Raw genomic sequence first — 72089 nt, 5'->3', positions numbered from 1 at the left:
TAATCAGAACAAAACCAAACATCAGGATATTGAAATTGTCTGTGAAATAGAATTACCTTTCTCTGCCCAGCTCTACTTTACTGTATCTAATTGTACGATATATCACCCTGGAATTCTGCTGTGAAGGGAAAGACAAAGTATTTGTTTCTTTTATCTTTGCTTTACTATTTACTTTTCGAGGGGAGGGGATTGGATTTTTTGCAGCCTTTTCTCAGTTTGCTCTGGCACACTGTCTCTCTGCAGTCACTCAGTTCTCTTTTCAATGCAGATCTCTGTTCTATTCCTGGGTCTATCACAGACTTTCAGCGTGACCTCAGTCAAGTCATTTGGAGTCAAATTTTCAAAAGTACTTAAGTGACTTAGGCACCCGAGGCCATATTTTTGAAGGTATTTAGGTGTCTAACTTTCACCAAGGATGTAGGTCACTTTTTAAAATGGGTCTAAGGCTTTTCTTTCACTTAGGAGATTTTGAAAAACTACCTTTAATCTCTTCATACCTCAGTTTCCTCATCTGTAAAATGGGGCCAATGATGCTTTTCTGCCACTCAGAGGTCTTGTGAGGCTGCTACATTTTTGCAGGGCCATAAAGAATCTATATAGTTGTTTGCTTTTGATAGGGTGATTTGCAAGAGTAGCAAATGGGGAATGTCTAAGGTTTTTAAAGCGGAGTTATGGTGTATAGCATACTGTACATTATTTCCCTAATGCCGATGCGCCTGAGTTACACCTCTTCATGTGCTTCTAACAGAATTGCTTGTGTAGCTCAAGAGAGCGGAGAATTTGCATTATTTTGTATTTCAGTAGGCGTGAGGATTCCACTGAGATATTATATAATCTATTTAGATGAAGTAGATCAGGAATTCTGCTATCACCATGTTTCTAGCTGAAAATCTAATAGCTACTTCTGTGTGAGGAACAACTGTGAAGATGTTTGTGTCTGTTTGGCCACCTCTCTCGCCTCTGTCTCTTTCCTAGGTGAAGTGCAGTGTTAGGATCATACAAATAGGATTTATTTTTAAGTAGGTGACTATAGAAAAGCTGAGTACTATTGTGTGACTCCTCTGTGTGCTGAAGGAGTACAGTACCTTGCAGGTGGTACACAGCCCCTCCAGGGTCGGCTCCAGGCACCAGCTTAACAAAAGCAGGTGCTTGGGGCGGCCAAGGGAGAGGGGCGGCACCTGCGGCAATTCGGGGGGCGGCAGGTCCCTCAGTCCCTCTAGCAGCGAAGGACCTGCCACTGAATTTTTTTTTTTTGCTTGGGGTGGCGGAAATGCTGGAGCTGGCCCTGAACCCCTCCCAAGATTAGATTTGCTATTAGTCAAGCTGGGATGGTTGTGGCTTGTCACAACCTTGTCACACTGCCTGGTATGTGGCTCACCACTGAGAGGCCAATCTCAGGTCAGACAGTCAGAAAGCAGGGCAGACACCCCCAAACTGGTTTTATATTCTATAATAAGATTTCAGCAAGCCAGTAACAAATGTATGCTCCGGGATTACTGTATTAATCTCACCATGGAGCCACAGGCTGTTTCCTTAGGCACTCCAGACAAACTGACCACCCAGACAAACTGAACTTAATGATGAAAGGTTCTTAAAACCAATATTCACCACATGCTACATCCTTCCAGACGGCCAGTCACGTACCCTAGATCTCTCCAAAGACAACACTGACAGCCAAGTCCTCTAGTAAACTAACTAAAGATTTATTAGCTAAGAAAAGGAAATGAGAGTTATTGAGAGGTTAAAGCAGATAAAATATATTGCAGGTGAATCAGAGTCTATAGTCCAAATGATGCAGAGTTGTATTGTCTGCTAATTTTCCATAAAATCCTCAGGGTTTCCCAAAATGGCTTTTGGAGTCCTCTGTCCAGTCACCTAGGATTTCCCCTGTCAGAATCCAAGCGGTTCAGAGATGCAGGATCATTCACAGGGTACATCTTTATAGCTGAAAACAGTCTGGCAAACATTCCTAGCACCCCGTGGGTCCGTAGAATTCCCACTGTTGAACATACAATGATCCACTCTTTGAAATTAACATTCTACTTCCTATGCATATACAAGTAATCTAGTTACAGTGTTATACATTATGTAATTGCCGGCCATTCATTACAATCAGAATGGCTAAGTGGAAAAATACAAGTATCCTTAAATAGTTTTCCACATCAAGTTAACTCGCATCTAAGCACTAAATACAGGCCTTTTGACCTAATGTTAATTAAGTAGCATCACATACATAATGTAAAGGTAATTACGGAGTTACAGGACATGGAAAAAGGATATAGCAACAAAAGGTTAATTTTTAGTTACACTAGTATACATCAAACAGGATGTAGATAGATGAAGACAAATACAATTAACATCTATTTAACAAGTGAATTGTCTAGATACACAATAGTATCTTTTAACACCTCTTTGAAGGTCACCCACTGGTGAATTGCCCCAGGACTCTGATCTTAGCTGTGTGGTTAAATGTTCAGCTGCGTGTGTGTGTTCTCCCTGTGTGCTGCCCCAGCTCTGCGCAGACAGCTGGCACAGCAGACCTCAAGCAAACAGCCCAATGACCACAAGATCCGTTAAGGTACAAAGGCATCAGGCCAGGTTTATTGTCAATAAAGCACAGTAATAGCACCTGGCAGACTTTACAAGAATACTAAGACATGTATGCCCATTACAATGGATGCAGCTCAGTGAATGATGGAACTTTCCATTCCCCCCTAGGATGGACGAAGATACTCCCTCTGAGATACCTCTTTATACCCTAATACAGACAAGTTAGTACTGCCTCTGACATAATTAGTCACTGCCCCTTTTCTGGGCTAGTTATCACCTTGTACATGTTGGTTCAATTAAAACATTTCTATTATGTACTGTTATTTTGACCTTATCTTTTAGAAGGGTTCAGTGTACTCCTGTTATCCTTGGGGAATGTTTTTGTACCTTCCTTAATAACGGGGTGTTCTGGTACCACTTGATATTGGGATGTGTTTGCATGAGTATTTTGTAACTAGCACTTCTTAGAAATGTGTATGTCTGCTGGCCTGAGGGAAGGAACTCTCTCTCCCTTTCTTTGGGAAACATCCCTTCTTCTGTGTTCACTAGGCGCCAGCTGGCAGGAGCCAACAGCCGAAACCCCAAAGTGGCGGCAGGCTGAGCTCAGCTGAGCCTGCCAGCCGGGGTCCCACCGCCGCTCCCACTCAGCGCCCGCTGCTAGCCTGGGGTTCCTTTCCCCAGGCTGGCAGGAGCCGGAGGTGGAAAGCCCGCCGCCCCTCTAGGGTTTCGCCTGCCGGCTCCTGCCAGCTGGGGTCACAGACCGCTGCCAGTCTGAGGTTCCTTCCCCCAGGCCAGCAGTGGGCGCTGAGTGGGACCAGTGGCAGGTCCCCGGCTGGCAAGGGGCCAGCAGCAGGAACCCTGGAGTGGCGGCGGGTTGAGCAGCTCCCATAGACATTCATCAGTTGTCAGCAAGAAATTGCATTTTAAAAGTATGCTATAAAACCTCTTTCAACTGGATTACTTCCAACGGGATTATTTTTCTAGGAGACTATCTCATCAACACGAATAACTCCTTCTACAGGTGTTATGCCCTGAACAAAAGACTCTGACCTGATTTATGCCGATGTAAATCAGGTGTCACTCCAATGTAGTCACACCAGCTGGAGAATTGGAATTAGGCCGAGCGAACACAGAAGAAGGGATGTTTCCCAAAGAAAGAGAGAGGGAAAAATCACAACAAACCACAAGAGCAGGCACCATCTTGAGGGAGAAGTCAGCACAAATGAGTTCATCAAATGCAAAGCAAATGAGTTGTATAAACTAACGGTGTGGTAGGAGAGAGTTTCACTTAGAGCGAACCTATCATAAATCACTCAATACTCAGTTTTGCGGTGCCATTTAAGAAAATATTTTTCATATCCTACTACCTGCTGCTCTCTTTTCCACATGGATAGGTGTTTGTACATACAGCAGCTTTGCAGAATTCTACTCTTCTAGGGCAAGTGGGTTTTTTAAATGTCAGATATATCCTTAGTTACTTTTTGTCAAACTTTATAATAAGGCTAAGTATTACAATGCAGTTACATAGCAATTACAATAAGGTTTTGCTTTTCAGTATGCATTACTACTGATTCATATGATCAGAAGCTGACTAGATGCTTGATTTACTTCGTACCATCCCATTGGTGTTCTTAATACATATTCTGTTGGAAGCCAAGTATGGCAAATACAATGTACTAACACTGTGACTTTTCTCAATGCAGTTTATAATTACATTGTAATTACACTGTGTTTTTTTGCTATGTAATTACAATTAGCTTTTAAGGTTTGATCATTTTATCCATTATCCTGAGAAGAGGTGGGCAACAAGTGTGTTGCTTGGGCTGCTAAGTTTCATGACTGCTCAGTCTTGCCAGGCTGCTGAGATTGCATACAAGACAGAGAATGACAGCTTGGAGTAGGGTGTCATAAGGTCCTATTGCCCTGAATTGAGGATGTTTTCAGTATAGACCTTCTAAAAAACATTAAAATGTATTACTGGCACGCGAAGCCTTAAATTAGAGTGCATACATGAAGACTCGGCACACCATTGCTGAAAGGTTGCTGACCCCTGATCTACACAAAACCTATTGGTTTTATCCTTGTTACATACCATCACAATAGGAGACTTACAAGGGCTTTTTCACTTAGCAATTATTCCCATTTCTAGCATGCTCTCAACCTCCTCCTATATTTGTTTCTGCATTTCCCCCTTGGTCCTATATGCTCTGCTAGGAGCTGGGTGGGGCCCAGTGGTTTGAATGGAGTGCACAATCTTGTTAGTTAAACCTGGCGAGTTAGGGAAAAAAAAATTCTGTGGTGCTTTAAAAGGGATAGCACTTCCTGCCTTTGGGCTACAGTTAAACCCTCCCCAGACTCAGAACATGTCTACACTACAGTCTTAAGTTGATCTATGTTAGGTTGACTTACAGCCACTGCAGTAATTGCTGCGGTGATTCATGTCCACACTGTCCCCGGAGCTAGGGGCCGGCCAGGGGCATTGGGGCACAGCATGGCGGAGTGGCCCCACTCCGCCCAGCCCAGTGCCAGGGCACTGTATATAAACCCTCCCACAACCCCACCACTACTGCCCAAAGCACTTCCCCACAGCCCCACCACCACAACTACACATCACCCCACTGCCCAGTATCCCAGCAAACATATCTTCCCCGCTGCCCCCCAGCAGATCCCCCACTGCCCAGCACCCAAAACACACAAACCTCCCCCACTGCCCAGCAGCCCCACTGCCTCACAGCCCCAGCACCCCCCTAGAGACCCACTCCCTCACACCCTGCTCCCCCAGCCACACTCAGTGGCCCTGCTGGGAGGTGACTGCATCTCGTAAGCTGAGCTAGCAGCGTGGCTCGGGCCAGTCCAGTGCCGGGGTAGGGAATTGCTCCGGCCTCTCAGGAGTGATCAGCCAGGCCAGGGTCTGCCCCCACCCCAACCAGGCTCCCTCAGGACCCACTTGCCTGGAGGTAGGGGGACCATACGTCCCCTTTTGGCCAGGATAGTTCCCTTTTTAAGTTCTGTCCCGGCCGTCCTGACTTTATTGACAAAAACGGGCATTTCTCCCATTTCTCCTGATCAGTTGTCAAGAGCAAACGAACAAATGCCCAGTTTACAAAAAAGTCGGGTGTGTCCCCATAGCGGGACATGGAGGAACGTGGGTGGAAGGGTGGCAACGCAAGGTGTCAGGCAGTGGGGCTTGGGGGATCAGCCCCAGCCCCAGGCAGAAGGGTGTTGGTGGGGGGGGGTTGGGGGCCAGCCCCTGGCAGCGATGCAGAGAGCTCGGGGGTGTCATCCATAGGTGCTGACTTCTGCTGGCACTGGTGGGTGTTCGACCCTCCCCGACTCCACCCCTGCCCCGCCCCCATGCCAACCCCTTCCCCAAAGTCCCCGCCTGAACTCCACCCCCACCCTGCCCCTATTGCAACCCCTTCCCCAAATCCCTGCCCTGGCCTCGCCTCCTCTCCCTCCCTCCCGGAGCTTGTTACGCCGTGAAACATCTGTTTTGCGGCGGCAAGCACTGGGAGGAGAAGTGGGGATGCGGCGTGCTCAGGGAAGGAGACGGAGGCGAGGTGAGCTGGGGTGGGGTGCTTGGCTGCCGGTGGGTGCACCCACCAATTTTTCCCCGTGGGTGCTCCGGGGCTGGAGTACCCATGGAGTCGGTGCCTATGGTGTCAGCCCCAGTCCCGGCAGCGGTGCGGGGAGCTGCTGGGGTGAGGGAGGGGTCAGCCCCAGTCCTGGCAGTGGTGCGGGAAGCTAGGAGTGGAAGGGTCAGCCCCAGCCCCTGGCTGCAGTATGCGGAGCTCGGGGGGGGTCAGCCCCCGGCGACACAGAGCTGGGGAGGGGGGCAGAAGCCCCAGCCAGGTGTCACAGAGCTCCAGCTCTCTCAGCCCCAGCTGCAGCTAGGGGCGGAGAGGAGTCGGTGGGCAGGGCCAGGGGGCGGGGAGGAGTCCACAGCCGGCCTGCGATCCAACAGGAGCGAGCGGTGGACGGGGGACAGGAGAAGATCAGATGGGGCCTTGGAGTGCAGCCCAAGTGAAGTGGGCCGAGGCCCCTTCAGAGCCAGGGCCTGGTGCCATGGTGCCACTGGTGCCATTGTAAATCCAGTGCTGGGTGCTGGGACTCCAGGCATCAGCCTGGCTCTAACTTGGGAGTGGGGAGCTCAGGCACTAGACTGTCTGGGATCAGGGAGCCAGGACCCGGGGGGCAGCTCAGCTCTGAGGGGAGAATAGGGAGGCTTTAAAAATTTGCAGCTGCTGGAGGGAGGGTTGAAAAAAAGGAGAGAAGTTTTTAAAATGATACATTTTACAGAACAATGCTTATACTCTTTCATGGTGAACAACACTATTCACATTACATAGCACATGTGATTTCAGTACAGGGTCGCATTTTCCATCTTAATATTGAGTGCCTGTGGCTTTGGTGTTAGAGATCACAGACGCAGGTCCGGGCAACAGAATTCAGCTTGCATGCGGCCATGGTAAGCCATTGTCTTTCGGCTTCTGCGCCCTCCTTTCCCACATACCAAGCAAAGCCCGTTGAGTGCTGCGGTTTTCCTGTTAACCTTCAGCAGCAGAAAACAAACTAACCCCCCCATCCAATTCTCTGGGATGATCGCTTTATCCCTCCCCACACCGCGTGGCTGGTAACAAGGAAGATCCCTGCTAGCCAAATGCGAAAAGCTCAGGGCCAATTCCCACCCCCCCGCGCTTGGCTAACTGCAGGAAAGGGTTTCTTTTCAGCCAAAGGCAAACAGCCCAGTAGGAACAGCCACCTCTGTCCCCTTATTTAAATTCCCATATTTCAACCAGGTTACCATGAGCAATATCACTCTCCTGAGGATTACACAGCAAGCTAAAGAACGGGCTTTGTCATGCAATGATACCAGATTACTTGCTGCAAGCATGGCGCGGTCAAGTGTCCTACCATGGAGGACGGAATAAGGCCGCACTGCCCAGAAACCTTGTGGCAAGGCTTTTGGAGTACCTCCAGGAGAGCTTCATGGAGATGTCCCTGGAGGATTTCCGCTCCATCCCCAGACACGTTAACAGACTTTTCCAGTAGCTGTACTGGCCGCGAATGCATCCCAAGTCCTCAGGGCAAAGTAATCATTAAAAAACGCTTGCTTTTAAAACAAGTTTTATATTTTAAAAGGTAAACTCACCTGAGGTCCCTTCCATGGGGTCATGGTCTTGGATACTGGGTTGGGAGGGTTGGGAGGGTACTTCAGTCAGGCTGAGAAAAAGATCCTGGCTGTTGGGGAGAACGGAGTGCTGGGTGCGCTCTGCAAGCTCGTCGTCCTCCTCCTCCTCCTCCTCCTCTTCCCCGTCCACAGAATCCTCAGGTGTGGCTGATGAGATTACCCCCGCCTCGGAATCCACGGTCAGAGATGGGGTAGTGGTGGCGGCCCCCCCTAGAACTGCATGCAGCTCGGCGTAGAAGCGGCATGTCCGCGGCTCTGACCCGGAGCGACTGTTTGCCTCCTTTGTTTTTTGATAGGCTTGTCTGAGCTCCTTGACTTTCATGCGGCACTGATCTGAGTCCTTATTGTGACCTCACTCCATCATGCCCTTGGAGATTTTTTCAAAAGTTTTGGCATTTCGTCTTTTCGAACAAAGTTCTGCTAGCACTGAATCCTCTCCCCATATTGAGATCATATCCAGTACCTCCCGTATGGTCCATGCTGGTGCTCTTTTTCGATTATCGGCCTGCATGGTTACCTGTGCTGATGAGCTATCTGTGGTCACCTGTGCTCTCCACTCTGGGCAAACGGGAAATGAAATTCAAATGTTCGCAGGGATTTTCCTGTCTACCTGGCCAGTGCATCCGAGTTCAGATTGCTGTCCAGAGCGGTCACAATGGTGCACTGTGGGACAGCTCCCGGAGGCCAATACCATCGAATTGCAGCCACACTAACCCTAATTCGAAATGACAATATCGATTTTGGCACTACTCCGCTCGTCGGGGTGGAGTACAGAAATCGATTTTAAGAGCCCTTTATTTCGAAATAAATGGCTTCGTTGTGTGGACGGGTGCAGGATTAATTCGATTTAACGCTGCTAAATCCGAATTAAAGTCATAGTGTAGACCAGGCCAATATTTCAGACTCTCCAGTCAAAACTCCATCAATATCAGTTCCCCTGTGATTGCTGATGCCGGGCACATACTGTTGGATGACTTGTATGCTGCCCTATGTTGGGGATGATGTACTGCCCAAAGGAGGCAGAATTCCTCCCTGCATTCCCTGGGGCCCAGGTGGAAAATCCCCTCTGCTACACTTCTTCAGTGGGTGCAGCATGCACAGCAGCATGGCAAACTCCCCTGTACTTGATCCCCTGCTGGCACAAGCTCTAGCCCTTACCCCACCTCTAGGCCTGCTGCTGTTCCAACTCCTGCAGGGCTGCACAGCGGAGTATCCGGAACCACAACCGGTTCGCTGCAGCTGCCACTCTTCCCTATATCTGAACACAGCTTGGACATAGTAGAGAATTGGGACTGTAATCTTTATTTAAAGGTGCACTCTTAAGGGTACATCTACACTACCTGCCAAATCGATCGATCTGTCGGGGATCAATTTATCGTGTGTTGTGTAGACGCGATAAATCGATCCCCGATCACTCTCCCGTTGACTGCTGAACTCCAGCTCGGCGAGAGGCGGAAGCAAAGTTGACAGGGGAGCCGCGGCCATTGATCCTGTGCCACGAGGACGTGAAGTAAGTAATTCTAAGTCGATCTAAAATACATCGACTTCAGCTACGCTATTCTCATAGCTGAAGTTGCGTATCTTAGATTGACCCTCCCCCCCCGCAATGTAGACCAGGCCTAGGAACAATTCCCCTACCTAGCACCCAGCCTGATTAACTCAGCAAGTTGCTAGGATGTCCATGGGGACAGGAATCCTGCCCTGCATCTCAGCCGTGCAGTGGAAGCTCTATTATTAATAAAAAGAACAAGAGTACTTGTGGCACCTTAGAGACTAATAAATTTATTAGAACATAAGCTTTCGTGGTATGCATCCGAAGAAGTAGGCTGTAGTCCACGAAAGCTTATGTTCTAATAAATTTGTTAGTCTCTAAGGTGCCACAAGTACTCCTGTTCTTTTTGCGGATACAGACTAACACGGCTGCTACTCTGAAACCTGTATATTATTAATATAATTATAGCACTCAGAGGCCTCCAATCTGAGATCAGGGTCTACTGTGCTAGGGACCGTGCAAACATAGTGAAAATATGTCCTCTGCCCCAAAGAGCTCACAGCTACAAATGGGTGGAAGAGGGAGAATGGCATAATAACAGGACTAGGGCTGGGTGAATAGCTGATTATTTGGTTCACTGGCCAAAACAAAACATAAAGAAACAAAAAGTTTGGGATTGACTCAAAATGAAACTCTTCCAAAATTTTCAGCAAACTGAAAAAGTCAGATTTTTTTGTTAAGGGTCAAAAGAAACTTTTGCTCAGCCCAAAATGGAATGTTTGGTTTAATTTGAATTTAACCTTTTCAAACAAAATGGGGTTTGTTTGGGGAGGTGGCCAGATTTTTTTTCTTTTTCTTTTCTGAAACAGTTCAGTGAATTCAACATAAATTCACAGAATGTTTTGGTCAACTCATATCTGTCCTTTTCATTGAAAAAAAAAAAGTTTCTGCTGAAAAATTTCACCCAGCCCTGAACATGACCATGTTTTTATGCAGTCTAGCCATACACAGTGTATCATTTTAATATCTGATCACATGTTTTGTGCTCTATAAATAAAACCAAATGCAAACTTGATGTGATACTAACAGGAAAAAGGATAAAATTGCTAATAGGATCTGGAGTTTTTATTTTGATGTGATAGGCCATTTAGAAAAAATCAATATAGATTTTCTGTCTTTTACTTGATCCACTTCCTCTCCCATGAGGGAACTAGTAGGAAGACAAGTTCCACGCTTTTGTTTCATAACTGCTGCTGTTCTTAGATGTTTATGTTGCTCCTCTAATAGAAACGCTTTGAATCATTCACTTCAGATTGCTATTATCTATTATTTTCACATCCATTTCTTATTACTCTTAGCAATGCACCGATTTGGCAATTGTTACCTGAGTCTGTGAGCAAATAATAACAAGATGTCTAGTGTCAGCAAGTAGGACTCGTCACTTATTGCAAGCCCATATGTGTAACTGCATCTGAATGGGATTTGTGCATGCGATTATACATTTTCAGTATGCAAATATTGAGTGTGTGTGTGCTGAGAGCAGATGTGCGCAGGTATAATTTAGTTACCCATATTTGAAAATGCTGTCTTGCAAAATGCATGCTTATCTGTTACATGTGCACAGTTCAGTTACATATTTCTCTCTAGCGGCTGGTCTATAGAGGCTGAATCTCCTACAACAACTACCAAAAGCAGTCACTCCTTTAGCTCAAGAAGCAGATACTCATTATTTTAGCACTGGAGTCCTCAAGTCAATGCTGGTGACAATGCATGACGGTGATCGTTACTAGAGCTGGTCAAAAACTTTCCATTGAAAGGGTTGGGTTTATTTTTTTGGCAGAATCACAACTTCCTGTATGAATGTGTCGATTTTGATGATACTTTGTTCTGAAAACATATTCAAATGAAGCATGTTGATAATGTCAAAACATTCCATTCTGACATTTTCAGAAGAGGATGTTTTGTTTCGTTGTCACGACAACTTTTTTGTGTTGAATATTTTTAAACAGAATGTAAGATAAAATGTAGGAACCAAAATGAAGCACTTTGGTTTTATTACAAGAAACCCTCGAATGAAATGTTTTCAAAAATTCCCTTTTTCAGGACACTTCAGAATGTTTTGTTTTCAGTCCAGTTTGGGTGCTGAGGAAGGCAGAGTGCTTGGCGATTCTGGGGGAAAGTTCTTTTTGGAGATGTATAATGTGCGCCTTCAATCACCTGCCTATAACCACTGGCTCTGTGTGAGAAGTGTCTTTGGCCACTCAGCCATCCACACGTGCCCTCTTTAATATATATAATGCCTTCGGTCACACCAACACTTCTCTGCGCTTTAAAACCAAGAGGTGCAAATGCTGGGATTCGGCCTGTCCCCTGCAAAGGTGTACAAGAGCAAGGAAATGGCACAGCAGCCAGAACTAATCTGTCATATGAGTCCGATTGCTAGATAGTGTAAATCTGCCTATTGCTGTTGAAATCAGTGGAATGATGCCAATTACACACACACCCCTGAATCTCAGGGTTTGTGTGTGTTTTGATATTAGACCGGTATGTGGTCTCTTGTCTAACTCTAAAGTTAAAAAAAAGAAACCGTGTCAGTTGAATGTTACCGCTTCACACTTGAGTACGCTCTTAACAATTAATGCTTTGTCAAGGCTGAATTTAATAAACAACAAAACAAAAATTAAGGAACTGTGAAAAAAACATTTGCTCCAAAAGGTAAATAAAAAGGATTTTATTGTAAACTGTAAATCAAACCATTTGTGCATTGCTCATTCAGATTGTCATGCCTGCTATTTATTATATATCTTGTGGTTTCCCCACTAACTTGCTGTTAATTCAGTGAGACAAACTTACTAGGGGACTGATCCAGTAGTAATGTAATTATAACCCCATAAATCATATTTGCACAGTGCTTGGCTTTCCATCCCTTTTCAATTCGGTCCTGATGCATTAGGGCATGTTTTAGTCAAGATGAGAGATCGTTTCTTTACTGTTCTTGTTTTTACAGGTCTGCTTCACAAAACAAACCCAACTATGAAAAGGGCGTTCAAATCCTATGATGACTCTAGCATAAAACTACAAAAACAAGGGATTTCAGAGTTGTTACTGCTGAATTGCCATCACCTGTCTACAGTGCAGGTAAGGAAACTGTGCAATTGTAGTGCCGTAGCATTAGCATGTACCCCAACTGTGGACAGTGATGATCAAGGGCTATGCTGACTTTCTCCTTGCCTGACTCCATGGTTACCAGTGGAAGGAATAGAGTGTAAGTCAGTGGCCCTCAAGGATATATTCTGGCTGTTAAGTCAGAGACTGCATTGCAGGCATTCAGAGAGTCTTCAGACACATTCTAGCGGACTCAGCCAGAATTCCTCCAGGGGGCTGAGTGCACAACTGGAGCAGGAGCTCCACCAGCCTTCCCCAGAATGCCCTGTACACTCCTCCATGTGCCAGCTGAGCTCTACCGGCCAGACCAGAAGGGAGATTTGCCCCCACCTCCTTCTATTTTCTTTCAGGATTCTATCACGAGCAGCAGCACTGGACTCATACAATCCTTGGAGATTGTGGCAGGGAAGACAGGTAGAATGAGTGTGTGTTTATGGAGACCACCACACCCACTCAGGGCCATAGGAGTCCCATAAACGCTACAGTAAATGGTACTCTTTTCACAGCATAAGCACACTTTTTTGAGCCCACTGTGTCTTGACTGGTAGCTAAGGCTCTGATTCAGTGAATCATTTAAGCAGGTGCTTAAGTGCATCCCTATTCAGCAAAACACACACTTAAAATTAAGTGCTTTGCTGAATCAGGGGCCCTTGAACATTCCCTCCCTCCCGTCACTGGGAGAAGCTGTATTACCTTGTTTTTTCAGATCCACAGGCTCATTTGATTGCACGGGTTTTCTGTGGTCTAATTTACTTTCTCTGTGCTATTGCTGTCTACTGATTGTGTATATTTAGAAAAAAAGAATTAAACAAGTACTATTTATTTTAAAGACTGTAATGGCCCTTTTGGAGCAAAGCCATTATGTAGATTTTTTTATATATACTTTATAACATATATCAATCCTTATTAGAGCTCATGCCATAAATACAACTGTACAAATACAGGGCTGAACCTGCAAACACTTGCTCACTAAAACAGATCAGATTTACTAGGTACACTACGGTTGCTTTGCACTGCTCCAGCAACACAAAACAGCTGGAAAGCCAGCTTATCTGCCCAGTTGGTTTCACAGCTTGTGTTGCCAGATCTGCATGAAGCAGTCAGAGCCAACATGTGAAGCTTGGACCAGTGAATTTAATATGAAGTTAGAAGGCAGCAAAATACTGAAAATAACCCAGGTGCTTCAGTTACAAGAATACAAAGGTAGTGGAGACAAATAAGCTTGTTTTCTTTCTGTATTTGTACAATTTAAATGACAGTCTGCCAAATGGATTGCTTTAAAAAAACTGACAAAAATAGTCATTCCTCATTCATGTGAAGACAAATTTTCTTTGAATCAACTCTTATCTTTGCAGGTTGCATTAAACAGAATTCAGATATGATTTATTGTTATTATTATTTATTATGGTAGTGCCTAGGAGCGCCAGTCATGGACCAGAACACCATTGTGCAAGGTGCTGTACAAAGAGAAAAAAAAAAGACAGCTCATACACCAAAGAGCTTACAATGTAAGTAATTACCCAGGGCTGTGAGTGTGTTGATAACTCTCTTTGTAAAAATGTTTGGGACTATTTTAATAGGGATAGAATGTCACATTTTTAAAGCAAAACTACTTTGTTGTGCTGTGATATGTTTGTGAAATGAAATCAGACTCTTTGCCTCGAATAAGAGGGTTTTAGGGATGGGTGTGCCTACACTACAGTTAAAGGTATAATTTGCAGTGTGCGTAGGCAAACCCACTCCAGCTTTAATCTAGCCAGAATGGAGCATGGTTATAAATAGCAGTGATCCTGCAGCAACATGGGCTTCAGCGCATGCTAGGAACATAGGAATATGTATCCAGGGGTCCAAGCAGGATTGTACTGCTCATACAGATGCCCCTGCCACCGTGGCTCACTGCCATTTGAAGCCATGCTAAGTAGATGGGAGCTAACAAGGATACATCTACACAAGCTGCAATCACCTCTTCAATTGTGGCGTATACACGTCTTTAGTATATTCACCTTAATGGAGGCACACTGATTTACACCAGCTGAGGATCTGTCTCCATATGCTTAGCTATTGCATTCTTTTTTCCCTGTTCACACTCTGACACTACCCCTCCCCATCCACCTGCCACACACACCCTGGCGTTGTCTCTGAGTCATGGATTTTGATTTTGCTATTGAAGCTTAATACAAGCTTTTAAACACAGTCAGCAGAGCTTCAGTTTTTAATCTCTGTGAATTTCAGGCCTTCTCTCATGCTCTTCTTGAGTGCGAGCAACATGTGTGACTGAAGGGATCCCCCAACTAGTTGGATAAATGAACCTTTTCCTTGAGCTCAACTGCTGGAGATATTGTTTTAAAGCCAGAAATCCTGGATGCTCTGTCCCAGTTATTGCTACTCTACAGAGACAGGGACATGGTTGTTGTTTTTTCTTGTCTCTGTAAATCTCAACAAATTTACTCAGTTCCCTTTATAAGACTCTATTACTGCACTATATCTCTGTGATATAAGACTGCCTTGTACCTTCCCTCACAACTGGGGAGCAAAGCTAGAAAGGGCTTGAATGATTTTGGAGCTAAGGTAAAATATTTTATTTACCTACCAGTGCTATCTGAAGAAGCCACACTGATGTCACTTTGTCTGCTACAGTTCCCGAAAACAGTGCTTCCCAGGTGTGTTGTCATCGCATCAGACTCATTGAATAGCTGATGCAGTGCAGTCATTCCGGGAACTAGCACTTTCAGGAGTGGTACTTAGGGAAGGGTGCCATGGGCATCTGTTTGTTTGATTACTGTAACTTTCTGCCTCCTGCCCCCAAAGTGCTGCAGCTCAAAGAATCTTCTTGTGTCTCTCTGGCCATGTGACTGCACTGCTGAAAGCCTACACTGGCTGCCTTTCCCTCGCCACATCAAGTTCAAGATCCTGCTGCTCCCCTTCAGTGTGCTGCAGCGCTTCGGCCCTGCCTATAGCTCAACTCTCATTCCATCCCATGCCCCCTCAAGCCCTACATTGCACCCCGTCTTCTCTCCTGAGAGCGGCTTGTGTCTGCGTTCCCTTCTTCCCCATTAAGACAAAATCAAATTAATACGCCAGGTGCACAATAGGATGCGGCTCCTCCCCCTGTTGCAAAACTGGGATCTTTGGCATGGAGAGTCCCAGGACAGAGTGACAATGGGAACAGTATAAGACAGTGTACAGTATTGCCTGTGAATCCCATGTTTTGAAGGAGCTGACTGAGTTCTGCACCAGTGTGGTCGTGGAACTGCTGAGGCCTGATGTCCTGGAAGACGTCACTATCCAAATTGGATATTAACCCTATTCAGTTTGCTCAAGTTCTCCTGGCCAGCACCCAGCTGTAGGACTATCCTAATGGTCTCTGGTGTCACCCAGACTGACACATTCTGGGATTGGAGATAGGTGTGAGGTGAGTCACAACTCTGTCATCAGTCAGTTTAATGAGAAGGAAACATGAATAAAGTCTTTATAATAAGGGTTGCAATCACCTTTTTTGGAGGGCAAATACACTGTGGGAAGAAAACAGCCTTCAAACCCTCCCACCCAATCTTAGCCCTTCTTAAGTTTCAGAGGGAACCCAAAATAGGGTGACCATACGTCCTGTTTTGACCTTTTTTAAGCCTTGTGCCAGCCATCCTGACATTTTTTTGGCATGTTGAGTGGCTTGCCCAGTATGACCCCTAATCCTTGTCAGAGTCACTGCTTTCCTCGATACAGTTCCCCATTCTATAGGTGCGGCCTGCATGCTTTGTTGCTGCGTAGATGACTGTGCATTAAATTTATTAAAACTTGTTTTGTTTGAATGGGTCCAGCTTACCAAGTGATCCAGATTGCTCTGTATGACTGCCCTGACCTCATCATTATTTACCACTCTGCCAGTATTTTGTCACCCACACATTTTATCAAAAGTGATTTTATATTTTCTTCCAGTTCATTGATAAAAATTATTTTTAAAAAACAGTCCTTGAGAGCCTCTTCAGATCCTTAGTACCAAGTACCTCCTCCTTACAGCACAGCAGGAAAAGGCCATCCAGCCTGGTGTTACACTGGGGCTAAGCACAGAACAAACACATGTTTAGTAGCCGTGTTCTCCATAAGCTCTGAACAACATGTGGGGGTCAGCAGCTTACAAATGCACTAGAGTCCTGTAGTGTAGACAGGCCCCAACTGTGTCTCAGTCTCTCACCCTGTAAAATGGGGATAATAAATGAAACCTCGATTATCTCTATTCTTCTCCATGTCCCTTAGCTCCACATCACTACAGAAAAAGATTTTCTGTTTGCCATCTGGCTCTAATGCATGTGGGTGGCTTTCCAAAAGACGTGCTCTGGCTCAATTATGTGTTGTGGGTTTAATGGAGGAACCAGTTGGTCACATTCTATAGCCTGTACAGATGTCATACTAGATGGACATGATGGTCCTTTCCAGGGGCGGCTCCAGGCACCAGCGCAGCAAGCGCGTGCCTGGGGCGGCAAGCTGCAGGGAGTGGTCTGCCGGTCACTGTGAGGGTGGCAGGCAGGCGGCGCACCTGCGGGAGGTCCGCCGGTCCCAAGGCTTCGGCGGCAATTCAGCGGCGGGGACGCCGATGGCGCGGCACCGGCAGACCTCCCACAGGCATGCTGCCGAATCTGCGTGACCAATGGACTGCCCACAGGCGCCCACGCCTGCCTCCCGTGCTTGGGGCAGCAAAAAACATAGAGCTGCCCCTGGTCCTTTCTGATCTTAAAATCTATAAATCTATCAGACTTTTTGCTGCTAGTTAGATAACTCTGGTCATATTTTCTATCATTCACTTTCAGTTGGAATAATAAAGCTTACCACTTACTTAATACTTACAAGCACACTCTGCTCAGGGAAGTTTATTTATCCTGTATTGGCTCCTAATCCATAACACCAAATTAGCCTTCTTCCTTCTCTGAGCATGTGCTTTATCTTGCCTCCTTTCCCACCTCCTCCCCCACTCTCTCTTCTAACGAACTGCCAGCAATTTGCAGTAATATGGGGTAGAAGCAACAGAGTTATATAAAGACAGCATGGGAGAGACAGGGTGAGTTAGCCGCAGACACACACTGATATAGCGCTGTTTATTTTTATTAATGAACAACCTCCGAGAGGGGTGCATATATTTAGCACTGGAAAAGCAATCACATGTTGTCTGCATCCATAGAGTAGTGTGTTGTTGTAATATCTCACAGGATAAGCAGCGTCAAGGTTGGGGTGCTTGGATAAGTGTCCTCTAAAGAAAACAATGTGCTGTTGGGAGTACTGTGAATGTTTTAGTAGGAAGTACGTTTGTTTGAATCAGTTTGGAATCAATGTCCCAGCAGGGTGCTGCTGGACAGGCGGCTTTATGGAAGAGATGGAAAACGATGCTATTGACCACTCTGGTGCTGAAAAATCCTAGTGCCAGTCTCCTGACCAGATGCCAAGGTAAGAAGCTACAATCTGCCTACTCAACCCCCCTTTGAATATAGCACGCTTTCTTAAATACCTGCCCTCAACAGTGTTTCAACAGCTCATGTTAATGCTGCACAACTATTACCTTCCACCCCAGAGGAAGCTGCATTTCAATAGAAGATGAAATGGTTCCTCTTTCATGAATCTGTTGCAAAGCCCAGTGAAGTCAGTGAAGCTGACAGAAAGATTTCCAATGGACACTGACGCAAGTCCTATAGGCATTATGCATAGCCTTATTAGATCATAACCTGATCAGGCCTTTCCAAGAGTTACTTTGTATAAAAAGAACATACTATAAAGACAACAAGGAGTCCGGTGGCACCTTAAAGACTAACAAATTTATTTGGGCATAAGCTTTCGTGGGTAAAAAACCCACTTCTTCAGATGCATGGAGTGAGAATTACAGATGCAGGCATTATTATACTGACAGATGAAGAGAAGGGAGTACCTCACAAGTGGAGAACCAGTGTTGATAGGGCCAATACAATCAGGGTGGATGTAGTTCACTCCCAACAATTGATGAGGAGGTGTCAACTCCAGGAGAGGAAAAGCTTCTTCTGTAGTGAGCCAGCCACTCCCAGTCCCTACTCAAGCTCAAGTTAATGGTGTTAGATTTGCAAATGAATTTTAGTTCTCTTTGAAGTCTGTTTCTGAAGTTTTTTTGTTCAACTATGGCTACTTTTAAATCTGTAATAGAATGTCCAGGAAGATTGAAGTGTTCTCCTACTGGCTTTTGTATGTTACCATTCCTGATGTCCGATTTGTGTCCATTTATTCTTTTACATAGAGACTGTCTGGTTTGACCAATGTACATGGCAGAGGGGCATTGCTGGCACATGATGGCATATATCACATTGGTAGATGTGCAAGTGAATGAGTCCCTGATGGTGTGACTGATGTGGTTGGGTCCTCTGATGGTGTCGCTAGAGTAGATATGGGGACAGAGTAGGCAACGAGGTTTGTTACAGGGATTGGTTCCTGGGTTAGTGTTTCTGTGGTGTGGTGTGTAGTTGCTGGTGAGTATTTGCTTCTGGTTGGGGGGCTGTGTGTAAGCGAGGACTGGCCTGCCTCCCAAGGTCTATGAGAGTGAGGGATCATTTTCCACGATAGGTTGTAGATCGTTGATAATGCGCTCGAGAGGTTTTAGCTGGGGGCTGTACGTGATGGCCAGTGGTGTTCTGTTATTTTCCTTGTTGGGCCTGTCCTGTAGTAGGTGACTTCTGGGTACCCGTCTCGCTCTGTCAATCTGTTTCCTCACTTCCCCAGGTGGGTATTGTAGTTTTAAGAATGCTTGATAAAGATCTTGTAGGTGTTTGTCTCTGTCTGAGGGATTGGAGCAAATTCTGAAGATCCCTTGATAATGTCTGGATTTCAGGTCAGCCAAACAAGGAAAGGATTCTGGAATTTACACATCTGTATGATGGGCTTTATTGTAAAACAGGAAAGTGAATGTAAAGCATTTTATTTATTTATTTTACTATAAAATAACTTAAATTTCAAAACAAAGTTATATCAATTCCAAAAATTTCGAACTTCTTCATTTAGAAAATTTTGAAAATGGGGGCGGGGGAGCTTTCAATAATTTTGAAAATATTTTTTCAATTTTTTGTTTAAGCAGGAAATTTGTCACAATCATTCTTTTCCTATGAACAGTTTTGGTTTCAACAAATCAGCATTTTCCAGTGAAAAAGCCTTTCATCAAGAAATTCCCACCCTGCTCTAGATCCGAGGGTTAGCCCCATTGCTGCTGTGAAGCTCCAAGCGGCCAGGACAAGAAAACTCTGAGCTCAACTATGAACTTCAAGGTGACCTCTGGCCACTTGCTTAAAACAATCCAACTAAAAGGCTAGAATGCTGGATTCAGACACTGCCACTGTTAGAGCTGTTCCACTTTGTATAAATATTCATTGAGCCAGAAACAAAGATTGACTCTATAACCTGGTGGGTAGGAGCCTGAGGACCAAGTCCCTGTATTGGCTGATTCAGTTCAGGGACTTGAGCTGGGGTCTCCCACATCTGAGAAGACTGTCCCAACTACTGGTTATTCTGAGGTTTCTGTCTCTCTTGTGTTTTTTCACAACAAATTTCAAAAGGCCTCATTTTCCTTCTGCATTGGAATGAAAACAAACTTCAAAACCTGGCAAATTTTTGCAAAACAGAATTGTTGTTTTCCAGTCAGCCCCAGTACTGCCCCTAATGAACTTTGTGGGTCATGGAGAAAAACAAGTACATATTCTATGGTAGCCACTTCTAATGCCTGACTGCCTCGTGGTGCATAGCTCATCATGACAGAACAGGTAGAGGACTAGGTAAAAGCACCATGCAGCCTCACAGTTCAATTCTCACTGAGCAAAATTGTAAAATACCTTTTCTTCTCCAACAGGAAGCATAGGGTGACCACACGTCCTATTTTGGCCAGGACAGTCCCTTTTTTAAGCCCTGTCCCAGCCATCCTGACTTTTTTGGCAAAAGTGAGCATTTGTCCTGTTTGCTGTTGCCAACTGATCCAGTTGACAAGAGCAAATGGGACAAATGCCCACTTTTGTCAAAAAGTGGGGTGCGGAGGAACATGCGGGGTCGGGGACAAGAAGTGACACCAGCCCTACGCAGGGAGGAAGGCAGGGCTCGGGTTGGGGACAGGCAGGGCTAGAGTGAGCAGTAACGCCCGCCCCATCCTCACATGGGGGGCAGGTAGGGCTCATGTGAGCAGTGATGCCAGCCCCTTTCAGGGAAGGGGGGGCACTCAGGCAAGTGGCTTAGACTGCCCCCACAAGGAGGGGGAGAGGGCTCTGGCTAGCCCCACGTGGTGGCCCATTTTCCCTTTGGGAAATATGGTCACCCTAACCCTAAACTGCTATTAAACTAAGTACTTGGTGAAAACCTCAGTTTCCACACTGACCAGTTCGAAGGAGGAGACGGAACTTTCCTGCATCTTGTTGAGTTCTGTCTGTCTAGGTACTTAGGATTCCCATGTAAGCGCATCACAGACATTAATGCCGTGATCCAGAGTCATTCCCTCCTGGGGATGATTTTTATCACTGGCTCATCAAGATATTTCTGGAAGAACAGTTGAGTTCTTTTGGGAATGCACTAGATTGCACTAACTAGCAGATATTTAGAAAATGTCCATGGGAACAAAACTCCCAGCCCCTTTAAATCTCCCTCCCCGTACAGCAGGCTTGATGGTCGGAAAATTTGGGATGAGATTTTTAAAGGAATTTAGGCACCTAACTCCTCTTGAAATCTTAGCAGTTCTGATGTTTGTCCTCATTTAGGACAGGGGAATTTGAGGTTAGTTGCCACGGGCAGGCAATGAGAGCTTTTTATGCTGCTGGCAGAGTTTGGAATTCACTCCACTAAGCATGATGATTGGTGCAAATGTACCAAATGGAGGAGAGTGAAGTTTCTGCAGCAGCTGTTTACCTGATGCTTAATTCAGATGTTTGGCTGCTTTCAGGGTGAGAAAAGCAAACCAAATATCCACTAGGAAACTGGAGTAAAGGTGCAAAACTCAGTTATATACCCTCTTGCAAAGTGTGTGTGTGTGTGGCAGAGCTGGTAGTGATGCCAATCTTTAAGGTTGCCTACCACTTCCCATTATAAGACCTTCTTTTCAGTTGCTTGTTAGTTAAATTTTAACCAGTTGAGCTGAAATTCGCCATGCCAGGTGTTGCCTCTGAATAAAGTTTTGCGGAATGTTACAGCTAAAAGGTTCAGCCACTTCAAAGAATGAGTTTAGGAAAAAATATGTTGTTTTGCCCATGTTAAAAACATCTTACAGCTGTTTCATTGAGAAGCCCTAGGACTCCCACGCTTTGGAGGAAGGACTTGGAATTTGGCAGGGAGTGGCCTCTGGGTCTGGGTTGTGCCATTGGCTGTCCCTGTGAAAATCCATCCCAAATGGGCCAAGTAATAAGGCTCTGAAAAAAATTACAGTTTCCACATGCTTAGTAGAGACTAATTAGAATTTGGCGGCTGCCTGAATCAAATGCAGTGGGGACCTGGTATTGGCCACTAGTTGGAAGACAGGGTACCGGGCTAGATGGACCTTTGGTTTGACCCAGTATGGCCATTTTTATGGGTAGGGCCTGTTCAAAGACTCCATGGCCCACCTTTGCTTCAGAGTGAGGTTGTGGTGTGGCAGCTGCATAGGGAGGCATCTATGCCCCTGTGGAATGCAGAAGGCAGCAATGCAGATGGCCCAAGTGTTCTGTAATTTTATCAGCAGTGATTTTATATTTATGTCCAGATCATTGATGAAAATATGGGATAGATTTGGGTCTAGAACTGATCCCTATGGAACACCACTAGAAACACGCCTATTCCATGATGATTCCTCCTTGCCAACTGCTTTTTGAGATGGATCACTTAGCCATTTCTTAATCCATTTAACATGTGATTTATTGATATTGCATAGTGCTAGATTTTTAATCAGAATGTTGTGTGATGACAAATTAAATGCCTTACAATAATCTATTACCTCTATGCTGTTACCTTATCATCCAAACTTGTAATCCCATTAAAGAATGAAATCAGGTTTGTTTGACAAGATCTATTTTCCTTAAACTCATGTCGATTGGCATTAATTATATTGGCATCCTTTAATTCTTTATTGATTTGAATCTCCTATCAGATTTTCCATTATTTTGCTCAGGATTGCTGTCAACCAAACTGGCCTATAATTTACTCACATCATCCCACTTACTCTTTTAGAATATTCGCACATTTGCACTCTTCCAGTCTTCTGGAATTGCTCCAATATTCCAACATTTATTAAAAATTAACATCTATGGACCAGACTTCTCCTCAGACAATTATTTTAGGATTCTTTAGTGCAAGTTATCCAGACCTGATGATTTAAAAACATTTATTCCTAGTAGATTATGTTTAGCATCCTCCTTAGTCACTAATGGACTGAAATCAATTTATGATCCTCATGTGATATAAGTACATCATCCTGCTTCTTTCCAAATATAGAACAGAAATATCTATTGAACACATCGGCCTTGAATTCATCATTAACAATTTTATCACCTCCACTTAGTAATGGGCCTATACTATTGTCAGGATCTCCTTTGTTCTTGAAATACTTAAAAAAACTCCTCCTTATTTGTCTTTTGCCCTGCCAGGCATGAATTTTTCCATCTTTAGCTTCTCTTATCCATTTTCTACACTTCATAGCTTCTAATTTATATTGATTGCCATCTATGTCACTCTTTTCCCATTTCTTATGAATTATTTTTTATTTGTAATTGCTGCCTTCACTTTCCCTCTTAACCAGGATTGGCTTCTAACCAACATTGTTCTCTTTCTTGATTGTGGAATCATGACTTTTTGGCCATCTAGAAAATTCTTAAAGAACTCCCAATTCTCATGTGCATTTTTCTGTCTAACTCTTTCCTCCAAATCAGCTGCTCTCAATTTTTCTCAGCTTTGAGAAATTAGCCCTTTTGAAGCATCAAGAACATATTACTGGTTGGGACTGTTTGCCTATATTGAATGTGATCAGGTCATGAACACTTTTATAGACAACCATCAACTTCCAGTCCCTTGCAATTCTTCCGCCTCTGGCACGGTCCCGCCTTCCGTGACACAGTCACTCTTTCTCTGGCATAGTTCTTCTTGGTGTCTGCTTCTACAATGTCATTCCTAACGGTCACTCCTCCCCCTCTCCATGGTCCCTGGCAGATCCTCCTTATGCAGCACAATCCCTCATCAAGAGCTGCTGCCATCACAGCATTGTTGCATAATCTTCTGTGATGATGTATGTCAGGGACACCAGGGGGCCTGGGAGAGAGATGGTGTTTTCCCACACTACCCCGGCCTCAGTCAGTGCCCAGGGTGGACAGGGTTCAGGCAATGAAGCAGCTGTTTAATATTTCTTTTTATCCTCATTATTTAGTTACCATGATTAAAACTGAACAGACTAGAATGTGTGTCCCCAGGGAGGCCTTATTTACTGTACACCATCCAAAACCTGCCTCGAAGTTTGGGATCACCATCCAACTCAGGGACACTCTTTTCCTTCTCTCTTCTCTCCCAGGTGTGGGGCAAACATTTCCCTCCCAACACAAGAACCGAGACATTGGTAGTAGCCGAAGGCATCAAGTCTTATTTTTATTTCCCATTGGGTTGTGCTCCTGCTATAACTTGTGTGGCTTCTACAGAAATTAGTACCTTCCCTTAAAGAACTTCAGTACCACAAGTGACTTCCAGTGCCATCCCGTGGAAACAGATGTGTTCCTCTTTCACCTAGTGGAAAGAGTTTTTGAAAATGATTTTAAAAAATATTTTTAAGCAAAGGTCAACTCCTCCCCTTCAAATCAGGAGTCAGATTGGAAAGAAAAAGGCAGTGGGACTCCGCCGGAATGAGACAACACTCACAGGAGATGGTACAGACACTCAAACTATGATTGTGTACTGCTGTCCCCTAGCATTTACCTTGACCAGGTAACAAGGGTTAAAATTACAGCTACCTCTTCGCCACTAGAAATTTACGATGGGTTAGATAACATGGATTAGTTTAAAATGAACCTTTTTCCCCAGTGAAGCCCAAGATCAAGGGGATTGTCTATACTAGTTTTTTTTTTTTAACCTCAAGTTAGTTGATTGCTAGTTAACTCAAGGGAAATCACATGCTTGTAAAGGGGTGAAGGGTGTCTGTGTAAGCCCTCCTCAGACATCTGTTGCAGGATGCAGACTAACAGGTTCACCCAAGCCTGAGCCCTGTGACCTGGCAAGAGGGGGAAAGGGGGAACAGGATGGCCTGTGACCTGTTCAGGGGGGATGGCTGGCAGGGCTGGCTCCAGGTTTTCTGCCACCCCAAGCAGTGGAAAAGAAAAAGAAAAAAGCGGATTGGCGGCACTTTGGCGGCAGCTCAATCATGCCACTCCATTCTTCAGTGGCGCATCCTTCACTCCCTCTCTTCCTCTTCGGCTGCACTTTGGCAGCAGCTCAAAGAGCAAGAGAGGAACTGAGGGACCCGCTGCCGAATTCCCACCAAATACCCGGACATGCCGCCCCAACAGCAGATGGACTGCCACCCCTTTGTATTGGCCGCCCCAAGCACCTGCTTCCATAGCTGGTGCTTGGAGCTGGCCCTGATGGCTGGGAGAGGAGGGGAGGGAAGCTGCTTGCTCAGTGTCAGGAGAAGCAGAGGAACCATGGTGGAAGGTAGCAGAGAAGTAGATATGGGGGAGCCAAATGTAGTGATTGAGGAAGGGGGAAGAGCCCCCATTTGCTCAGTTGGCTGACTGAATTTCTTTGGGAGATTAGAAATGATTGGTGGGCAAGGGAGTCAGAAACAATGCTTTATTGGTGTTATCTGGTTCTGAGCCCCCATGCCTTCATGTGAGAGACTGTTGCAAAGGTTCCTGATACATTGTTTGCAGTGTGGAAGATACCATTAAGGTAACACAAATGTAAACTTCTAGAAATTAATGAATACAAAGTTCAGGCAAAAACCACTCCTGCAATTCAGCCTTAGCTCTGCCCTGCTGGAGCTGGCAATAACCACTGGGAATGGGTCAGCAATGGTGATACAAAGGGTAACAAACATCCAAGGGAAGTGGTGGATTCTGCATCTCTTGAAGTCTTCAAATCAAGATGTGGATACCTTCTGGAAAATATAATCCAGCAAACACAAGTTATTAGGCTCAACCCAGGAATAACTGGATTAAATTCTATGCCCCTGCGTTATGCAGGAGCTCAGACTAGAGGACCAAATGGTCCCTTCTGCCTTCAAAATCTATTACTCTATAAACACATATGAGGAAGGACTAAGAGAGCATGTCTGTTTTGTGTTCCATAGATTTGAATTCCAGCATTTATATGCATGCATTCCGGCTGCATTTATTGTGTTATGTCTAGGCTGCATTGAATAGTGGAGGGATAAGGTGGAGCAGCGTAGTGGAGCTGTGACTGTAATATGAGGAGAGATGCATATGTACCTTGAAGGATCAAGTATGCTTCATTTCAGCACTGAATTCTGTGATTTGTCAGTAGAGGTGCCCAAAAATGTTGTCATCTTATGAGGATTGTCGGCAATCTGGTGACTTGACAGTGGCTTCTGGGGCTTGATGAGGGTAAGTGAAGGCAACGTCTGCCAAGGAATCATTAGGGCAAGGGCAAAGGGGTGGTAGATGTGATGGGACTGGAGCTACTACACTTAGCTCATAAGCTCTTTGGGGCAGGGACCATCTTTTTGTTCTTTGTTTGTATTGCACCTACCTCAGTGGGGTCCTGCTCCAGGATTGGAGCTCCTAGATGCTACAGTAATATGAATAATATGTAATAATCTAAGAATACTGAGGAGGTCATGAACACTGTATGCAATCTGGTCAATGAGGGAAATGTATTGAATACTGGGTTCTAAGGCTTTCCCGTATGAATGCATTGTTCTAGAGCAACAGGGGGCTGTGGGAAGAACAAACAGGAAGAACATACTAGCACTAACCAAGGACACCCCGCACACATATGAAAGACAACAGGCAAGCAGATCAGCTTCAATGACCTTGCTCCCTGTCACCAACAAGTTGCAAGCCTTGTGCTGCCAAGGCTGGGAACTAACAGATCACAGGGCTACAAAGAGTTTTAAAGTGACTTATTCCCTGGGCAGCATGGTGATCAAAAGGACCAAAAAGCTTTTAAAGGGGATTCCCCCTGAAGTAGCAGGAGGGAACTGGTTTGGGAGTTGAGGGAACAGATCTGCCAACCAGACCCTAGAGGTCTCAGGGGGTCTACAGGAAAGCTTAGACCTCCCAGGATTCCGATGTGGAAGATAGACTCCTGGGAAGGTGGACATGTGTATAGTCTGTTTTTATTTTTAAGACCAGTTTTCTCTTAAATGCTTTTGTTCTAAATAAATAATTTTGCTTTAATGAGACTGTTTGTCTCTGAGTACCAGCCATTGCTCTTGGAGGGAACAGATTTTTCAGGTGCCAGACATAAGTCTGACCTGCTGAGGTAATCACAGTTGACTGCAGTCAGGGCCTAATCTGAGTGAGAGAATCACATGATTCCTTCCTGAGGGAGGTGATGGCCTGAGTCCTGACAGGAAATCCAATTTAAGAGATCAGGAGGGGTCAGAGGTAGAATCATAGAATATCAGGGTTGGAAGGGACCTCAGGAGGCCATCTAGTCCAATCCCCTGTTCAAAGCAGGGCCAATCCCCAGACAGATTTTTGCCCAGATCCCTAAATGGCCCCCTCAAGGATTGAACTCACAACCTTGGGTTTAACAGGCCAATGCTCAAACCACCAAGCTAGCTATCTCTCATCACCTGGTTAGCTGGGTAACTGTGACCATAACATTTGCAAACCTGGGTTGGTTTGTGTGGAGCTGGCTCAGTGTTTGAGTGTATGTACCTCCTGTTTGCTATACCTAACCTAAACCCAGGTTTTATCTAAGCAAATAAAGGTGTTAGATCATGTCATACAGTAGCCATGTGCTCTGTTCCTAGTGGCTGTGGTATCTGTAATGATAGAATGCTAGTGTAACGCCAACAGACCCCAGTTGTCAGGATTGTACCTGGGAACCTCTGGAGCTAAATGCACAAGCTTTTACTGCATGAGATAAAAGCCAAATGGCCCTTAGCTAACGCTGTAGCAGACTGATTCATCTCTAAGTGATTTCGGTGCTACTACCTGGGACGGGACAGAGCATCGCACCCAGGAGATGTGTGGGTTACACTAGTATGAGTGTTATTGACTGGATGGAGCAGCTCTCAAAGAGTACAGTGTTAAGGTTGCATTTGAGGGATGTTAAGTACCTTAACTTTGTATTTCCTGCCCTTCAGAGGTTTCAGTTTAAGCATTCTCCACATTCTGGAAGGGCAGGAGACACCACTGGGCAACCTTTACTCTCTGTTACCAAAGTTTTTGGGCAGTTAATATATATAATGCAAAATTTTGCAAAGGTTAAGTTTAATTGAAATCCTGGCAGTTTTATGGCATGAAATTTGCAGTTTTGCCATTATTACTGAAGTTCAAGGTGGAAATTTAGCTGTGTGTCTGACTCAAAGCCCACTGAAGTAGAAAGACTCTCACTGACTTCAGTGGGCTGTGGCTCAGACCCTACATCATATCTGATACTGCCTCCATTGTTAAAGTCAATGTGAAAACCTGCTTCAGTGGCAGCAGAATAGAGCCACAGGAAAATAATAAATGTTTGTATGGCTTGTATTGTTTACATGGCACATCTCCATTGGATTCCGTGAGCAAAGATGACTTAACATAGCAATTCCACAACCACAACTGTTGGGGGTTTTCCCAGAATATTATCCCTCTAGAGAGGAGACACGCTGTTTTTACTACCAGCCTCTTCACTCTGTAAGTTGACCAAAGAGGTTGCCAGTGCAAACTGATTTATTGTTACTTCAGCAGACACCTTCCAAAAGTGTCCCCTAAGAGGCTGTCAGCATTTGTCTGAAGCACACATCTTGTTTGCAGGCATTGATCCTGTTGCAAAACAGTTAAGTGGATTTTGCAGACTCATTCATGTGGGTTCCTCATTTCTGATACCCTGATATCAGTGAAATGGGAGGGACTCTCTCAAAGCTTGTGTTCACTGCAACAGTTAGCTCGAGTTAATACCCTCAAGCATCAGCATCACTTGAGCTTCAACTCCTCCACCCACCACCATGGGCCAGCTACCTTGTGCTTAAAGCATCAAGTAACTCAAGCTAGAGATTTTTGCATTTGGATGGGAGTCGAGTTGGGGTAACACTGCAGTTATAACTTAAGCCGACTGTGCTGAGAAGATATACCCCTAGACCAGTGGTTCCCAGACTGTGGGTTGCACCCCCAAATGGAGTTGCACCATCAGCAGATGGGATCATAGAGATCCCTAATGTGTGGAGGATGCCATTTTGCTCTACACAGCATGACCTTGGGCGTACAGTGCATGCAAGGCCACGATGCATGGAGGACGCCATTTTGCTCTACAAAATGCATCCTCCATACAACATGGCATGACCATGCAACATATGTACAAGGTCACACTGTGTGGAGGATGCATTTTGTAGAGCAAAATGGCATCCCACACGAGGTGTGACTTCACATATACCATGTGTGCGAAGTCATGCTGTGGGGAGGATGCCATTTTGCTCTTCCAAAAGGCATTCTCCATGCTGTCTGGGGTCCTGGAAGGAAATAATTAAAATGGGGTTGTGCTGGTTGTGGAAACCACTACCCCACTCACAGGATATAGGACGTGAGCGGAATGGTCACGTCTAAAGAGAAGGTTTGAGAAGAACTTTGTTGTCTTATTGCTGATTTCTTTGTAAATAAAGCCAAACCTCAGGACAGGAAGCTGAGTTTGGACTCTGCATACTGTGTTCGTAAAGCAGATTGGGGAAGACAGCTGATCACGTGTCCCTTGCAAATGACACTAGCCTTTATATAGAAAACAATGTCGTGAAGAGGTAACCATTGCACTTTTGTAGGGTTGTTTACTTGCAGCATTTTCTCTAACTGATCCATTCAGGAGAATTATGTTGGTGGTGTGGGTATAGCCATCCAGTGGTAGATTATTATTTCTGACACTGAGCACTTCTGCAGATGCGATAGACAGAAACTTTGGCAGGGGGTTATGGGGTTTGCAGAATCTCATTAGCCTTGTGCTGTAAACATACTTGTATGCTACTGAGATAAACATGAAATACAACATCCATAAACACTAAACCCCAGGGCCCAGAACGCCTCGTGAAGGTGGACTGTGTTTCTTTTATTTATATGGCTGTGAGAGAATGCTACATATTAATTGAAAATTAAGCAATATTCACTAAGCATTCTTTATAAACAACATTTGTGTTGACATTTATCTTTAAATAATACATTACGATAACATCTGCTTATAACGTTTTAGGAAAATTATTGCCTCAGTGCCATTTAGATAAATAATCCTTCTGTCTCTAAGTGGCAGTTTCTGTCAACATTTGCCGACATCATGACAGCTTTGGCACTTGTACCTTTCAAGCCCATTAATATTCAGCAAAATATCAATGTTTGTGTTGGATGTGACTTATTTATTTTATCGATCCTCTATATAGAAGCCAAAAGCAAAATTAAATGAGCTCTGGCTCAGGCTAGCATGCAAAGGCAGTACCTATAAAAAAATCAAACTGCACTGTATTGAGAAGATTAAAGAATATTCTCTTGGTATTAGGCTTAAACAGATCATTTTAGAAATCATGCCATGTATGTAACACTGCATTTATCACCGGGGTGGTGAAATTTCTGTTTAGCTTTACTGCCATCAGTTTTTATATAATCTATGATTTGGCGACAATTCCCAACAGCCTAATTGTGTTCTTTTTCCACTGGCCCTTGTTATGCCGCCAGGAGTTTATTATGTGTAAATTAAAAATGAAAATACACCATGTGCAAAGTGTGGAGTCCGCTAGAGCATGTATCCTTTCAACGGCAATGTACATTAGTCCAAGGACTTGTTTACACAAGAGCAGGGATGTGATTTCTAAAGCGCACTAAAGTGCTGCGCATTACTTGGTCTGTTGGTGTGCAGTAAAGGTTCCCTACTGTGCTTCAACATAGTATTGTTTGAAACAGGTCCTGAGAGAGAAGGCAGGATCAGGGTCCCTTAGTCTCTCACAGCCAACGATGTAGCCATTAGGCTTCCCGTCCACAGAGGGCCCTATCACGGGCCTGTTTTTCAGAGGTGAGTATTGAGCCTGATTCTGGCATGTCTTTTTAAGGTGTCTCAAGCTGGGCACCCAATTACTGAGACACCCAAAATCACCAAGCACTTTTGAACATCTTGGTCCCGTCAGGTGGTGGTTAAAAATAGTGGTCCTCACTAGCAATCTGATCACTGCAACGCATGGTGGAGCTGCACCATTGAGACCAATAATGGAAAATCTGAGGAAAAATGTCAGAGTAGACAAGGGCTAAATAAAAGACTAATAGAAAAGTATGTTCACAATGACAAAGATTTTTTTATGTTCTTTGAAGACTCCTTTTTTTCCTCTTGCCAAAATAAAGTGACAGTATGGGTCAGAGAACAAGAAGTCATGGAGTTTAAGGGACCATCTAGTCAGACCTCTTATAGAACAGGCCATCAGCACCCAAGTGTTTACTCAACAACTCAAATAATATGAGACTGAAAACATGATGTGGAGCTAGAAGTGAATCCAAAAAGCATGTGCTTGGGGAAGGAAGATAAGAGCGTGGCCTGAGCAATACAATGTTGAAAGCAAACCACAATACCTGGAATATTTCCTATTGTGATGTACTGAGCTCACATTTTATGAGCTCCAACATGCAACTTTAAGAGTTTGTTTTGCTCTTCACTGGGTTTCATTGAGCCTGGAATAAAGTATGAAATTTGGATTTTTTTTTTTTTTTAATAACCCAACATTCTGAGCAGAAGAGCGAAGTACAAATTCATGCCACTGAACCTCACAGGGGTTTCTTCGTTTGCCAAGTGCCAAAGGAACATTTGTTGCCAGTAAATGCTGGGTAAATAATGTGTAACAACTTACAAATATAGTTTTTGACCTATTTTGTCTCTGTTATTTTGCTTGTGTATTGATCAGTTTTCAGCTCTACCTCTGTGCTTCTTTGTAAAATGGGTCTCATAGTACTTCCTTATCACACAGGGGTCTTGTTTGATACTCCAACCCAATGCTGCAGGATCACTGGAAGTTCAATTAACTCCAGTGTCCAAGAGGTCAGCTGGGAAACCATCTCAGCAAAGGTCTGAAAGCCTTCTGAGAACATCAGACTGAGGGTTGGGAATATGTTCCATGCTTGTATACAAAGCTCTGTTTGAGTCAATTCCAGGTTCTATGTAAATATTTTGTCCAGGTCTGAGATTTTGTTCATTCAATTCTGTAAAGTGTTGTGAGGTCCTGCGGAAAGATGAAAGGTGCTAAGTATATTAATTTATAATAAACATACATATTTTTAAAATATATTCTGAATATGATAAGACCACATCAATTTGGGAAAAGTCCATGGATTTGCCAATATTAGTATATGACTAGGGACTATATACTCCCCTTGGTTCATGCAGAGAATCCTTTGGCATCATTGGGATTAGCATACGTGTCTCAAGGGCACCATATATGTGTAACTATGTCCTAATCTGAGACCTGAGCTAATAATATTCCTGCCCAGTGTGCAATTATGATTGTGGTCCAAACACTGCATGCAGTACTCACTTGGGGCTTGATCCTATGCTCATTTAAGTCAGTGGCAAACCTGCCACTGACTTTAATGGTGTAGCATCTGGAACTTGATTCTTGCAATGGGCTCAGCTACAGTGGCCCACGGGGCCCTGTGGTAAAAGCTTACATTTCAGGATTGAGGCCTTACCCATGTAAATATAAAGGAGGTTTGACTATGTAGGATTTAGCCTTACAGTTAACAAATCGGTAAATTGCTAAAGGTTGAGAATTTGAGTCAGTATGGGAAATTTTTAGAGGCACAACTGATCTTGTCCAGTCCTTCTTACTCTAGAAACTATGCTGGAAATGTCACAAGAAAAGATAATTTTGGTACCTTGATTGTGGCTTGGTCAGAAATGTTGTTACAATAAACTGCCTGATAGTACTTTTGATTCTAGTCACAGCCAAATTTAAACCTGTGAATAGGAAAAAAAAATAAGTATCAAGCAAATGAAAGTTAGCTTAATATTTGTTTTCACAGCCACGCTAGATGACTTGGTTCTGTGGTTGGGCATTGAGTTGGGTCTGTCCTTAGTTGCATCTAGCAGTTGGTCCAGGTAACAGGGTTGGGACTCACCACCGGGGCACCTCCTACTGGTTAGTCTGGGAATTAGCTCAGTCCAGTGGAGGGTCCCCTCTCGGTGGTATCCCACCCGTTGTCTTGCCCTCGGTTGGCTTCTGAGCCCATGTCGCTCACCAACTCGTGGCATCCTCTTCAGGACCACTGTCTGCCGGCAGTGCCCTTTAGTCCTTCCACACCCCCTTCCGGGGATTGGGTGATCAGCAGTCCTACATTCCAGCCACCATGTCCAACCACACCCTTTGAGTCTAATCCCTTCTTGTCAGGGATCTGGCGGGTCTATGATGGCCGCTCTCTACGGCCGATGGCTGTCTATACTGCAAGGGGGGGGGGGAGGGGGACCCAGGCCCACCCACTACTCTGGGTCCCAACCCAGGGATCCTCTAGTGGCAGCCATCCTACCCTCCTTCTCTCCCTTCGTCTGTCCACGTCCCTGGGCCGTTTCCCCTTCGGCCCCTCGCACCAGCTAGGCCCTTCCCCTCAGGGCCTGCAGCCTGGCATACACCAGGCTGGAGTTACCTTGTGCTCCCCCAGGCCTGCCCAGCACTGCGCTGTCCCAGGTGCTAGTCTCTCAGCTTGGAGATAGACCTTCCCCTCTCACAGGCCTGGGACAGATTGACTGTTTTCTCCCTGAGCAGCATTCTTATAGGGCTGAACCTGGCCCTGATTGGCTGTCTCCATTCTGGGCCCTGATTGGCTCCCAGTAAGCCCTTCTCCCATTGGCTCCCTGTCTGCGCAGGCCCACTGGCCTGCCGCAGCCCATACTCTCAGGGAGTGGGGCAGCTGCCCCACTACAGTCCACTAGAGGATTACAGCCAACTACCTCTACCAGCTAATAGAATTATTCCATTACTTCAAATGGTAGATGTCTGTGTTGGGATTCAAAAGTTCCAGGTTCAAACCCTGCTAATGACCCAGGCAGAGTGTCATTATTACACTTATTAATTTGAAGTGATTTGCCCAGGATTCCCAAATGTTGATAACCCAGATCTCATCTATGCCCCTAGCTCTCATAAGAAGAGCATTCCAGCCTTTTCTCCTAAGAAAGTGCCAGCAATAATTTTGTTGCAAAGAAAAAAATTCTGCATAATATAACATAAATTATTTGGAAGAAATATGATGGAGGGGTTATTTTTAAATAACATAATAAATAGTTCAGCAAGAAAATAAAATGTGTTCTGAGTCTGGTAGGCTATCATCTGAAAATCAGAATCACATGCATGAGGAGTATGAAGACAGAAAAAGGGCAGCATGAAAAATTGATCATAGGGATAGAAGCCTTAGCTAGAAAACATTTTTTTTTCAAAGTAGAACATCTTTTGCACTTTCAAAGGGAGCTCTAACCATTGAAAAGACATTTATAAGGAGACGGGAAACTAGTAGAGCTGTGTGAAACATTTATACTGAAATCCAAAGCCTGGTAAAACATGACTCGTTTCAGGTTCTATTGCAAGCTCAGAACTTGGGACAAATTCACTGAAACTTTTGGTAAATATTGACTAAGCTTTGAGCAAATTTGGACTGATTTATGGTGTCAAGGCTGTATCCCCACTTTGAACTTTAGGGTACAAATGTAGGGGCCTGCATGAAAACTTCTAAGCTTAACTACCAGCTTAGCTCTGGTCCGCTGCCACCATCCCAAGGCTAATTTCCTTCCCTGGGTAGCCTTGAGAGACCTTCACCAATTCCCTGGTGAATACAGATCCAAACCCCTTGGATCTTAAAACAAGGAGAAATTAACCATTCCCCTCCTTCCTTCCACCAACTCCTGGTGAATACAGATCCAACCCCCTTGGATCTAAAACAAGGAAAAAATCAATCAGGTTCTTAAAAAGAAGGTTTTTAATTAAAGAAAAAGGTAAAAATCATCTCTGTAAAATCAGTATGGAAAATAACTTTACAGGATAATCAAACTTAAAGAGCTCAGAGGACTCCCCTCTAGTCTTAGGTTCAAAGTACAGCAAACTAAGATAAACACTCTAGTAAAAAGTACATTTACAAGTTGAGAAAACAAAGTAAAACTAAGACGCCTTGCCTGGCTATTTACTTACAAGTTTGAAATAGGAGAGACTTGTTTAGAAAGATGTGGAGAACCTGGATTGATGTCTGGTCCCTCTCGGTCCCAAGAGCGAACGAACTCCCAAACAAAGAGCACAAACAAAAGCCTCCCCCCCCCCCAAGATTTGAAAGTATCTTGTCCCCTTATTGGTCCTTTGGGTCAGATGCCAGCCAGGTTACCTGAGCTTCTTAACCCTTTACAGGGAAAAGGATTTTGGAGTCTCTGGCCAGGAGGGATTTTATAGTACTGTACACAGGACAGCTGTTACCCTTCCCTTTATAGTTATGACATATGGGTTTTGGTGAAAAACAGGCAATACTTCAGAGAACAGCAGAGTCTAACCAGGATATTTTGAGAGTCTCAGTCAGTGCCACAGATGAGTATGATATTGTGCAGTCTATGGAACTCTGATGTTATTTCCTAGTAAGCACGAAGATAATATTACAGCAGTGCCCAGTAAAAGTCAGTAAGAGTTGTGGGTGCTCAGTACTTTGGAAAATTGGCCAGTTATTTACGTGCTTATTTAAGGACTTTAGAGGCCTATTTTTTTTTAAATTTACCCCTACTTTAAGACAATGGTGGGTATCTGTGAATTATTTGGTGTCGCTTCTGAGGATTAGGACTTTATCATCTCTTTTTGTGTATCACTGATCTGCTTTAGAAACGATGACTCTTGGCATTCTCTTCCTTCTGTCATAGCTCAGTAACAACCACTGCATCTTCTCTTGTGACCCCCTGAAGTTAGCACCACCTGGCTCTGATATATTTCAATGAACAGATTTCACAATGAATCTTCACATGGCTCCTGTGCATACTTTTGGGCCTGCTCTTACAATATTATGAGGGCCAAATTCTCATACTCTTACTCATGTTGAATAGCACCTTATTCTGTGAGAAGTCCCACTGTCTTCAAAGTTAGGTCATCAACGGGACGCCTTACAGAGTAAGGTGATACTGGGTGTGATCTGAGAGAATAAGGCCCAATGCAAGCAGACCTATGGATTTCAGTGAGACTGCTTGTGTTATCAGGTACTACTCAACATGAAATCAGTGGATGTGCTATGTATTAAGGTACTAGTCAGCCTGAGAAAAGGTGGCAGTGCCCAGGCCTTTTGGGTTGGACCTCATTTCATTTTGTTAGGGTTTTTTTATTTTTTAAACTCCAGTTAGACTTTCCCCTTTGTCCATATTAGCACTCATGCCAACCCAGATAATATAATTGCAAAGCTTTCCTGGAACTGCTGATAAATCTGCTGTCAGGTCTATTGGAACTGATTCCAGCTATGGGGTGTATGTGCATGTTATTTTAAGGACTATTGTGAATGCTGTTCTTGAGCTTGCTGCCAAACAGTTTGCTTCTTGCCCTAGTGCATCGTATTTCTATTTTCCCTTACCTTTTGCTTAGATTGGTACCGCACATCAGTACTAATTGCATACTGAGGTGATTCATGACTTTGGGCAGCATTTTAAGGCCACTCTGAAGGAACTGTAATCTGGGGACATTTTGTGGTATTTGTGGCTTTTTCATTAGTTGATCACAGAAGAATCAAGTCCAAGACTCCAGGGATTCACAACTCTACTAATCAGCGGGCAAGTGCTTCCCTGCTCCAGGCTCAAAAAGTTAGACAGGTAATGAAAGTGATTTTTTTGCTTTGAACACTACTGCCAGAGTTACTAATACTACATCCAAAAAATACCCTCTCATTTGTGAATTTTTCAAAATCTGAAATGGGTGGTTTTTTTCTATTCAGCCTATGTTTGGACAAAGGGCTTGATCCAAAGTCCACTAAGATCAATACAAAGATTCCTATTGACTTCAGTGGGCTTTCGATAAGGCCCATATTGAACTGAGGTTTTAATACATTAAAGCTCACATTTAGAGGGCAGAGAAGTTAAGCTGACTGGCCTGTAATTCCCTGGGTTGTCCTGATTTCCCTTTTTATAGACTGGTATTATATAGATAGATAATCTATATAGTAGATACTCACTATTGGCTCAGATATCTCCTCAGTCAGCTTCTTGAGCATTCTAGGATGTATTTCATCAGGCCCTGGTGACTTGAAGACTTCTAACTTATCTAATTTTTAACTTGTTCTTTCCCTATTTTAGCCTCTGATACTACCTCGTTTTCACTGGCATTTACTAGGTTAGTCATCCAATTACTGCTAACCTTTTTGATGATAACTGAAACAAAAAATTCATTTAGCACTTCTGCCATTTCCTGTTATTGTTTTCTCCCCCTCATTGAAAAATGGGCCTTCCCTGTCCTTGGTCGTCTTCTTGCTTCTAATGTATTTGTAGAATGTTTTCTTGTTACCTTTTATGTCTCTATCTAGTTTAATCTCATTTTGTGCTTTGACCTTTTTAATTTTGTCCCTATATACTTGTGTTATTTGTTTATATTCATGCTTTGTAATTTGACCTAGTTTCCACTTTTTGTAGGACTCTTCTTTGAGTTTCAGGTCATTGAAGGTCTCCTGGTTAAACCAGAGTTGTCTCCTGCCATACTTCCCATCTTTCCTATGCAGTGGGATAGTTTGTTCTTGTACCCTCAATATGTCTCTGAAAAAGTTCCAACGCCCTTGAACTGTTTTTCCCCTTAGACTTGCTTCCCATGGGATCCTACCTACCAACTCCCTGAGTGTGCTAAAGTCTGTCTTCTTGAAATCCATTGTCTTTATTGTGCTGTAGGATTCCCTCCTACCATTTCTTAGAATCATGAACTCTACCATTTCATGATCACTTTCACCTAAACTGCCTTCCACTTTCAAATTCTCAGCCAGTTCCTACCTATTTGTCAAAATCAAATGTAGAACAGCCTCTCCCCTAATTCTCCACCTTTTGAAATAAAAACTTGTCTCCAGTACATTCCCAGAACTTGTTGGATAATATGTGCCCTGCTGTATTACTTTCTCAACAGATGTCTCTGTAGTTGAAGTCCCCCGTCACCACCCAATCCTGTTCTTTGGATGATTTAAAAAAAACCCTCATCCACCTCTTCTTCCTGGTTAGGTGGTCTGTAGTAGACCCTACAATGACATCATCTTTGTTTTTACCCCTTTTATCTTTACCCAGAGACTTTCAACAACTCTGTCCTCAATTTCCATCTCAACCTCAGTCTTAAGTGTTTACATTTTTAATATATAAGGCAACATTTCATCCCTTTTCCCCTGACTGTCCTTCCTGAGCAAGCTGTACCCTTCTATACCAATATTCCAATCATGCATATTATCCCACCAAGTCTCTGTGAGGTCAACGATGTCATAGTTGTGTTTATTAACTAGTATTTCAAGTTCTTCCTGCTTATTCCCCTACTTTTCACATTATTATACAGACATCTAAGATATTGATTTGATTTTCTCCCAGGTTCTCTCTTGTTTCTCCCTTATCCATGCTATAACAGCCCACGCTCTCCCCAGATTCTGACCCTTCTCCCAGATCTCCATGTTTTTGACTTACCAGTGAGTTTTTATCACCTGCCCCCGTTGAACCTAATTTAAAGCCCTCCTCACGAGGTTAGCCAGTCTATATCCAAATATGCTCTTCCCCTTCCTCAATAGGTAGACCCCATCTCTGCTTAGCAGCCCTTCTTCCTCGAACAGCATCCCATGGTCAAGGAAGTGGAAGCTCTCCTGATGACACCATCCTCATAGCCAAGCATTCATCTCCAGGCCAGTCCCAGCTTCTGTCAGTTAGAGGTTTATGGACACCCAGAGCATGGGGTTGCATCCCTGACCATCTTGACTTTAATACACCTATCCTCCATGAACTTATCTAATTCTTTTTTTAAGCCAGTTATAGTTCTGGCCTTCACAACATCCCATGGCAATGAGTTCTACAGGTTGACTCTGCATTGCATGAAGAAGAACTTCCTTATGTTTGTTTTAAACTTGCTATTTGTTAATTTAATTGTGTGATCCCTGGTTCTTGTGTTATGAGAAGGGGTAAATAGCACTTTCTTATTTGCCTTCTCCATACTATTCATGATTTTATAGCCCTCTATCATAACCCCCCTTAGTCGTCTCTTTTCCAAGCTGAACAGCCCCAGACTTTTTAATTTTACTTCACATGGAAGCTATTCCATACCCCTAATCATTTTTGCTGATCTTCTCTGTACCTTTTCCAATTCTAATATATCTTTTTAGAGATGGGGCAACCAGAACTGCATGCAGTATTCAAGATGTGGGTATATCATGGACTTACATAGTGGCATTCTGATATTTACTATCTTATTATCAATCCCTTTCCTAATGGTTTCTAATATTCTGTTAGTTTTCTTGACTGCTGCTGTACACTGAGCAGCTGTTTTCAGAGAAATATTCACAATGACTCCAACATCTTTCTTGAGTGGTAACAGCCAAGTTAGAACCCTCCATTTGTATGTATTGTTTGGTTTATTTTTTCTATTGTGATTACTTTGTGCTTATCAATGTTGAGTTTCATCTGCCATTTTGTTGCCTACTCACCCAGTTTTGTGAGATCCCCCTTTGTAACTCTTCAGTCAGCTTTGGCCTTAGCTATCTCGAGTAACTTAATATCATCTGCAAACTTTGCCACCCCACTCTTCAGCCCCTTTTCCAGATCATTTATGAACATGTTGAACAGCATAGGTCCCAGAACAGATCCTTGGGGGACCCTACTATTTACTTTACCATTTATTCCTACCCTTTGTTTCCTATATTTTAATTAGTTACTGATCCATCAGAGGATCTTCCTGCTTATCCTATGACTACTGACTTTGCTTAAGAGCCGTTGGTGAGGGACCTTGTCAAAGGCTTTCTGAAAGTCCAAGGACAATATATCCACTGGATCACTTTTGTCCACATGTGTCTTGACACTCTCAGAGAATGTTGATAGATTGGTGAGGCATGATTTCCCTTTACAAAAGCTGTGTTGACTCTTCCCCAACACATCATGTTCATCTCTGTGTCTGATAATGCTGTTCTTTATTATAGTTTCAACCAATTTGCCTGGTACTGACGTTATGCTTACTGGCCTGTAATTGCCAGGATTGCCTCTGAAGACTTTAAAAAATTGGTGTCACATTACCACAAGCACGACGCCTCTCCCTCCCCCCCGTCATCTGGTACAGAGGCTGATTTATGCTATAGGTGACATACCACAGTTATTAGTTCTGCAATTTCATATTTGAGTTCCTTTAGAACGCTTGTGTGACTACCATCTGGTCCTGGTGACTTACTACTGTTTAATTTATCAATTTTTTCCAAAACTCCTCTATTTACACCTCAGTCTGGGACAGTTCCTCAGGTTTGTCACCTAAGAAGAATGGCTCTGGTGTGGGAATCTCCCTCACATCCTCTGCAGTGAAGACCGATGCAAAGACTTTATTTAGCTTCTCTGCAACAGTCTTATGTGCCTCCTTTTAATATGTAACAACTTTTCACTTCCATTTCCTAGCCTGGTGCAGGACTAAAGGTTTAGCTGAGGGAATAATATGGAAAGGGGGTTGGAAGAACCGTAGAAATAGCATAAGAGAGTAAGAGATAGGAGATGTTTAGCTATCTGGAGGAAAGTCCTTCTATCAGAAGCCATGCTTCAGCTTCTCCCTTTAGAATGTGAGTTAATTACCTCTTTGGGGTCACAGTGCAGCTTTCTCTAACCTCCTACGAGATGTTTGCTTTCCTCCTCTTAAAACAGGTATGCATCTCTATAGCCCCATGCAGAGGAAGAAGAAAGTCTAGTTTCAGTCACCTTCTTCAGGGACTCCTGTTGCAACCACCTTTAAAAGAAGAAAGATGATTTGTGCTTATTGTGGGGTGCTTTTCGGAAAGTGTTGAATATCTGGTGAAGCATCACCCTTGCTTCACGGAAGCTGAGACTGAGAGGTTATTTGCTCATAGTTAAGTAGTAAGCCAAGGGCAGAGTCAGGATTAGAACTCCAGTCTTCTGACAGTGTTGCTGTACTGCCTCTGCTGAAATCCCTACAGCAACCCACTTTTGCACGAAGAGAAAACACACATTCCCCTGCGAGTAAATAATCCCTTTCTCTGACTGACCCCTTATTTTAATAGCCCCGCTAAGCAGCTGGAATTGAACCTAGCTGCAGTATGGTTTTGATGGTGAGCATCTTTGCACACCCATCATTTGGTTTTGAAGATCTATGAATCACCCCCTTTTAGATCCTGAGTGTCAAATAGGCTACCAGAACTTTTCCAGGAGAGCGTTCTACAGTACCACTCAATCCCACCATTCCCTTCTTTTCCTGTACTTATTGACTTGCACGGAATAATACCAAGAGTTGACCCTTAAATCCACGCTCAGCATTCATTCATTAATTTATAACCCAAGGCTGTGTGTAAGCCCTACTGCCAGTTCCTTGGTGCAAAGCTAGAGAACAGGAGCAGTTGCCTGGCTAATCTGGCCTAGTACATCTCAGGCTAGCTATCTGTGTCTGACCTTGAAAGCATTAACCAAAGTGAACCGTTAATAACATACAGCAGGGCAGGCAGGGTCATGCAGCCCTGAAAACAACATAAACAAATTGATTCTTTAAGCTCTATGAATGCATCATTCTGTCTCCGCTAACACTTGTGCTATTTAGGATATTTAAATACAATGCTTTTGTGCCCCCTAGGAGTGAATGGGAAGTTACAGGTTATATTCAATCTGAAGTTTTATTGCTTTATAGCAACAATTGTCGTGTGTTTCCCAAGATAGGTATAAAGTCAGGACTCACTGAGACTGCCAGTTACAGGACTGCAAGATTTGTGATCAACATTATAAGAAAGGCTCTATCAAGAAATATGTATGCAATGTTATTACACTGCCATCCAATTAGATACCATCCCTTGAAAAATCATGAGCATTCCTTGTAGGCAACATTACAGATGTTACATTGGAACATAAATACAACATTCATTATGGCATATTGATTTTATACAGTTATTAAACTAATTTATCACACTACTGCTTACGTCAATGCAAAACCAAGGGGGTGATTCTAGAGCACTGAATGGCAGCAGGATCAGACCCTAACTAATGGAAAACCTTTTCCAATTTTCTTTGAAAAGCAGGGGAGAGAAACCCTGCCACTTTCACTATGAAAAATCTGATTTGCTACGTGATAAAATTTCACCTTGGTGAACAGCTATGCATTTTTTACTACTATGTGTGAAAGCTCCAGGTTTCTCACTAGAATAATCAACATTCAAACAAAGAATGTTGGGTGCTAGCACCCTTCATCAGAGTGCACAACTTTTTTGCTGACTCACCTTGGCAGCTGAACCAAGTGGGGCCTATTAACATACCCCAAACAAGGAGTTCAAGTATATGTCTTTGAAGCAGAGAGAATTTGTGGCAGGAGCGAAGAGCTCTACAGGGAAAAATCCTAGGAAAAGCCAACGCTAGGACAGAATTTAGGTGAAGATTTATTTCCTGAGATTTGTTTAAGATAACAAAGAAGACAAATCACAAAAAAGAGGTTATGGTCAGTTTGTAAATACCATGTTAAGGGCAGGATAGGAATGTCACATGCTTAAAGGTATGTTTTCTTCTCCCTCCCTTCTTCAAGCTTTTTTGTGTTTACAGTGTACATCAGGGTTGAACATCCATCACTTTGAACACAACCACTTGAAAGGTCAAGTGCACTCTGGGCCTTGACCAATGACAATGTTTTCTTGTTTCCATATAGAGGTTAATTAGTGTCTAGCTGACCACTTAATTCATGCATTAAAGGTTTTGTCTAGACTGTGAAAAGTGATAAAACTGGTTACTTAGGTGCTAAGTGGCATTTAAAAACATGTCAATTAGCATGTTTTAAAGCAGCACTCTTTTCTCAGTCTAGACAAAACCATGGTGATGATGGTATGCAGAATCACCCCTGTTACCAGGTATGCCTTCTTTTGTGACTGCCTAGTCCCTAGTGACCCACCCCATGGTGGGAATTCTTCTTGTACGAATGTTACCCCAACATGCCTTTTTGGAAGTGGCCCTTTAAATTTAGCAGAGATGTGACTATTTTACAACTTCTCAGTGGTTTGTTGCATCTCCCTTTCATCCTGCTAGTAAGAGTTCTTATCTTTTGCTATGTTTTCCCTTTCTTACTCTAAGGAGATAGCACATCCCCATGCAGGAAGAACATTAAATATATGGTAGTTGAAACCTTGTAAATAGATAGGGGCCTAAACCGACTTCTAAATCCCAAGGGCTTCCAAATGTCAATAATGATGATATAGAACTCTCTAGTGAAAATGCATAAATGTGCAAACATTTGTTGGTCTGCAAATGTTAATTTTCATTTACTGAATTTATAAATCTCATATTACAAAATTAGCTCTTAAAATGAAAGCATTAACTCGGCCAGTACAAATATTTGTCAACGCTTATAGCCTGAAATTGTCATTCGGGCACTGGTACAAAACACAGTACATGACCTATAGCTGAACACCATAGTCCATAGGAGCTGCTGTGTGCCCAGCAGCACTTTTGAAAATCAGTCCAGACACCAAAATATGGACTTAGCACCCTAACTTTCAACATCCATTGAAAAATCTTGGCCCTGTATTTTTAGGTTCACTTTTATTTGTATTTCTGCATATTCATTACTGCTAAACTATTTGCTATAACTATTGCGTTCTGTATTCATTATTTGTGATTTATTTGCATGAGTATTTGACATTTCACCAACTTCCTTGAAGACAAAGATTCCCTCTTGATTGTTTGTATAAGGCAAACATAAGGGACCATGAATACTTTTGAGATTTGTTTTTGTTGAATGAATGAATGTTTGCAAGCAACTTTGTGGATCCTATGACCAGCCCTAATGATTACAGTGTAACTACAACTACTAACCTGTGCACAAATCAGAGAAATATTAAAAAGGAACCCTTTGCTTTTAAAGGGACCCAGTGACTGAAGCTCAGCCAGGCCATTGAATTTATTAGTGGGATGTAGGGTAAGGCTGCTAGATGACATTCATTGTGTGGATGAGTGTGTTGGGACAGGAATAGCATGCTTTGCAATGTCACCTTTCATCTGTTAAAAATATATATTGGCTGAAACCAACAGGAATGTGCTGACTGCAGATCAGTGACTGCAAGTCCCAGGGACGAGAATTGCTGTGAGATGCTTTGGTTTTGAATTCTTTTCTGTGAAGCCCAATATTTTCTATAGTAGAGTACAAAATACATATAGGTTACCAAAGAGAGGAGCAACTATGATCAGACATGAATGAAAGAGAAACCAGAGATTAAAGGAGCCTCAGAGGCAGGGAAGTTTTGTCCGGGCCCGAGAAAGAAAACCCTTGGCTCAAAGGATTGCCTCCAATCTTTGTGGGTTTTCAGCTTCTTATGGTCTTGGGGAGGGGAGGCTGGGTAGAAGGGTGCAGCAGACGCCCATTGGCTCCTGTGTACCTGAGGGGGAGGTTAATACTCCCTGCCCCTTTTCCCTGTCAAGGGTGCTATTCTGTGCCCAGAAGCAACAGCTTTCCACCCAATCACCCCCTCTGGATTAGAGTAGAAGCAGCAGCATGCTAGTTGCCTTTTTGAGGCTGGGAAGGAATTCTTCCCTCATCACCAGATTACACTGGGCGGGGTGGTTTTGTGTTTTGCCTTCCTGTCAGCAGCCTAGGGATCTGGTGGGTAGGTTATGTCATAATGTGTTCATGTTATTGCCTCTGGGCAGGTGCCCGGTCCAGGTATTTGTTCACGCAGGGATCCAGTTCGCTGATAAACCAGATTGGAATCAGGATTAGGGCAGGGTATCCCATGCCCTAGAGAATGTGGGGAAGGGGCTGGGGTTTCTAATGTCTGATTCAGCAAAGGATTTCCTCATATACCCTGAACCCTTGCACAGGGAGAGGGTGGTAGGGTCCCAGCATTACTACAGAGCCCTAGTTACAGGTTTGGAGGGTGGCAGGGTTCAGGCCAGGTGGTACAGATTATGGAAAGAAGGATGGATGAATTATTGCTGGCTAGTTTCCCAGCAGTGTTAAATTAATAAAGTTAAACCACATTGCAGGAGTCTTATCAGCCTTCCAGTGATGTCCAGGACTGCATGCTCAGAGGCATTACCACATACTCAAACAGCCCCACAGCCTCCTAACTCATTGTAGAATCCAGCTCAGAAATTGCACTTCTTGGGTCTAATCCTGCAGCCCTTATTCATTTGAGAATCCCCTTGATGTCTGTGATTGCTTATGTAAATGAATGGCTTAATGACTGGATCCCTTGGGCCTGATTCTCAGTTACTCCATTTCTGTGCTTGAGACAGGATGGGTGAAGGTGGTTATAACCACCTTTATACTCACAATATTCTTTGGCCATCCAAGACCCTAAATTGGAGCTGCTCTGTCTTATGTTTTGTTTCTCATGATCCCATATGGGCCCTGGAAAGTAGAAAATAATTGTAGTGCAGTGCACACCAGCTACACCCCTGGCCCACTTAAGCAATTCCCTGCCATTGCAGGGGACTTTGTGTACCTCAGTCCTTCCTGTGGCACAGAATAGTCGTCTTCTGAGGGCTGTAATTCTTTCATCAGATTCTGGCTGTGGGGGTTGATGTGGAGGTGGTTGGGTTGGGTTTAGTGGCCTGTGATGTACAGGAGGTCAGACTGGAGGATCTGGTGGTTCCTTCTGGCCTTAAACTCCCTGACAGAGTACTTCCCATCCTGGGACCAGGGCTGGCTCAGAACCCTTAACCAGTTCAAGACTGAGCAGGGGGCATCCTCAGCATGGTGTTTCCACCTATTTAAAGCCTCTTTGCACTGCCAGTGTGGTATGAAAGGGCTTTAGCATAACTAAGAGTCAGGTCTTTTGTTTTCAAAACTTTCCATGGAATTTCTGCAGCCTACACTCCAAACTGCTCCTCTAGCTCTGCTCATTCAGTCCCTTCATGTTCTCCCAAGGCGGTTCATGCAAGAGCAAAGGCGGTTAATGCAAGAGCCATCTCCTCTGCAGCTCCTGTCATCTGAACAACTGTCCCCCCCCCACACACACACTTTTTTCAGTTAGCCATCCCTTTTGAAATCTCATCAGATAATATATTTTGCCTGTGCCACAAATTTTTCTTTTTGCAACCGTTATGTCAAGGGAAGGAGTGGCAATGAAGGGGGGGGGGGAATCATTTGGGTTTTTTTGGATTTTTTTCTCTTAAAAGTAATTGAATTTCCTAAATACACCCTCCATAATAGTACTGATGGGTAGTAAGAAGTAGCAGTATTATTACATCCCATATATTTTGTGTCTTGATATCATTTCTATTTCATTGGCAGGTAAAATATTTTGTTTTTTGGCTATTCTCTAGGACACAGTTCTCTTCTCAGATCTGCAGAGTAGATCTTAACTCTGACATTTTCCTCTTCTTAGGTATGTGGAACTGCTATTGATGCCAGTTCATTGAGAGCTTTTTTCTAAATTAAGCTTTTGTTCACTGGGGTATTTATAACCAAGTTTCCAGGCTTCTGTGTTGTAATGTTTCTTCATAGAACAAAAGGATTCTAAATTTTAAAATTCTGATCAATGGAATGACTTGCTTGGGAACTGCTGTGTTAGCATTTACTTCTCTGACAATTTCTCTGAACAGTTCTGGAACTCTGATAACATAATCTATATGAAGCCAACTGGGAAATACTAATGTAAACTTATGCATTCCTAATTTTATGCGGAAAGGTCCGCTGCATCTTTGGTCTCCTCTTTGCTGGGGAATATCCAGTGGGTTGTTCCAAAATATAGTAATTATTCTCCTTACAAAAGGGCATTAGTTAAAGCCCAGGCTTTTCTAATCAGGATGCCATTGTGATACACGAATACAGTTAAGAACTATTCCCCAATCTGTCTTATTACCACAGCTAGGGGCCACGTACCCATCCCCTCCCTCAGCACAGAGAGGTGAGGAAGGTTGCTCTTGCACAGAAGACTGTCCAAGGGCTGCATGAAAGACAAGGGCAGCCATATGTAGCAAATGCAACCATATAGCATTATCTCCCTCTCTTTGTAGATGCCTGTAGCCTCTTATATGGGAGCTCAGCTCTGTGCACCAAAGAGGGGAGCAGTCAAGACACAGCCACGATCTGCCATGTTCCCATCTCCAGGCAGAATTTTGCTCTGAGTAGCATTTTTCCCCTTTCTCTGGCTTTATCAGACTACACAGAATATCTGAAGAAGTGAGGTTCTTACCCACGAAAGCTTATGCTCCCAATACTTCTGTTAGTCTTAAAGGTGCCACAGGATCCTCTGTTGCTTCTTTACACAGAATATGAGAGTCTGGGAATGGCATGGGAACCAGCCAATGACAACCTGGCAGCTCTGTGAGCCATGCTGCTGCTGTTTGGGTGGCTGGTGATTGGGTAATATAGGGCAGTACAGGTCTACCAGCAAACCTTGTGTATGACTAAAGATCCATGGGAGGGGCGGAGCTTCATTAGTATTTCCTGTGGATTGCAGACGTATGCAAGTTTGCCAGGCCATTCTGCCTGCCTCATTTCATGATCAAACTGGACAATTTTAGTTGAGATGGAGCAATAAGATTGAAATTCCACTTCTTCCACCTCTTCATTCTCTTGGTACCGTCCCTCATAACAAATTTCTGAGCATATTATTGTACCATCTCTTAACAATATAAGAGTGACCAGGGGCGAACCATCTCCATAGGTCTATTAATGTTAGGTGAAGCTGTTCATAAATCATGTCTGAATTTCCTATGTTACATTATGGTGGAACAACTTCTGGCAGTGCTCTGTATAATTCGACTAACAAACAAGGATAGATTTATTTTTAAATCGCATATCTACATAGTATCTATAAGAAACTCTTTGGGAAAGATGCAAATAACTTAAATGCATTAATTTATATTAATGCCATTGAGTACAGGTTACAGTATATTTTAATGCTGAAAAATGTTAGTAGGCAGCTTAACTAAATAATTAGCACAAACAAATAGCTGAGATCTCCTCATTTCCAAATGCCACCCAGTCATGTTTGGAGCAGGATAAATACATCTGCATCTGTCAACCTTTCAAAACAGAAAGGTTGCAAGCTAGAGGCAATAATGTGAAGATTTATATTTCTTTTCTTGCCTTCCACCTAAAATAATTAACTTAATGCTGCAGCTGTAATGATGGAAGTAATAAGAGAAATGTTAATCAAGGGAAATGTAACACTCTGAAATGGTCTAGACATGAATTATTTTAAATGAATGTTTAAATTGTGTCATTCATTTATTGAGAGATTGGAAAATGAGGAGTCAAACAGATATTTCACAAATATAGATATTTATTATTAATTATTATTAATTATCATTTATTATTTATTTTAATTAGTTCAATTTATACCAGTCAGAGTGGTCAGCTAAATGCAGCAAACTAGAGGTTATTATGTCCTGCCCTTACATGTCTGAAAATCCTATGTAAGACTTAGGACGCAAGGCCTTTTCTAAACATACAAGTTGCATCAGTTTAATTTAGATCAGTTTTTAAACTGGTTAGTTAAACCAATGAAAACCACCATGTGAACACTCTCATTTCAATTTGAATCAGGGCTGCCCAGAGGATTCAGGGGGCCTGGGATCTTCGGCGGTGGGGGGCCCCCGCCACCGAATTGCCGCCGAAGAACCGGCGCTTCAGCGGCGGGTCCCGGGGCGGAAGGACCCCCCGCCGTGGGTCTTCAGGGCACTCCAGAGGCAGGTCCTGGAGCTGAAGGACCCCCCCGCCACCGAAGACCCGGAGCAGAAGAAGCTCCGGGGGCCCGGGCCCCACAAGAGTTTTCTGGGACCCCCAGAGCGAGTGAAGGATCCCATTCCAGGGGCCCCGAAAAACTCTCGTGGGGGCCCCTGCGGGGTCCGGGGCCTGGGGCAAATTGCCCCACTTGTCCCTCCCTCTGGGCGGCCCTGATTTGAATGACTTATTTCAGTTTATCTTAAACCTGTTTCTTCCAGACTTAAGCTAGTCAAAAATTAGTCAGGTTTAAACTGAACTAAGAATACCTTCATGTGTTTTGTGCTGCTTTAAAATGACAAGCTTAGTTACCCAGGGCAACTTTTTTGTGTAGTCAAGTTCTAAGTCTCCACAGTCTTATACCTTATACAGTCATTTGCACTTCTAGTAAATGAATGCAACACAAGTGCAAAAGTCTCCCAGTCTGATTCAGTAGTGTTCATACTTTGTCAGTCACATGGCACAGGTGGCAATGTCTACAAAGGGCAGTGGAGAATCAGTCCATTGGGTTAAGTGGGTCCAAGCCACCTTCTGTTGACTTGAATAGGAGCAAGATGAAACCCATGACCCAATTTTCCAATGCCTTGTGCAGTCACTTGTACCTAGCCAATTGGTATGCGAGTATTTTACACCAACTTCATATAGGTAAAAATAACAACACAAGGCACTGGAGAATCAGGCCCCCAGTATTCCTAATATCTCTGAGTGAGAGTATATGGGATAGGAGTGTAAGGCAGTTCTGCCCTAGAAAAGGGCACAGAGCATGGGGAACAAAGCTGTCGTCCCTGGGAAAGCTTCAGTGGAAATGGGAAATCTTTGTATTCCTTTTTTTTTAAGAGCCCTTGTTTAACTAAAAAAAAAAAATCAGATGATTTGTGGAGAAATGTTTTACAGAGAATGAAATCTCTGTAGCTCTGTGTCATTTTTATACTTGCCAATCCTCCCCAAGGGCATTTTCCTCTCATTCAGAGGTTTAGCAAAAGCCATTAAAATTGGCAAGAAGCTGTCTGTTGTTAGTAATATTCCTATGTGTAATAGACAGACAGAGAAATGTTACATTTAATTTTAAATTTAATATATTTAGTTTTAGTAAATTCTTTTCACTCTCCCTAACTCCTGCTCCCCTTTAATTATGTGAATTATAAGCAAGTATCAGAGTGGTAGCCATGTTAGTCTGTATCAGCAAAAACAAGGAGTCCTTGTGGCACTTTAGAGACTAACAAATTTTGTGGGCTAAAACCCACTTCATCAGGTGAAGTGGGTTTTAGCCCACGAAAGCTTATGCCCAAATAAATTTGTCAGTCTCCAAGTTGCCACAAGGACTTCTCATTGTATAAGCAAGTATGTGATTCACAAGGCATTTATGTAACGTTGCTTTAATTCCTGCTCATGTTTGATATTCTATAAATCTATCCATTTTTCCAGAATGAACAAGCAAGATTAGTATTTCCTGGATGTTCCATAATCTATACACTTCTTATCATGAAATCCATTTCAGTGATTTAAAGGAGCAATCATAAGCTTATTTATGTTGTCTTCCATTCGACCAATAAAAGTGCTTTACAGGCATTAAATAACTACGCCTCAAGTAGCAAAATTCCTAGGAGGCAGGAACCTGTTGAGGGCTGATCCAGAATCCACTGGAGTCAACAGAAAGACTTTAATTAATTTCAATAGGCATTTAATTCAGGGGTAAACTGAGGCACGTAGTGACATTATTTGGATTGTAATCTCTTTTGGCAGAGCAAGCCACCTTGTCCTGTGTTTTGTCCAGTCCCTGACATAGTGGGATAATTGTCCATAACTGGGGCTCCTAGGTGCTGCCGTAATACAAGTATAAGTAACATCTTTGTGTAGGTGATACAGCATGGAAGGATCAGAGTCTGTGATTCTACAGAGTCTTCTGTAGCATTATAAATACCCAGTGTTCTCAGTATGCTTGGTGACCCAAGTGAGTAAGAGGCCTCTGCTTAAAGGAGCTTATGAGCTGATTAGACAGAACACAGTGGGAGATCCCGTGGAGAAAGTTCTATCATAATAGTTATTTACCACAAACCTCTAAAGGGTGATTGATGGTATTTTGTTGTTGATGTGGATTTGTACTGGTAGGATTCACAGATGCAAGGGGCAGCAGCATGGAAGACATTGCGTTCTGTGTGAGAAGAATATCAAGGGCAAGGCAGGCCTTGAAGAAGTTGAAGGGCAGTGGGAAGAAAGGAGAACAGGGTGGAGTTAGGCAGGGCCTTGGAGGCAGAGATGAGAAGCTCAGACTCATACAGAAAGCCAAAGGAAGCCAGAGGAGAAGCTCAAAGAGGGGCGGGAGCTTACATGGGGAGACCTTCTAATATTCAAAAGCACTTTACAAGGAATAACTAAGCACAATGACCTTGTGAGGTAGGGTTAGAAGCCAGAAGTCCTGACTAGCTATTTCCTGCACCCATCATTACACAGTGCTACCTAATAGGTATGATCTCCCTTGTTATGTATATGTAATGCCTCATCATATTAATGTGAGTGACAAGTCTCTACAAAGGGGCAACTAAACACCTTCAACATCAAAGGGAATGAAAGAGGAGCTAGAGTCAGATCTCATCCATATCCCTTTCCCTCTCAGATCTCATCTATATCCCTTGCCCGGTCAGCCCTAGGAACTAGGGCTGAATGTGTAATTTTTCTTTCCAGAATGCAAAACCACCTGCTAACAGAGTGCCATATTCTTATGAACAGTCACAAAGTATGGTAAACAAAGATATGTATGAGTTGCTGAGTGCTCTAAACAACTAAATATAACAGATTCATGGAGATCTGAAATGGGAAATACCTATTAGGTCCTCTAATCCATGCACATTTTTCTACTGCAGGATTATTCCCTATAGTATTACTGCATGCTTCCTTTCCAGCCCTTACCTTCCACTCCCCTTCTCCCCCCACCCCAAAAAAATAGGCAGGAGAAGACGGCAGGCTTAAACCTCCATTTTCTCTCTGCCCCTCTACCCATCCCCTGTCCTCCAATAGTTGAGCTTGTTTTGTGTCTTAATTTTACTTGAAAACTGTCTTGAGAGTCTTAAGAAGCTGAAGTGGGAGCTGGTTTAAATAACAGTTCAATGAGAAGCAGCCCAGGTGCCTCACAGAGGGCTCTCTCCTTTTGAAAACATCCCTTACAAACACTGCCGGGGTGCCTTTCAATGGAAAATTATACTACCCCTCTCAAAACTGCAGTGAACTATTTCTAACTGAACTATTAATGGGAGCAGGACTGACTACAGTTTTCAGTTAATTACAAAACTTTAAAGGTTATCTTGTAGGCAGGGAAGGAGAAGAGGCAATCTGAATCATGGGCAGAAGGAGAGGGAGGACTGCTACAGACTGTGACTGCCTTTACAGCTGAAGCCTGTAGGGTTGTTCACATATATTTAAAGACCAGGATGATTCTTCTTCAGGTATTGTCCCTATGGGTGCTCCATTTCAGGTGCCCATGCACCCTATGTGCCTTTCATGGGAGACTTAGTCCGTACATGCACCCTAGCTATCCTTATGCCCTATACCGTGTTTATAGGGCAGTGTCTGATAAACAGACCTAAGTTCCTTCCGAACCACTCAGCTTGAGACAGAGCAACTTGCAGTGCCCACTTCTTTATACTGGTTAAGTTTTTATGTAACTTTCCCTTTCTCTTCTGTTAGTTTGAGTGGATTTTTTTTCAAGAGACCTTTGTCTCCCGCCCCCCACACCTCAGTTTTATCTCCCGGCTCCCCCCTCGGGGGAGGGGGGGGCAGGGAGGATTTTTCCTCCTTCTTTCAAAGGAGTTTACTTTTTTTCCTCAGGGTTATGCCTAGATCCCCCAGTATTTAAGCATTGCCTAATTTGCCAGGAGTCTCTCCCACTAGCTGTCTGTGTTGCTTAGGGGCCACCCATGTCCCTTCTAAGGAAGGTTCAAGACAGGGAGATAAAGTTAAGACTTCTCATTATGGAGCATTCCTTCTGACCTGCTTTGGACCCAGGCCCAGATTCCAGCTCCTCAGTACATCAGAGTTCTGAGAATCAGAGTGCCTACTTGCCCAGGAAAGTCTGTGAGGGACAATTCTAAGACTTCTATAAAGAGTAGCTCTGAATCCCTTCTGAAAAGAGTCATGACTAAGAAGCTCTGGTCACCTCAGAGAAGACTTCACATCCTAAAGAGAGTACTGTTGAGGTTCCAAGATCCTCTGGTAGTGAGTGTCTTGTGAAAGTCCCATGTACCTCTAAGGCTCACATTACCCATCATCTCTCAGTACCTAGGCTAGTCTTGGTACCATCCAAGCAGGATCAGGGCTCTAGAGACTCTAAGCTCTCTGCATCAACCAGACCAGTACCGATTCTGGTGTCAGTGGTTCCTGCACTGCCAGCGGTACCCAAAAACATGTTAACCAGTTTTTTACAAATCAAAGTCATCCTCAATAATACCTGCTTCCAGCTCTGAACCGCACCAGGTTCCCAAACAGCTTCACCTCGTACTGCAGGAGTTTAGGTTCTTCCAAGGCTTGATTGTTTCAGACAAACCCAAGTTACCACTGTTGATGGCTGCTGAAAGATTCTTAGACCTCATGTCTTGCCAGTTCCGCACCATTTCACCAGACACACTCTATGGTACCACTGGCATAGACTGACACCTTGTCTCAATTCCCCAATCACTTGCCCCCATCTAGACTTTGGGGAAGGGTAGCTCCTTTGACTCTCAGATATCTGTTCAGGCTTGTTAGATTACTAGTACAGAGGTGTCTTTTCCAACAGCCTTTCCTTAAGGGAATCCTTGAGGCACAGACATGCCTGGGCTACCCCACACTTCTCTTGGTATGAACATGCATGGGTGCCCCGCTCCCCTTATTGACCACCCCAGTGGTCATTCAGGGATCCATGGGCTGCCTTTAGGGGGCAGTTCTGCAGAGCTCCTAACTACAGGCATGGGGAGCATCAGAGGCAACAACGTTCTACTCCTCCAGATCTTCCATGTCAGTCACCTCCTCAAGAGCGATTTTTCAAGGATCAGGAGAGAAGGGCTGATGAGGAAGCTACACCCCAGACTAATATCTTTCTCTTCACCTGATGAGGCAGTACAGCCTCCTCCCCAGGAACATGCAAATGATTTTAAACAATTTCAGGATCTCATTTAAAGAATTGCAGATTCTCTCCCAATCCCTTAGGAGGAGATTCATGAGACTCAACATAAACTGATTGACATCCTTCATCCTGCCTTCTCTGGCAGGGTAGACCTGCCTATAAACTAGACTCTGTTTGAACCTGAAAAAACAATTTTGCAGACTCCAGCTACCATACCCTTATGTGCAAGAGGGCAGATAAGATGTACTGTGTTCCCAGTAAGGGTTCAGAGTTCCTGATCACACATCCTACCCCAGACTCCTTAGTGATTGATGCAGTCAATGAATATAACCACAACACCACTCTATATCCACCCCCATGATAAACACCAAAAACAATTAGACTTGTTTGGCTGCAAGAGTTATTCTTTTGCATCACGATAGTTTAGAGCTGCCAAATACCAAATCCTAATGGCGAAATAAAACTCCACCAATTATGGAAAGTTCAATGCTTTTATTGACCATCTGCCTCAAAAACAATGAGAGCAATTTCAGGCTGTCATTGATTTATAGTGAGGAGTTCACTACAGTCCTCCCTGGATGTAGCTGACACAACACTCCCTGGTGACAGTGATTGTTATGTGTGGCGCAGGTTGACCAGAATGGTGTTGCGGATCTCTCCTTCAGCAGATCCAAGCTGTTTAGTGAGTCCACTGATGAGTCCTTGCACTCTCAAAAGGATTCAAGCACTATCCTCCAATCTCTCAGTATTTACATTCCTGTGAACAAGAAGAAATTCAGTAGGTTGCAAACCACAGTACAGAGGTCTTGCCACATTCTGTTCCCAGTCTGCCATACACCACTGGAGCCTCCCAAAAAGAAACACAAGCAGAGGGACTGGGGCAAGTAACTTGGAGCGAAGTGAGAAGTTTCAAAGCAGACGGGCTTCCACTCGAATCCCAGACCCAGGAGGGTTCCGCAGAGCAGAGAGTCTAACCCAACAGTCTTCTCCACAGCTGGAGGGCAGATGCCCAGCTGGCCAATGGGAGAGCAAAAGTCCAGGCAACAAACGTTTTTCACACCACCTGTTCATGACTTGCTTCTAATACATGTGTTTTAAGCTTTCACTTACTTTATTTTGAGTTGTTAACAGCTTAAACATGCAGACTTTGGCTTGTTTCTGCTTGGATGCCAGTTACTCTGGGTACAAGTGTTATAAACAGTGCGGTACTCTAATCCAGTGGCTGGTATAGTAGACAATCTGCTCTGGGGTAGCAAAGGGAGCCTAGAATGAATGTTCATGTTTTGATCAGGTCGCTTGCTGCTCATGTTCAGATGGGCTATTGAAGCATCAGTTTTCTTTGGAGGTTTTTTCTTTTTTTTAATGTAGCCCTTTACCTCTAAGATTTGACCCTACTAGATACCCGAGTGGTAGAGGCTTCTGTTTATAGTAACCATGACTAAGAAAAAGCCAGGAGAATCTTCTATTTTTTTTAAAGATCTTTCCTGATTCATTCAGGAAACGACTAAGTCAGGAGACGACTAAGGGGGGGATATGATAGAGGTCTATAAAATCATGACTGGTGTGAAGAAAGTAAATAAGGAAGTGTTATTTACTCCTTCTCATAACACAAGAACTAGGGGGCACCAAATGAAATTAACGGGCAGCAGGTTTAAAACAAACAAAAGGAAGTATTTTTTCACACAACATTCAGTCAACCTGTGGAACTCCTTGCAGGAGGATGTTGTGATGGCCAAGACTATAACAGGGTTCAAAAAAGAGCTAGATAAGTTCATGGAGGATAGAATAATAGAATCATAGAATATCAGGGTTGGAAGGGACCTCAGGAGGTCATCTTGTCCAACCCCCTGCTCAAAGCAGGGCCAATCCCCAACTAAATCATCCCAGCCAGGGCTTTGCCAAGCCCGACCTTAAAAACCTCTAAGGAAGGAGATTCCACCACCTCCCTAGGTAACCCATTGCAGTGCTTCACCACCCTCCTACTGAAAAAGTTTTTCCTAATATCCAACCTAAACCTCCCCCACTGCAACTTGAGACCATTACTCATTATTCTGTCATCAGGTACCACTGAGAACAGTCTAGATCCATCCTCTTTGGAACTCCCTTTCAGGTAGTTGAAAGCAACTATCAAATCCCCCCTCATTCTTCTCTTCTGCAGACTAAACAATCCCAGTTCCCTCAGCCTCTTCTCATAAGTCATGTGCTCCAGCCCCCTAATCATTTTTGTTGCCCTCCACTGGACTCTTTCCAATTTTTCCACATCCTTCTTGTAGTGTGGGGCCCAAAACTGGACACAGTACTCCAATGTCGAATAGAGGGGAATGATCACGTCCCTCGATCTGCTGGCAATGCCCCTACTTATACAGCCCAAAATGCCGTTAGCCTTCTTGGCAACAAGGGCACACTGTCGACTCATATCCAGCTTCTCATCCACTGTAACCCCTAGATCCTTTTCTGCAGAACTGCTGCCTAGCCATTCGGTCCTTAGTCTGTAGCAGTGCGTGGGATTCTTCCGTCCTAAGTGCAGGACTCTGCACTTGTCCTTGTTGAACCTCATCAGATTTCTTTTGGCCCAATCCTCTAATTTGTCTAGGTCCCTCTCTATCCTATCCCTACCCTCCAGTGTATCTACCACTCCTCCCAGTTTAGTGTCATCTGAAAACTTGATCAGGGTGCAGTCCACGCCATCCTCCAGATCATTAATGAAGATATTGAACAAAACCGGTCCCAGGACCGACCCTTGGGGCACTCCACTTGATACCGGCTGCTAACTAGACATGGAGCCATTGATCACTACCTGGTGAGCCCGACGATCTAGCCAGTTTTCTATCCACCTTATAGTTCATTCATCCAGCCCATACTTCTTTAACTTGCTGGCAAGAATACTGTGGGACACTATCAAAAGCTTTGCTAAGGTCAAGGAATAACACATCCACTGCTTTCCCCTCATCTACAGAGCCAGTTATCTCGTCATAGAAGGCAATTAGGTTAGTCAGGCACGACTTGCCCTTGGTGAATCCATGCTGACTGTTCCTGATCACTTTCCTCTCCTCTAAGTGCTTCAGAACTGATTCCTTGAGGACCTGCTCCATGATTTTTCCAGGGACTGAGATGAGGTTGACTGGCCTGTAGTTCCCCGGATCCTCCTTTTTCCCTTTTTTAAAGATGGGCACTACATTAGACTTTTCCCAGTCATCCAGGACCTCCCTGGATCACCATGAGTTTTCCAAGATAATGGCCAATGGCTCTGCAATGACATCCGCCAACTCCTTTAGCACCCTCAGATGCAGCGCATCCGGCCCCATGGACTTGTGCTCGTCCAGCTTTTCTAAATAGTCCTGAACCACTTCTTTCTCCACAGAGAGCTGGTCACCTTCTCCCCATGCTGTTCTGCCCAGTGCAGTAGTCTGGGAGCTGACCTTGTTTGTGAAGACAGAGGCAAAAAAAGCATTGAGTACATTAGCTTTTTCCACATCCTCTGTCACTAGGTTGCCTCCCTCATTCAGTAAGGGGCCCACACTTTCCTTGACTTTCTTCTTGTTGCTAACATACCTGAAGAAACCCTTCTTCTTACTCTTAATATCCCTTGCTAGCTGCAACTCCAAGTGTGATTTGGACTTCCTGATTTCACTCCTGCATGCCTGAGCAATATTTTTATACTCCTCCCTGGTCATTTGTCCAATCTTCCATTTCTTGTAAGCTTCTTTTTTGTGTTTAAGATCAGCAAGGATTTCACTGTTAACCCAAACTGGTCGCCTGCTATGTTTACTATTCTTTCTACACATTGGGATGGTTTGTTCTTGCAACCTCAATAAGGATTCTTTAAAATACAGCCAGCTCTCCTGGACTCCTTTCCCCCTCATGTTATTCTCCCAGGGGATCCTGCCCATCAGTTCCCTGAGGGAGTCAAAGTCTGCTTTTCTGAAGTCCAGGGTCCATATTCTGCTTCTCTCCTTTCTTCCTTGTGTCAGGATCCTGAACTCGACCATCTCATGGTCACTGCCTCCCATGTTCCCATCCACTTTTGCTTCTCCTACTAATTCATCCTGGTTTGTAAGCAGTTGGTCAAGAAGAGCTCTGCCCCTACTTGGTTCCTCCAGCACTTGCACCAGAAAATTGTCCCCTACACTTTCCAAAAACTTCCTGGATTGTCTGTGCACTGCTGTATTGCTCTCCCAGCAGATATCAGGGTGATTAAAGTCTCCCGTGAGAACCAGGGCCTGTGATCTAGTAACTTCTGTTAGTTGCCGGAAGAAAGCCTCGTCCACCTCATCCCCCTGCTCTGGTGGTCTATAACAGACTCCCACAACATCACCCTTGTTGCTCACACTTCTAAACTTAACCCAGAGACTCTGTGTTTTTCTGCTGTTTCATACTGGAGCTCTGAGCAGTCATACTGCTCTCCTACCTCAGGGCTTTGGTCTCCTTCCCCCGGTGAACCTAGTTTAAAGCCCTCCTCACTAGGTTAGTCAGCCTGCTTGCGAAGATGCTCTTCCCTCTCTTCATTAGGTGGAGCCCATCTCTGCCTAGCACTCCTCCTTCTTGGAGCACCATCCCATGGTCAAAGAATCCAAAGCCTTCTCTCCGACACCACCTGCATAGCCATTCATTGACTTCCACAATTTGACGGTCTCTACCCGGGCCTTTTCCTTCCACAGGGAGGATGGATGAGAACACCACTTGCACCTCAAACGCCTTTATTCTTCTTCCCAGAGCCATGTAGTCTGCAGTGATCCGCTCAAGGTCATTCTTGGCAGTATCATTGGTGCCCACATGGAGAAGCAGGAAGGGGTAGTGATCTGAGGGCTTGATGGGTCCCGGCAATCTCTCCATCACATTGTGAATCCTAGCTCTGGGCAAGCAGCAGACATCTTGGTTTTCCCAGTCGGGGCGGCAGATCGATGACCGAGGAGGGAGTCCCCGACCACCACCACCCGCCTCCTTCTCTGGAGCGGTGGTCTTGGACCCCCCATCCGTAAGACAGTGCATCTCATGCCTTCCAATCGGTGGAGTCTCCTTCTACTCCCTTCCCTCAGATGTATCATCTAGTCCACTCTCCACATTAGTACCTGTGGAGAGAACATGACAACGGTTGCTCACCTGTATCTGCATTGCTGGTACATGGACGCTCCTCTTTCTTCTTCTGGAGGTCACATGCTGCCAAATTTCTTCACCGTCCTTTTGTCCCTGCTGCGCAGCCTGCTCTGATTCTTCAGAATGTTGTGTCCGTAGAAGCATATCCTGACGTCTGTCCAGGAAATCTTCATTTTTCTCTTATGCAATGCCGGGTCGACACTTGTTTCTCCAGACCTCAAACCTTCTCTTCCAATATGGAGACCAGCTTGCACTTTGTACAGACAAAGTCACTTCTGTCCTGTGGAAGAAAGACAAACATGGCACATCCTGTGCAAGTAACAAGAGCCGAACGCTCACCATCCATATTTCCTTCCTTCTAAGAGCTTCCTCAGCTGTTGCAGTAACTACTTAGAGAAGCCTGCATGATGATAGCCTAGGGAGAGTGACAGTGCACTCTCCCTAGGCAAACTCCCAGGCAAACTCCCTCTGTTAGCCTCCGCCGTTTGCCGCTCAGCTGGTCCATCAATAGGTCCATTAATGGCTATTAGCCAGGCTGGGCAGGGATGGTATCCCTAGCCTCTTGTTTGCCAGAAGCTGGGAATGGGTGACAGGGGATGGATCACTTGATGATTCCCTGTTCTGTTCATTCCTTCTGGGGCCCCTGGGATTGGCTACTATCGGAAGACAGAATACTGGGCTAGATGGACCTTTGGTCTGACCCACTCTGGCCATTCTTATTCAAACTAAAGATGTATATATTTGTCCCCTGTGGTGAAAGGCTTAGCAAAACCTACTGTATCACACTTCCAACAGCACCTGGCACAAGGACAAAGTTAGTGTTACACCCTATAAATAAGGCTACAGTTTTGTCATGGACATTTTTAGTAAAAGTCATGGACAGGTCATGGGCAATGAACAAAAATTCATGGAAGCCGTGACCTCTCCCTGACTTTTACTAAAAGCATCCCTGACAAAATGGGGAGGGAGGAGGGCCCAGCACCCTGCCCCACTGCATGCAACAGCAGGGAGCTGTGCCTCCACCTCCGCTCAGTGGCTGGAAGCTGGGAGGGACCCCTGACTATGGGGCTGGGAGCTGGGGGTGTGTCCCCCACTGCCCACAGTGACTGAGATCTGCGGGGTCCCCTACCGCCTGCAGGGCTGGGAGCTGGGGGGTGGGCGGTGTCCCTCACTGCTGTGGTAGCTGGGCTGCTGCGGGAGGGTCCCCCTGCTGCCAGCAGTGGTTGGGCTGCTGCGGGGCTCCAATGTCCTGAAGGTCTCTGGAAGTCACAGATTCCGTGACTTCCACGACCTCCGTGACATACTCGTAGCCTTATCTATAAGTCTAGTGAAGAACTAAGAGAAGTCCTTGCTCATAGTGAATTTCTCTCTTGCCTTCAAATGTAGTTGTAGTCACAACTCGCTATGAAGAATAGCACCTTGTTACTCAATATAAGTAACAAGACTCCCTGTGCATATGCACATCCTCTCTGCTTGCTTTGATGATGAAAACAAGCATTCGCTTCAGCTTGCAGGCTATATTGGCTCTGCATTTCAAAGCATGACAGCCATGGATGAGCAAGCTGCATCTAACTCTGAATCATGCACCATCATTGACTTAATGAGGAAAACTCCAGCTGCAGAATGTTAACTGCTGTTGTGATTAGAGGCAGGACGAGTACAGCTGGATTTTCAGATCCCAGGTAGGGAGCACAATTAGAAAAATCACCATAACCTGAGCACATTTGAGAATGCTGTCACTGAGACGATATTATTCTTTTCACTAGTAGATGACAGCCCACATTTCACTCCACCTCTCACCTGAAAGGGTTAAGGTAGCTGGGAAGGGGCTAATTAACCTGCTAGGCTGCACTGGAGGGAGAATTAGGCTGGTTAGGCAAGCCCTCATAGAAGATGGAGCCTAGCTGGATAGGAACAGGCTGAGGTAGCGTAAAACTAAGAAGCTGAGAACAGAGTGGGTAATAGTCACTCTCTAACCTTTGAGAGGGAAAGGAAGAAACTAAGGGGAGACTAGAAGCCTTGGAGTCTTGGCCCTGGAAGGAGAGGACTATCATGACCTGGCCAGAGGCCAAGCCATGAAGAGGGAACTTCCTGTGTCGCAGAGAGAGAGATGTGGCAGGGCATGTGAATGAGCAGCAGAAGGGTGTGTTGGACCTGGAAGGAGCTAATGCACAGAACAGCTAGGAGGAGGTGCCCTAGCGGTGAGTGAACCCCATGACAAGGTGGCAGTTGGGTCAGTAATCCACCATCTGTATTTGATTTTTTTTTTCCCCCTTAGTGTTCTCTTTCTTTTAGGTCCCCGGAGGCCTGTGGGGTATCTTTCTTTCTTGCATTGTGTGTGGCCAAAGATTAATGGGGAAACGTTTTCACATGTGCCCAATTCTGTGTGGCCTGGAATCAGATTATTCTAGTGCTTGGGGCAAGCCTTCTGACCAGCATGCCTGTGTACTATTTCACTGAACACCATAGCAGGAAACACACTAACATGACACAAAGTGGCATGTATTAGTGATTAGGAAATCATCTATAGGAGCAGTAAAGCCACCTAGGTGGGTAGCATTTGGGGGCTCTTTTTTCCATGCACTGTATTGTAGTGAGCAGTGCCAGTGTGTGTGTGTTACCCAAAGTTTGTGCCCAGAGCTGCTGGAGGCACAACCATTTCTTTGTTACTCCGCGTTGCTGTTACTGCCACCTTCTCTGGTCAACTGTCACTTTCAAACTGCCACAGAACCTTTGGACTCCAACATTCCATCAGGTTCTTTCTCACAGGGCCCAGTGTCACTGAACCTGGTTATATATTAAACAAAAAGGGCTCTCAGCCATGCTTCTGGCTGCTTCCATTGCTTCACACTGACTCAACCGACACAATGACATGCAGACAGAGTGACAATACTGGAAGATTTGTGTTGGTTTGTGTGGGTGGCAAATGAGGGATGTGTGCTGCAGTGAGGGGTTATGGGTGCTTGGTTTTGAAGAACAGTGGCAGTGAGGCCAAGTAATCCACCTATATTCAGAGTAACAATCCTGGAATCTTATTAATATATTATAGTAGTACCGTACCATGGTAGGTGTTACATGAACATGCAGCAAGAAATAGGCCCTTCCCCAAAGAGCATATAGCTAAATAGACATACCAGCCAAAGGGTGGAAGTTGAAACAGATGTCTCTGTTCCATGTGACTTACCCAAGGTCATGTGGCAGGCCAGTGGCAGAACTGGGAGTAGAATCGAGGTCTTCTGTTTGCCAGCCCAAAATAACCTAGCCACTAGACTGCACTGCCACAAGGTATCAATTTGATAATCACTATAATTGCATATCACTTTTATTGCGTCCTTATTACTTGATCATACAGCCTCACAGAGCGCTTGTCACTTCAATAATATATAAAATGTCAGGTGCCTACCATGAAGAGTCCAGTCTAAATAATATTCAGTACAAGTAAAGCAATAAAGGACAATAAATAAAAGGAGAGGGTTGGGAGGGCTGTAACACTGAATGCATTTTGAGATATCAAAGGACATGTAACAAAATCCCAGTCTGAGGGCAGGTCTATACTACCACTTAAGTTAGGCTAACTTGCATTGCTCAGGAGTGTGAACCCCTCCTCTTCCCCAAATGACACCAGTTTCGCACTGTCCACACTGGTACGAGATGATCTCCCACTGACATAGCTTCTGCTTCTTGCTGAGGTAGAGTAATTATGCCAACGGGAGAACGCTCTCCCCTCAGCATAGCGTGTCTTCACCAGACGTGCTACAGCAGTGTAGCTGTATCAGTGCACATGTGCTGATGTAGCGCTGAAGTGTAGACCTGGCCTGTATTATCTTTCATCCATAAGGCAGGACAGTTGGCAGCAAGGGAGAATTAAGCTTAAACATGTCTCAGACCCAATGAAAGCTTGAGTGCACCTTCCTTTCTGCCTCTGCTGCCATCGAGAAACTCTCCCAACCAGATGTGCTCTCACCTTTTCTCCTCTTCCTCCAATATCCATTAAGTGATGGGCTTTTGCTTGACATTCTGAACTACCTCCCAAGTGTGGAAGTCCAGTCCACCCATTAAATGGAGGACTAGTTACCGTCAGCACTGTGATCCTTTGCCACCTTCTGCTCTTCCTCGGATTCGTTGCTGTGCCTGACTGTGGATTCCCATGCTCCGAGTGTTCACGATAGTCCACCAATGGCAGCGGGAGGGTGCTCCTAAACCTGAGCTGACCTCCTGGTTGGTGTGTATGTTACCATTAAATGAAGCATATGAATGAGCTGAATCAGTTGTTGGGTGAAGGAAATGTGTGAGATGCATAAAGGAAATTATGTGTTTGTGAGAGACAAACATATTGTATTTCATACAATTGCACTGGGAAAGGAAGAGGTAGCATCCAAAAGTGCATAAATAAACAGTGGCCCAGCACTGCTTTATAGTTGCTAAGACTTCACACTCCATCAGTTCTAAAAAGACCTCTGCTCCTTAACCAAACAGCAGAGCCTTATATACAACTGGATACCATAACTCATCAAATTCAGCTCTCGTGCTTTGAAACCAACAGATTTGCACCTATTTACAGCGGGGCTGAATTTGGCCTATAGTCTTCACTGTGTCCTTTGGCACAGCCTACATATTAACTAGAACAAAGCATTTATGTCCAAAATTCAACAGACTAAAGTTATGTTAGTTGAATTATGTAATCAGAAAGAGAAATTTAACTTCATTTAGAGAGCTACAGGGATAATTTTGTGTTTCCCTAGAGCCTCTTGACAAGATACCTGCAAAATAAGGGTTACCTCCTCACTCTATTTAATAACCTAGCTTTCCTAGAAGCCTTCAATTCAGTAAAACAAATTAAAGCCTAATTTAGCAACTCCCCACATGGTACTGGGATATTTATAAGCAAGTCACAGCTAAATTAGTCCAGCCTTTGCTAGATCTATAAATACCACTTTATGCCTCACTTCTAAAAGCTGAAAGAACTGGGCTACTCATCATAGTTCTCTTAGCGTATCCTCCAGCATCCAGCCTTCATACTTCTTGCTCCACAAAATAACACAGGCACTGATTAAAAAATGACCGATGCTGGATTATCTGATTCTGATTTATGGTGATCAGGAAGGATGGCTCACTGCATGTTTATACACGTTTCTTCAAAGGCCTTTGACTTAATTGGCTTGTGAGCTCTTTGGGGCAAGGACCATCTCTTTTATTACAGTGCCTAGCAAAATGGAGCCCTGATCCTTTTAGGTGCTACTACAGTATAAGTAATATTTATATTTCTGAGGATAAATTATTGGAATTGCAAAAAACAAAGGGACAATGAGGGGCTTACTTCCAATGGGCCTCCTCAACTGAGCCCACAATATTTGCACTTGCTTTCATTTCTAGGGATGTGAGTTAGAGCTGAGCTGGAAATTGTTGTCCTATCTTGCAAAACTTGTTGAGATTTCAAAACTTTCCCATTTTGTATCGGGATGAAACCGAGATCTTTCTCAATGTTTTGCAAAGTTCCTGCTCTGACTCAGGCAGGAACTTGAACTTGGGTTTCCCATACAATGCCCTTACCTCTCTCCCTGTCACACACACCCATTCACAGTGAAAGTTTAATCAAAGCTGATATGTTCCCACAAAAAGTTTGTTTTGACAAATCATCTGTTTAGTTGAAAAATTCCCATGCAGCTGTAATGTGAATAATCTATGGTTTTCTGGGGGTAAACAGTGGTTGGGAGAATGAGCAAGGGCCCATTTGGGAGTGAGGAGAGGTTGGAAAGGAACAGACATCTGAACATAGAAATGATCCTTTATCATTTTAAACTCTGTCCGTTTGCATGTATAAATGTGGAGGTTTGATTGTGCAACTGACTATGTGTGCACAAGTATTAGAGGACACTGAAGAGGCCCTTTGACAATTTGACAACATTTTATTAAAATATAAAATCCAGACAATAATAAATGCCAGTTAACTAGCACACAAACAGAGGTGATAACCTATTGAGATGTGTAATTAAACATCTTCTGCAGCTTTGAAGGGTTCTTTCCATTAACAGGTATGTCTCTGGATTTGTTTGGTTGTTATGACTTAGGACAGGTCTACTCTACAAACTTTTGCCAGCATGGCTACGTAACTCAGAGGTGTGATTTGTGACTGATATAGCTGTCTTAGTGTAGACACAGTTATTTTGCCAGTATAGCTTATTTTACTTTGGGGTGGCTAGGGCCATGTCTACACTACCACTTATGTCAGCAAAACATATGTTGTTCGGGGGTGTGAAAAGAACACCACCTCCCCTCCCCCGCCCCCCCGAGCAATAGAAGTTTCGCCAGCATAAGTGGTAGTGAAAGACAGCTCTATGTCAGCAGGAGAGTGTCTCCCGCTGACATAACTTATGCCGCTCATGGAGGTGGTTTTATGATGTTGACAGGAGAACTCTCTCCCATCGGTACAGTGCGGCTACAAGAGCAATCTTACAGAGGTGCAGCTGCATTGGTACAGTGTGCCACTGTAAACTCGCTAATGTAGACGTGACCTAGAATAAGCTATGCTGGCATAGGTGCTGACTCCATGGGTGCTCCAGGGCCAGAGCACCCACGGGAAAAAATTGGTGGGTGTTGAGCACCCACCGGCAGCTCCCCCTGGCCCCGCCCCGTCCCCCTGCTCCAACTTGCCTCCGCCAACACTGTGAGCATGCCGCCGCATCCTGCTTCTCCTCCCTCCCAGCCCTTGCGCTGCGACACAGCTGATTTGTGGGGCAGGGAGGGAGGGGGGAGAACGCTGTGCGCTGGGGGAAGAGGCGGGGCCGGGGCAGGGATTTGGGGAAGGGATCCAATAGGGGCAGGGAGGGGGTGGAGTTAGGGCCAGGAGTTTGGGGATGGGGTTGGAATGGGGGCGGGGATGGGGTAGAGTCGGGGCAGGGGTGGGGAAAGGGGCAAGGGGGCGCAGGCACCCACCAACCACCCAAGTTGGTGCTGCTATATGCTGGCAATTTTGCTTATATAAACTATGTCCACATTAGGAGTGCTTAACATCCCTTCAGTCATGGGGAGAGAGAGGAGGAAAGGAGAGAAAAAAAGCTGGGGAGTCTCTTCACCTGGAATGGTCCCTTGAAATGTGTTGTGCTAAATGATTGATTCCACCTTGTACTTAGCTGTGACATTCTAGAGCTGTCTACACTGCTGTTAAACACCAGTGGCTGCCCTGTGTCAGCGGATTTGGGCTTGGGCTGTGCGGCTGCTTAGTTGTGGTGTTGATGTTCAGGCCTGGGCTGGGTTCTGGGACCCTGTGGGAGGGGTGGGTCCGAGAGTCTGAGCTCCATTGTGAGCCTGAATATCTACACCGCAACTAAATAGCCTGGTGAGCCAGAATCAGCTGCCACAAGCCAGCTGCAGGTGTTTAATTGCAGTATGGATAGACCCTCTGAGTATGTGTCCAGACCTGAAGAAGAGCTCTGTATGAGCTCGCAAGCTTGTCTCTCACTAACAGAAGTTGGTCCAATAAAAGAGATTACCTCACCCATCTTGTCTCTCTAATATCCTGGGACTGACACAGTTGCACACAGCATTGTAGTAGCTAATAAAGCATGCATCTATCATTGCCTTGATCAATGTGCTTCTACAGTGTGCTGCATCCCTGGTCCCTTTTAGACTGTGAAATTTTGGGGTTGGGGACTGTTGTCCCCATTCCCCACAGTGCTAAGTGGCTGTAAAATTGTATCATTCAGATTTGGTAGCACTTCACACCCACTTTGCACAAAGTGCAAGGCTGCAGAGACTCAGGCCCCATGTCTTCTTGAATACACCCTTCACGCATGATGGGTGTGCATTGCTACAGTCTAACTAATGAATAATAAGGATTTGGTCCAGAGCTCATAGATGAGCTACTTACTTGGTTTTTCCATAGGAACATGAATATGTTTAAAACAAATAATAATACAGATCCTTTTGCTATAAGTTGACTGAGCTGCATAATTATCATTATTTACTATTTGTATTGGCATAGCATCTAGAAGCCCCAGTCATGGAGCAGGACCCCGTTGTGCTAGGTGCTGTACGAACACAGAATAAAATGAGAGCCCCTGCTTCAAGGGGCTTCCAGTCAGGAACAATAATTCTCTGCATTTGGAAAAACATAGATGGAATCATGGCATTGGGGCCTCTGTATGTAATTTATTTCAGAATTTAAGCTTCTCTGTGTTATTTTCAAACAAATTTACTTCTAAGCCTTTTGGTTCACAGTATGAACCCAGGGGGATTTGGCCAGATCCCAGGAGGTGCCAAGCACTCATAGTTCCCACTGACAGCACTGGGTATGTGGGCACTAAGCACTCACTAGGATCAGGCCCCCACTTCTTTGAGTCTCCAGCCAGAGAGACAGAAGCAGGAGTACCAATAGAGTTATGCACTGCCTGCTGCCCCCTCATTTATCTCCACGGTGTGTTACTTTTGAAGCTTAATTATCAGCATCCCTGATCCCGAGCAGACAAGCTAAATGCAAATTTCATGGCAATGCAAATGCAGAATTTCCATTTCATGCTTGGAGGAGGGAGATAGGACTGTGAGACCTCATCCAATTGCAGCCCCTTCCTGAACTAATAGATCCGATCTGATTCAAACCTGCTGCTGCTTCTGCCCTTGAGTCTATAAAATCACTGCAACTTCCCTTGCTACTTCTGTAGCTTCTTCCTGGAATATGATACTCTACCCTTCCCAGTCCCCCAGAATTGATTCAGTTTCAGACACACTGCCCTCTCCCCCACCTCCCAGGATTTTAAATTCATGACCCTGTGTCAGGGCCGGCTCTAGGCACCGGCAAACCAAGCACGTGCTTGGGGCAGCACAGTTTCAAGGGCAGCGTTCTGGGTGTGTGTGTGTGTGTGTGTGTGTGTGTGTGTGTGCGCGCGCTTCTGGCAGCAAACGCCTAGAACCAGCCCTGGCAGCAGCAGCCCGTCGTGCGCGGGGGGCGCTCTGTAGGTGCTGCGGTTCGCGCCGCAGGGGAGCAGTGCCCACACCTTGTAGCTGGGCCAGGCAGGCTTCGAGCGGGGGACACTCAGGCTGGGGGACACCCCACGGGGCACACGGAGTCGCCTGCAGGTGCTGCAGGGCGGCTGCCCCCAGCGCTGCAGCCGGGGCTGGGCGAAGCGGCCCAAGCCGCCCAGGGATTGTGGCAGGGCGGCCAGAAGCAGCAGCGGGGCCATAGAGGGCGGGGCGTTGTCGTGCGGGGCCCACGTCCCGCTCTCTGGGGCTCCGCTGCCTCTGGGGTTACCCTGCCCTGGCTCCTCTGCCAGGGCAGTTCCCCAGCTCTGCCCTCCCAGGTCCCAGCTAGTATTGGAGGCAGGAGCCCTGGATGGCGGGACCCTGGGCTGAGGCACGGCCTGGGAGCCCCGCTGCTTACCCCGACCCTGCCAGCACCGGACCGGCTGGAGGTGAGGGGGGAGTAGGCAGAGTTATCATTGGTGGGCGGGGGGGAGCCCAGGGCTGGGGCGGCACGGGGTGCGGGTGGGAGGGGGGGAACAGAGAACCCAGGGCTGGGGTGGGGGGCAGCCAAAAATTTTTTTGCTTGGGGCGGCCAAAAACCTAGAGCCGGCCCTGCCCTGTGTTGCTGCACTCAAACTCAGTCAGGTCCCTGGCCGTTCAAGCTCCGTAGACTTCTCTTCTAGTGAGTCTACCCATCACAGCATTAATATCACTGTGCCCATTACCCTGTCTAAGGACTCCATTCCCCTGACTGGGAAAGATCCATTTTTAAAGTGAATGTTAATCTGTCTTATCACTGTACTGCTCCTATTGCTCTTAGGCTGCCGACCAAATTTGTTGTTGTGCTGAGCTGGCTCTCTCCTGCATTCAGCACTTCTTTATCCTAAGCACACTGTGTGTGCCATGAAGCAAACAGTGCTACACAGCTCCTGAGTTTCACGCTGTTTAACACCTTCCAGGGCAGCATACTCCTATCTAAGGGCATGCCACACTAGAAGCTTAAGTCAACTTATTTTAGGTTGATTTACCACCGCCATAGTAATTACTGTGGTGGTTCATGTCCACACTGCCCTTCTTCTGTGGGTGGTGCGTGTCCTCACCAGGAGCGCTTCACTGACTTGAGGGGCAGTGAGGGGGTGGGCATGAGAGCCTGGGCTCTCAGCTCCATACACCAATCCTCCTGCCCTCTTCTCAGCTCCCTGCTGGGAGCCCAGCTGCCCCTCCCCCGCCCCGGGCTCTTGTCTTCCCGCTGAGAGCACAGCAGCCAACCAGACTCTGGGCATGGAGCTCCATGCCGGGCACAGCCTTGCTCCGAGTGGGGAGCAGAGAGCCTGCAGGGCAGCCGGGCCCCTGGCAGGGAGATAAATGCCTGGAGTCTGGTCAACTGTCATGCTCCCAGCTGGGAGCCAGGAGCCCAGGGGGCAGCTCAGGCTGGGAGTGGGGAGCTGGCTTTCTTGTCAATTTCACAGCTCCAGCAGAGTCGTGAAATTGACAAGAATGACAGCCAATAGATGTAAGTAACCTAGTGTTTACAGGGACACTGTGTCATCCTAACTACACCAACCTAAGCCCTCTGCCTCTCGTGGAGGTGAAGTTATGTCGGTGTAGTAGGGTACTTACATCGGCGGAAACAAGGCTGTAGTGTGTACGCTGACATAATTAGGTCGACATAAACTGCCTTACATTGACCTAACACTGTAGTGTAGACCAGGCCTTAGGTGTGTCTACACTTACAGCGCCACAGTGGTGCACCCGCCACTGTAGAGCTTAGTGAAGACACTATCTACGCCAACGGGAGAGTTTCTCCTGTCATTGTAGGTACTCCACTTCCTCGAGAGGTGGTAGCACTACCTACATCAGGGGTTAGATCTGCATTCCTTGGGGGTCTGGGTTTTCCGTACCCCTGAGTGATATACTTATACCAACCTAAATTCCTAGTCTAGACCATGGCTTAGGTTCTTCTAGTGTCCTCATCTGAGCTCCTCACAATCTATAATGTTTTTATCCTCACTACACCCCTTTGAAGTAGGAAGACTATTATCCGCTTTTTACAGATGGGAAACTGAGGCATAAGAGGCCAAGTGACTTTCCCAAGGCCACACAGGATGTCAGTGCCGGAGCAGGAAATTGACTCCAGGTGTCTCAAGTCCTAGGCTAATCATTAGACCATCCATCCTCTCTACTCCTGGGGACTAAAACATTATTTTAAAAACCACCTTCCCTTTTCCACAGCTCAGGCTACAGAAAAACAGCAGGCAGTGCTAAAAAGGCAAGGTTTGGAGAGAAAAGTGATGCCAGGCAAAGAAAATACCCCTCTCCAGTATTTTATTCAGGCACTCAACTTCTTAGGGTTCTGTAGTTGGATAGCCATTCACAATTTCTCCTCCCTTGGTGTTCACACCTCAACTGCTAGCAGAGCACCTCACCCTCCCTGATTGAACTAACCTCGTTATCTCCATACGGATTTATACCTGCCTCTGGAGATTTCCATCACTTGCATCTGAAGAAGTGAGGTTCTTACCCACAAAATCTTATGCTCCCAATACTTCTGTAAGTCTTAAAGGTGCCACAGGACCCTCTGTTGCTTTTTACAGATTCAGACTAACACGGCTACCCCTCTGATACTATCTGCATAATGGAGCTATTAAAACCTCCCTGCTTTATAAGGATGTTGTAAGGCTCAGTTTATGGATATTTGCAATGCACTTTGAGATTATTGGAAGATCTACAGACATGCATTTTAAGTCTGAAGCACTAACAACTATTCTGATAGCTATTCAGAGGGCATAATCCTCAGAGAACCATATAATGCCAGTGAATTCCCCTGTAATTGTCTAGCAGCTCCTAGCACAATCTCAGCCTACAAATCATGAAAACAAAATCGGGCCATTTCAGTCCAAGTATTTTAGTGTTTGTTTCTGCATTTGTGATATGAGAGATGAAGAAAGATTCCTGCAAAAATACACCTGGCATGTAAGCCACGGAGTGGGGATATGGGTGTAGAATAAATGCTTGTTCTTTGTCCTTCTCTCTCCTGCCATGCTTAAATCAACTTGTGTAATGCCCTGTGATCTACATCTCTGCTCATTGTCTTGAGAGAGTGCATTGCATATATCCCAGAGTTTGGGATACCAGAACACTCTAAAGCAGCGGTTCTCTAACTTTAGTAACCTGAGAGCCCCCATTTTGATTTAAAAATTTTTGTGGACCCCCAAGTCCTCCACTCCACCCCAGACCCTGCCCCCACTCTACCCCTTTCCCCTCAAGGCCCCGCCCCCAACTCTTCCCATGCCCGTTCCACCCCTGCTCCTCCTCCTCTTCCCTGCCTCTGTCTGCTCCATCCCCTCCCTCCCTCCCAGTGCCTCCTGCACGCCGCTGAACAGCTGTTCCCCAGTGTGCAGGAGGTGCTGGGGGGAGTTGATCAGTGGGGCCAGTGGCCCTGGATATGATTCCGCCCCCTTCCCTGAGAGCACCCTGTCCTTCCGTCCGTCCCCGCAACACCTCCTGCACACCGGGGAACAGCTGTTCTGTGGCATGCAGGAGGCGCTGGGAGGGAAGGGGAGGAGTTGATCAGCAGGGCCCGTGGACCCCCTAGAGTACTCTTGCAGACCCCAAAGGGTCCATGGACCCCAGTTTGAGAAATGCTGCTCTAAAGGCCTGATTCTGATCTCCCTTAAACCACTGTAGCTCTATTCACTTAATTACACCCTTGTGAGCAAGATCAGAATACTGATCCCTCAAATCAATGAGGCATACTATTTGTTTCCTTTGGTTTGCTTTATCCAGAACATTTATTAGGAATCACTAAGAGGTGTGTGCAGTGCATGCAGGAGATACTGTCAGATGTCCTGCTAACCACTCCCTTTTAATAAATAATTGAGACAGCAAAAATCCATTGCCAGGCTGCCAGATACAGCGAGACCTTAACAATTCTAGGTTACATGCTGTTCTGCCCAAAATATGTTTAGTTCATAATGATTTGAAGAGAACACACTGCTTTTCCTGATGACTTTGCACCTTTTTGAATTGCTATCTCTTCCAGTGACACAGATGACTTGTTCATTTAATGACAGAAAAACTGTTTCATTTATCTTTTTTCCTTTCCTCTTCTTCTGCATTCTCAACTTTTTACGATCCTAGAGGTTCCATGGGGAAAGTCTGCATTGAATACATGACCAGATTTGTTTAGTATCAGATTCCTGAATATTTAACTGTACTGTATTACCAGCAGCTGGTGAGAACATTCAATGTACAGATGAATTAAGAAATAGAATTTAAAAAATAATTCTGTTTTACAGTTGTGATTAATCTCCGGTGGTTTCTGCTCTGTGATCTTGATGGTAATATGTGAATGCAATCATAGGTGCCAACTCCGTGGGTGCTCTGGGGTTGAAGCACCCAAGGAAAAAAATAGTGGGTGCTCCCCCTCCCCCCATCAGCTCCTCCCCCAGCACCTCCTGCCTGCCAGCAGCCCTGCTGATCAGTACCTCCTGCCCACCAGTGATCAGCTGTTCAGCAGCGTGCAGGAGGCACTGTGCGGGGGAGTGGGAGGAGTGCAGGTGGGGAGCACTCAGGAGCAGGAAGAGGTGGGGGC

The sequence above is a fragment of the Malaclemys terrapin genome, chromosome 2 (assembly GCF_027887155.1).
Source record: "Malaclemys terrapin pileata isolate rMalTer1 chromosome 2, rMalTer1.hap1, whole genome shotgun sequence".
NCBI lineage: Eukaryota > Metazoa > Chordata > Testudines > Emydidae > Malaclemys > Malaclemys terrapin.
Note: the sequence above shows the minus strand (reverse complement) of the source record.